At 46.2% G+C, this 55,162-nt stretch overlaps 3 protein-coding genes across 3 annotated transcripts in view; 1 reads left to right on the top strand and 2 right to left on the bottom strand.

The window, feature by feature from the left end:
* The first annotated feature begins 10,754 nt into the window (after nt 1–10,754).
* LOC106553789 (leucine-rich glioma-inactivated protein 1) lies at nt 10,755–36,743 on the top strand. The gene is made up of 9 exons (XM_087727777.1): nt 10,755–11,285; nt 13,159–13,230; nt 21,169–21,240; nt 24,358–24,429; nt 25,297–25,368; nt 25,964–26,133; nt 27,556–27,720; nt 29,924–30,429; nt 33,643–36,743. The coding sequence occupies exons 1-9, from the start codon at nt 11,071–11,073 to the stop codon at nt 33,946–33,948; spliced, it is 1,650 nt and encodes a 549-aa protein (XP_087583903.1). The 5' UTR covers nt 10,755–11,070; the 3' UTR covers nt 33,949–36,743.
* A 611-nt stretch (nt 36,744–37,354) lies between these two features.
* On the bottom strand, nt 37,355–42,463 carry LOC148043043 (FXYD domain-containing ion transport regulator 3-like). Its single transcript, XM_087727794.1, has 7 exons — nt 42,339–42,463; nt 41,173–41,205; nt 40,867–40,890; nt 39,910–39,984; nt 38,206–38,239; nt 37,906–37,943; nt 37,355–37,511 (listed from the first exon to the last, which is right to left on the bottom strand). Exons 1-7 carry the CDS (start codon nt 42,379–42,381, stop codon nt 37,495–37,497), a joined length of 264 nt encoding a protein of 87 aa, XP_087583920.1. The 5' UTR covers nt 42,382–42,463; the 3' UTR covers nt 37,355–37,494.
* Nucleotides 42,464–49,755: 7,292 nt separating this feature from the next.
* Nucleotides 49,756–55,162, bottom strand: part of LOC106553576 (FXYD domain-containing ion transport regulator 3-like) — an 18,315-nt gene continuing 12,908 nt past the window's right edge. Inside the window, exons 3-9 of the mRNA XM_087727793.1 lie at nt 54,874–54,934; nt 54,509–54,541; nt 53,533–53,556; nt 53,100–53,174; nt 51,672–51,708; nt 51,447–51,481; nt 49,756–50,597 (exon numbers count right to left, since the gene is read on the bottom strand). Of these exons, the coding sequence (XP_087583919.1) occupies nt 50,581–50,597; nt 51,447–51,481; nt 51,672–51,708; nt 53,100–53,174; nt 53,533–53,556; nt 54,509–54,541; nt 54,874–54,916 (264 nt within the window). The 5' untranslated portion in view covers nt 54,917–54,934 and the 3' untranslated portion in view covers nt 49,756–50,580. The remainder of the gene's footprint in view (nt 50,598–51,446; nt 51,482–51,671; nt 51,709–53,099; nt 53,175–53,532; nt 53,557–54,508; nt 54,542–54,873; nt 54,935–55,162) is intronic.

Raw genomic sequence — 55,162 nt, 5'->3', positions numbered from 1 at the left:
TGCCCGTTTACCCTAAAAAAAGATAAGACAAAGGGAAGAGGAGATGGATATTGTTCTCGGTAGCTCCCAAGTACCACTTGGGTGGAAGTTTTTAAAGAGAAATGCCCAAGCTTGAAATAAAGACGCTGTCAGGTTTCCAAAAAATGCCCTAATTGATTCATGCGCCTCGGACCAAATTTGGTCACCATGACAACTTTGGGAGTAGACAGACGCATTGCCTGACTGTGGAAGATATTAAGCAGGGGGGAGCAGACCGAATCTGGAGTCATGAGTGCCCCATTTTCCAAGCTTTCCAAGCAAAGATTGGACACTCGTTTATCTGGAATGGTCTAAGGATTTCCATTCTGGACAGTGAGTTGAGCAGAACATTCCCAAAGTCTCTTTTGGTCATTCTATGATTCCTTCACTTCGACACTCACCCAAACACAAAACCTCAATGCTTTAACCCAGTGTTACTCTCCTTGGAGGATTTAAGGTGGGTGGGTTTCAGCACCCAGGATTCTGGAGGATTCTGGGTGCTGAAGTCCACCCTTCTTAAAGCCACGAAGTTTGAGAAACACTGGATTAACCATGGCATAAATACACCTCCCTCACATTCCTACACTTGCATTTCAACTAGATGTTTTTCTATGACCAGCCAGTAGAGGGCAGCCCTTTTCCACCAATCAACCCCCCACAAAGCCAACCTGCTAGAACAGTCAAACAAAGGATACTACAGTATCTTCTTCAGGGTTAATCTGCAAGACTTGCTCTCTCTCTCTGTCTCTCTCTTTAACATTACCGTCTTGTTTTATGGGCTCTTCCACTGTGCCTTTAAAAAAAAGCTGACCGGCATCAGAAAGTTAGTAGGTGATGCTCTTTTCGGGCATGAGTTCACAGAAAAGCTCCACCTGTTGAAGTTCTCTGCATTAGGTTGGGGCTTAATGATTGCAAAAACAACACACTTGTGCACAAAGAGAGTGATAAAATGAGAGGGAGGGGGAGAAAGAGAGGGGGAGGGAAAGAGAGGGAGAGAAAGAGGGGGAGAGGGAGGAAGGGGTAGAGAGAATGGGAAGGAGAGGGAGAAAGAGAGAGGGAGAGAAAGAGGGGGAGAGGGAGAAAGGGGGGAGAGAGAGAAAGGGAGGAAGAGGAAAAAAGAGAGGGGGAGGGAAAGAGGGAAAGAGAGAGGGAAGAGAAAGCGGGAGAGGGAGAAAGGGGGAGAGAGAAAGGGAGGGAGGGGGAGAAAGAGGGGGAGGGAAAGAGAGGGAGAGAAAGAGGGGGAGAGGGAGAAAGGGGAGAGAGAGAAAGGGAGGGAGAGGGAAAAAGAGGGGGAGAGAAAGAGAGAGGGAGAGAAAGGGAGAGGGAGAAAGGAGAGAGAGAAAGGGAGGGGGAGGGGGAGGGAAAGAGAGAGGGATTGAAAGAGGGGGAGAGGGAGAAAGGGGAGAGAGAAAGGGAGGGAGAGGGAAAAAGAGAGGGGGAGAGGAGGAGAAAGAGAGAGGGAGAGAAAGAGGGAGAGGGAGAAAGGAGAGAGAGAGAAAGGGAGGGGGAGAGGGAGAGGGGAGGGAAAGAGAGAGGGAGAGAAAGGGGGAGAGGGAGAAATGGGAGAGAGAAAGGGAGGGGAGGGAAAAAGAGGGGGAGAGAGGGGGAGAGAAAGAGAGAGGGAGAGAAAGAGGGAGAGGGAGAAAGGAGAGAGAGAGAAAGGGAGGGGAGAGGGAGAGGGGGAGGGAAAGAAGGGGGAAGAGGGGAGAGGGGAGAGGGAGGGGAGGGAGAGATCACAGACATTGTTGTGATCCAGGGGAAATTTAAGAATGCTTAAGCCAAAACTAAATAGAAAAAAAAGTTATGATTTGCTTGACAGAGCCATGGTGGCACAGTGGCTAGAATGCAGAAAACTCTGCTCACAGCCAGAAGTTTGATCCTGACCAGCTCAAGGTCGACTCAGCCTTCCATCCTTCTGAGGTCGGTTAAAATGAGGACCCAGATTGTAGGGGGCAATAGGCTGACTCTGCAAACCGCTTAGAGGGGGCTGTAAATCACTGTGAAGCAGTATATAAATCTAAGTGCTAGCGCTACTGAGAGGTGAAGCTAGTTTTAAATGGCCTTGGGTGTCCTGAGTTGACTGGTCTTTCCTTAAGGGAGATGAGTATTATCTTGTCTAATGTCAAGGCTCATCCTGAGGCCTTTTTCCCCTTATCCTTTGATTGTTTCTCCAGTGACCCCATCGATTGATTTCATGCATAAGGCGTACCATATTAAAACGATCATTATTCCAAATTGTAAATAAAACATCTGGAAAAGAAACATAAACATCTGGGGAACGAACCCAAGCCTCTTAAAAAAGAACCATGTAACATCCCAAGAGGGTGCATCTACTTAGGCCACAGGCTAGGGAAGAGCCAATTTTAAGAGCTCCTTGGAACAAGATGACAGGAGGAGGGGGGCCAAATGACTCTCCGGGGGGATGTTGCCCCACAAAGCAGATGCTAAAAAGGCGAAGCCGTGCTTCCTAGTTTCCATCCGAGTACGCTGCTTAATGGATGGGACAGGGACTCTTACAAAAGACAGATGTCCTTTCCATCACCCAGCCCTGTGTCATATCTCGCCATTGGGCTTGGCGGTTGTGATGGATTCGATTCCTCACCAGTCTGGCTCTTGACACAGACAAAAATTTGGATGAGTTGCAGATTTCTTTTTGACCACTAGATGGCAAGAAAGAGAGCCAGGGTGCTAACTTTTTTATTTTTTTAATGATGTTAAACATAAAAAAAATTCAATGTCTATATAAACAGTGTCTTATCTGAGTACAGTTGAGTTTGAGAAATAGTAGTGGTGATAATAACAAAAATATTCATAACATCAATAATAATCTCATAGTAATAATAATATGTAATTATCCATTTTAGTAAATCTTCAATGTAGTTAATCATTCTCTTACGTGGCACGACAAAACCGCGCTCGACTAAAGCGCGCCCGATTAAACCGCGTTCGCTGACGTCATCAGCAGGGCGACAACAGAGAGCGTGGAGAAAGAAGGGCGCTTTAAATAGCGCTTTGAAAGCAAGCTGATTCAAGTTAAGGTAAGGGTTAGGTTTAGGGTTAGGTTTAGGGTTAGGTTTAGGGTTAGGTTTAGGGTTAGGTTTAGGGTTAGGTTTAGGGTTAGGTTAAGGGGGGTTAGGTTTAGGTTTAGGGGTTAATTTTAGGTTTTAGCGTTTACAGCGTGCTTTTTTCTCCGCGCTGTTGTCGCACTGTGATGACGTCAGCTACGCAGTTTCGTTGAGCGCCCTTTAGTCGAACGCGGTTTTGTGGTGGAACCATTCTCTTATACTTTTAAGTTTCTAACTTCTAACTCTTTGTGGCCATCAAAGGATTGTCATCATGATACATAGGGTGCCCTTGGGCTAGATAAATCCAGTCTATGGCAAATTTGGAATCTACCTACTTTAAATTACACATTGTCTTGACAGTTGTCCCCATTATAAGATTTGAACATCCTTTCTTAAGCTATTTGAACCACGAGTGCTGGGAAAGAGTTGGGCAATTCCTTTTCTCTTAATATGAGATTCGTCTTCTTTCTTGTCTGTTTTTCTCTGCTTCTAAGCAATTTGTCTTTCTCTTTCTTCAAAACCAGACAACTTTTTTCAGAAGACGTCTCCTTGTGGGTACCACCACTAATTATTTTGGGAGCCCTGTCCATATCCACAGACAAGAAGGAGTTCTCACCAATGAAAAGAAGTAGCCAACTATCAGAGAGAGAGAGAGAGAAGGATTGAAGGAGTTGAGAGTTGAGATCTGGCCTTATTTCTTCCCCAGCCTCTGGTCAAAGTGGCACCAACGGGTCTCCCAGACAGTGATGGAGCTCATCCAGATTCCTCTCTGCCTCTGTGGATAGCAAATGGGAAGCAGACAGATTTGGGCCAAGCTGGGTAGGTTGCTAACTTGAGGGACTATTATAAAGTTGAGACGGTTTTTCTGGCAAATCTCTCCCAAAACAGAAGTGGCCTCTCCCACCCTTGGTAAAACTTTCTGAGATTTCCCAGAAGACAGACAACTACTACTAGCAATAGCAATCAGACTTATATACCGCTTCACAGTGCTTTACAGCCCTCTCTAAGCGGTTTACAGAGTCAGCCTCTTGCCCCCAACAATCTGGGTCCTCATTTTACCCACCTCAGAAGGATGGAAGGCTGAGTCAAACTTGAGCTGGTCAGAATCGAACTGCTGGCAGTTGGCAGAGTTAGCCTGCAATACTACATTTGAAGTACAGAAGGAAGAATGGAAGGAAGGAAGGAAGGAAGGAAGGAAGGAAGGAAGGAAGGAAGGAAGGAAGGAAGGAAGGAAGGGCAATAGCAATTGCCCTTAGACATATACTGCTTCATAGTGCTTTACAGCCCTCTCTAAGTGGTTTACAGAGTCAGCCTCTTGCCCCCAACAATCTGGGTCCTCATTTTACCCACCTCGGAAGGATGGAAGGCTGAGTCAAACTTGAGCTGGTCAGAATCGAACTGCTGGCAGTTGGCAGAGTTAGCCTGCAATACTACATTTGAAGTACAGAAGGAAGAATGGAAGGAAGGAAGGAAGGAAGGAAGGAAGGAAGGAAGGAAGGAAGGAAGGAAGGGCAATAGCAATTGCCCTTAGACTTATATACTGCTTCATAGGGCTTTACAGCCCTCTCTAAGCGGTTTACAGAGTCAGCCTCTTGCTCCCAACAATCTGGGTCCTCATTTTACCCACCTCGGAAAGGATGGAAGGCTGAGTCAACCTTGAGCCTGGTGAGATTCGAACTGCCGAATTGCAGTCAGCGGGCAGTCAGCAGAAGTAGCTTGCAGTACTGCACTCTAACAACTGCACCACCATGCCTCACTACTACTACTACTACTACTACTACTACTACTACTACTACTACTACTCTTCCTTCTCTCCTCTCCTCCTCTTCCTCCTCTCCTTTTCTCCTCCTCCTCCTCTGTCATTATTATTTCTTTCTTCTCAATCTTTGCATACAACATACGCTATGGGTAAACAACTTTTCTCCCAGTAGTCCTGGTTGCTCGTTCTGTCAACTCACAACTGGCTCAAGGCTCATGAATTAATTAGGGCCTCTGTCAGAACCCTGACAGCACCAACTGTCCTCAGTTCCACAGCCCATTTGTCATCAGATGTCCAGGAACTCCAGCACCTAACGTGGTCCATGCTGACCCAGGTGGCAACCGATCCAGCGCAGGTATCTGTAAAGTACCCTGCTTTCCCCAAAATAAGACCTCCCTGGATAATAAGCCCAATCGGGCTTTTGAGCGCATGCACTAAAATAAGCCCTCCCCGGAAATATTATAGCACAGCAGCAGCCGTGAGGTGACCACACTCGGTGCCTCCTGCACCTCAAAAATAATAAGACCTTCCTGAAAATAAAGCCCAGTGCTTATTTCGGGGGTCAAAAGAAAATAAGACCCTGTCTTATTTTTGGGAAACATGATAGCTCTCACCATGTTGCTTGCGGGGGAGACACCCTTTATCTGTCTCCTCTGGTTGTGACCTGTCCAGTATGAGCTGAGGTGGCGCAGTGGTTAGGGTGCAGTACTGCAGGCCACTTCAGCTGACTGTTATCTGCAGTTCAGCTGTTCTAATCTCACCGGCTCAAGGTTGACTCAGCCTTCCATCCTTCCGAGGTGGGTGAAATGAGGACTCAGACTGTGGGGGCGATATGCTGGCTCTGTAAACCGCTTAGAGAGGGCTGAAAGCCCTATGAAGTGGTATATAAGTCTAACTGCTATTGCTAACTGCTATTGCTATGGTTGAACCTCCAGCATAGCTCTCCTCATCCTCAGAGCACAGAAGAGCCACTGCCTTGTCAAGGTATAGTGCCCTTATCTGCTTTTGCCACAAGCTGCTCTTACTTTCAACAGCTAGTTTTTAAGTTCAAGTCCGCTCTCTCTCCCCCACCCCTCCAAAGGCACTTGCAGAACAAAGCTGTGCTGTGTGTAGAGAAATGCCGAGCCCTGGGCGGGAATCTTAGCTTCTAGGGCGTTTAGCCAAACAGCTGGACTCTTTGTAGTGGTGGGGCCAGCTCCTTGCCCCACACTCGGCTTTCCAGCTTGGCATTTGAGCCGGGACGAGAGGGGTGGACGAGAGGGGTGTTTGGGGGAGTGGAAACTATTAGTGTTGTTGGCAACTCCCTGGAGATGGAGAGATGGCATCAATCTTGCGAGAGCTGCCAGGTTCCCCACTCGGTACGTTCAGAGAAGGCAAGTACAAAATCTTGGCCCAGTCTAAAATGCCAGCGCTAAAGAGCAGATGGTGCAGCTTTTAGGAGGAGAGTTTTTATGAACTTCAGCTACTCAGCGCCTGGATCTGATGCAGAGAGCTAAACCGGGCTTCACTTAACCGGGGTGAACTAAGCAAACTATGATGAGCCGGGTTTACCAAGAGCAGCATCATAATAAACTACGATGAGCAACTACTTGAGGGTTGAGCAATGCTCCAACCAGTGGTGGGATTCAAATAATTTACCAACCAGTTCTCTGACCTAATGACCTGGTGGGTAGGCAGGGCTTAGTGGTCATGTGACGGTGTGGGCGTGGCCAACTCAACATTACTCAGGTCAATGGGCGCTTTGCCTTAGCTGTTACAATTTAATAAAGTCACAGTGACTTTCTCCTTAATTCCCAGATTGCTTCTCTCCTTGATTGGTTTCCATCCATTGTTTCTTGTCCTGCCTTCTGGTGCCTTGAAAATAAGTTGACCCTCTCCTCTTGGTGTCACCCTCTCAAATACTGGCAATGCAACCATCATAAATACAGGCTAATTGCCAAGTATTTATTTATTTATTAAATATATTTATATGCCGCCCAATCCCGAAGGACTCCAGGCGGCTTACAAAAAATATAAGAAAAAACACATAACGATAAAAGAAAACATTTAAAAACAACAAACACCTCATACATTCATTCTGGTCGGGGCTGGACCTCAACAGTGAGGTCAACAGCCCCAGGCCTGCCGGAACAGCCAGGTTTTTACAGCTTTCCTGAAGGCATGAGAGTGGGTATGGTCCGGATTTCTGGGGGGAGCTGGTTCCAGAGAGTCGGAGCAGCCACAGAGAAGGCTCTCCTCCGAGGACCCGCCAGCTGACACTGTTTGGCTGACAGCATCTGAAGGAGGCCCAATCCGTGGGATCTTATTGGCCGCTGGGAGGTATGTGGCAGGAGGCGGTCTCGCAGGTATCCTGGCCCTAAGCCATGTAGGGCTTTAAAGATAATAACCAACACCTTGAATTGAGTCCGGAGACCAATTGGTAGCCAGTGCAGCTCACGGAGGACAGGTGTAACGTGGGTGTACCTCGGCACACCCAATATCGCCCGCGCGGCCGCATTCTGAACTAACTGCAGTCTCCGAACGCTTTTCAAGGGTAGCCCCATGTAGAGCGCGTTACAATAAAGTGCCCCAATTTTGATCACATGACCATGGGGAGTTGCTACAACTGCTGTATATGTGAAAACTGCCATAAGTAACTTTCTCAGTGCCATCGTAGCAATAGCACTTAGACTTATATGCTGCTTTACAGTGCTTTTACAGCCCTCTCTAAGTGTTTTTTACAGAGTCAGCCTCTTGCCCCCAACAATCTGGTCCTTGTTTTACCCACCTCGGACAGATGGAAGGCTGAGTCCACCTTGAGCCTGGTGAGATTTGAACTGCCAAATTGCAGGCAGCCGGCAGTCAGCAGAAGTAGCCTGCAGTACCGCACTCTAACCACTGCGCCACCGCAGCTTATAACTTTGTAAGTTTGAATAGCCACGAAATGAATGGCGCGTATGTCAAGGAGTTACCTGCATTAAGCAAAACTAAAATAGAGCATGATCTATCTCTATATGGGCACTAGGAGTCCAAAATAATTTGATGTCACAAAATGTAGCTTCCTTGTAACGCGGGTCTGTTGCCTGGCACCGGTTTATATGCTTGATTTGAGGCTTAGTCTGTCGCATCCATGTTAGTCCTTTGTGACTTATTTAATAATTCATTTATAATAATGCAATGTATTATTCTAGGAGACAATCCTTGAAAAAGAAAAAGCCCAGGGCCATTAAGAGGCATCCCTCAGAAGTCACAGTGATTTCATTTGCATAATGACATAATGACACAATGTCACTTCTCTTGTTTCCCCTCCCCCCCAGGCACCCAAGGACACGGATGTCAAAAGCGGCAAGGAAAACCTCATTCTAATGTTGCATGCAAGTTATGTACTCCCCCATAAAAAAGAAATAAACATTCAGCTGTACTTAATGTACAGCTTAACTACAGCTCACAGGGTCGGCCTCCTCCGGGTTCCATCTACCAGCCAATGCCATCTGGCTATTACCCGGGGAGGGCCTTCTCTGTGGCAGCTCCGGCCCTCTGGAATGAACTCCCCGCAGGGATTCGGACCCTCGCCTCTCTCCAGGCCTTCCAAAAAGCCGTCAAAACCTGGCTTTGCCGGCAGGCCTGGGGGGTGATGAGTTCCCTCCCCTCTTGACATGTATGGTTGTGCGGCTGTTGCTTATTTTTATTATTTGTATTTCGTTTTTTATGTTCCCCTTTTTCCCCTTTTGAATTGTTCGCCATCCTGAGTCCTCCCGGAGAAGGGCGGCATATAAATAATAAAATTCCATTCCATTCCATCGTTTGCACGCTGACGTTCTGGCACAGAGGTTTCCATTTTTGACAGGGATGCAGATCCCTCACTGTGACTACCAAACCCCTCGTGATGCTCACAGGCTGGTATGGATGTACATTAAATGGAATTAATTCCCACGGGAATCTTCTTCCTCTTTGTGGGTTGTCATTTCAGACGGGGTAAGGTCGGATTCCCGCAATGGATGAATTCTTCAAAGGCAGACCATATTGAATGATAAAAGAATTAGAACTAGAAGTAGAAGTAGAAGTAGAATAGGAGTAGAGTGCGAATAGAATAGAATAGAATAGAATAGAATAGAATAGAATTCCTTATTGGCCAAGTGTGATTGGAGACACAAGGAATTTGTCTCTGGTGCTTATGCTCTCAGTGGACATAAGGAGAATAAAATACATTCATCAAGAACAATAGAATAGAATAGAATAGAATAGAATAGAATGGAATAGAATAGAATAGAATTCTTTATTGGCCAAGTGGGATTGGACACACAAGGAATTTGTCTCTGGTGCTTATGCTCTCAGTGTACATAAGGAGAATAAAATACATTCATCAAGAACAATGGAATAGAATAGAATAGAATAGAATAGAATAGAATAGAATAGAATAGAATAGAATTCTTTATTGGCCAAGTGGGATTGGACACACAAGGGATTTGTCTTCAGGGCACAAGATCACATTGTACATAAAAAGCTGTACGTGATAAATCATGATCATAGTCACCATAAAAATACATTCATCATGATCATGAGATACAACACTCAGTGATAGTCATAGGATACTAAATAAGCAATCAACATAAATCGTACTAGGAAACGAAGACAGGCGCATGCATCAAGAACATCACGGGATTCGCAACCAGTGGTGGGAGATGCCTGTATTTTTAGCGTGGTCAAAACAGACAAGATGGAGGACACCCCCTAATATTTGGGGACAGAAAATTTAAAAAGCCGGGTCTTCTCCACAAAGTGCAGCTGGAAAGATGCTAGTACACGCGATCTCTCTCCCCCTGCTCTTTTACGGTGGGAGCCTGCAAACGTGTGAATTAGCTTTCCTTGGACGCTCACTTCTCTGCTGCAGGATAACAATCCTCCCGATATCAATAGCACTTATATTCCGCTTCATAGAGCTTTACAGCCCTCTCTCAGTGGTTTACAGAGTCAGCCTATTGCCCTCCAATCATCTGAGTCCCCATTTTACCCACTTCGGAAGGACGGAAGGCTGAGTCAACCCGGAGCCTGGGGAGATTTGACCTGCCCAATTGATTCACTCCCTGCGCCGCCCCGGCTTTCACCCCGCGTCTCCAGGGTCGCGGGGTGGCCCTGCCACTCAGAAAACCCGCATTTCCTATTGGCTGACGGCAGCTGACGGTTCCCCCCCCCCATCTATCCACCCCCGTGGTTGCGTGTCTCGGTGCACGTGTATACGCGGCAGGGATGCGTCGGAGCCGAGGCGAGAAGGAGAGGGCTGGATCAGAAGCGCTAGATTTAGCCCGAGGCTCGGCGGGATCCTCTATTTTCACTTAGCTCCTTGATCGATGGGTTTTATTTTAGTTTAGCCGGCGAAGAAGCCGATCGATTCGAGATCGGTGGGGTTTTTTTTAGACTGGTGGAAGCGCTCGGGGGGGGGGGGATAACTCAAGGCGCGCCCCCGCCTGCCAACGCACCCGCGCACATCTCTCTCTCTCCCCCCTCTTTCTCTCTCTCGCTCCCTCCTCTCTTTCCCTCCTTCCTTCTCCCTCTCCCTCCCTCCTTCTCTCTCCCCTTCCTCCTCTCCCTCCCTCCTCTTCCTCCTCCTCTCTCTCTCCCCCTCTCCTTCTCTCTCTCTCCCTGTCTCCCTCTCCTCCCTCCTTCTCTCTCTCCCTGCCTCCCCCTCGCTCCCTCCCTCCTCCTCTCTCTTCCTGCCTTCCTCTCCTGCCTCCCTCCTTCTCTCTCTCTCTCCCCCCCTCCTCTCTCTCTCTCTCCCTCTCTTCCTCCTCTCCCTCCTTCTCTCTCTCTCCCTCCCTCCTCCTCTTTCCCTCCTCTCCCTCCCTCCCTCTCTCTTCGGCGAGCGGAGGAGAGAAGCCCGCAGCCTGCTCGCCGGAGGGGCAGGGGAGGGCAGGGCGCGCAGGAAGCGGCGGCAGCGGCGGGCCTCCCGCCTCCTCCTCCCCGGGAGGCTGGGATGGGGCCAGGCAGCGGCTCGAGCCGGCCGAGAGGTGGCGGCTGTGCCAAAGCTGCCTGGGAGCCCGGCGCGTGGATCGCTCTCGGCTGAGGAGGCAGAGCCCGCGGGAGGAGGAAGAGGAGGAGGAGGAGAAGCGAAAGCGGCAAGCCGGGCGCGCGCGCGCCCCCGCTCCGCTTTGCGGTTGGACCCCCCCGGGCAAAGCGGAGGGGGGGGGGAGGCCGCGAAAGAGCCAGCGAGGAGCCCTGTCGCTGCGGCCCCCGCTCCGCTCGGCCGGCAAGATGGGCTGCTGGAGCCGGAGGCTCGTCGGAACCGGAGCTCCGTCGCTACTGCTGGTCTTGGCGGTCCTGCTGCTCCTGGCCGGGCAACAGCCGAGCGCCGGCCGGAAACCTCCTAAGAGAAGATGCGCGTCGGGCTGCACCTGCACCAAGGACACGGCGCTGTGCGAGGGAGTCAAGGAGATCCCCCGCGATCTGCCCCCCAACCTCATCTCCCTGTAAGCTTTCTCTGGGCGAGGGGAGGGCAGGGGCTTCTTTTACCTCCCCCCTCATCTACTTTCCTTCCTTTTTTAAAAAAAAAAATCCCTCCTTGCTTAGCAAAAGAGCTAGTGGATCTCCCGGATGATACACCTTGAATCTACCCGCTCCAAGATCTTCCAGGATCAAGGCTGAAATCTACTTGGTTCCCTCTTCCAAGATCAAGGCTCACAGCTACATGGACCCCTCTCCCAAGATTAAAGCTTGGAGGCTGGGGGCTTCCCAGGAGTAATAGACACCCCCTTTTCCCAAGGAAGACCTCCCCCCCCCTGGGCTGCCCCTCCTCCCCATCTTCTGAAAACTGCCATGAAAGGGGTCGTGGGAACAGGCCCAAGATCTGCACTTCTGGCAGAGTCCGAACTCTTACTTCAAGGCTAGCCTTGCCTGGAGAGTTGAGGGCAACTTTTGTGGGGTCTCTGGATGGGGGGGGGGAGGGAGAGGGAGCTGGAAGTGGCGGGGAAGAGGCTGGGACATTGAGCTAGGAGGAAGCCCCAGGAAATGAACTGCTTCCCCTTAGTCCGTTGCTGCACGTCTGGTGCAATGATGGAAAGCAGGTTAGCAGGGAGATGTGGCTGGGGAGACATGGATTTTAATCCGGAGGACATGCAAAAAAACACATAAATTCTCCTTGAGGCGGGCTGAAATTCAGTGTGCTTCCTCTCCCTTCTTCCTAGGGACTCACCTCCTAAAAGTAGGGTACCTTAACATCTAGCTGTTTCCTCTGTTTTCTTCCAGTGTGGGTTTTTTGGGGGGGGGTATCTATGGTAACGGGGCAGTTTCCAGCAAATCTTGCATCACTGGATCCCCAAAACAACAACCCTCTGAAAGGAGAGAGGCTGAGGAAAAAGCCACTGGTCCAGGTTCAACCTGAGTCAGGAAAAAATGCCAATTTAGATTTCTCTCATCCCGATCTTAATCGGTAACAGCAGCACGCTGGCATCCCTAAATCATGGAAAGGTGTCCCTCCTTGACAGGATGGGCAGCATTGCTGAAATTGGCAGCTGCCAGCGTTCCCACCCACCCACCCCCACCGTGCCCAAATTATTGCAGATCCCCTGAGGAAATTGGATGCAGCTTGACAAAGCCCCCCCTCCTTTGAAACTTGGAATATTGCCAGACATAACACCTCCATGCACACAAATGCGCCTCAAGGTGATGCAGGAAAATTCCTCCAGGTAAAGCTGGCTCCAGGAAAGTTCTCTTGTCCCCCCCCCCATGGGGGAGGGAGGGTTCAGATGGGAACATTCAGAATTGCGGATTGCTATCCAAGGAGCCTCTTGATGGTAGATTTCTGGCTAAGCGAGGAGGAATTGATGTGGTCCTTCCCTTTGGACCAGGTGATGGTATAATTGTTGCTGAGAATATCTCTCTCTCTCCCTCTCTCCCCTTCTCTCCCTACCACCCTCCTCTTCCTCTCTCTCCCTCCCTCCTTCCCTCCTCTCTGCCCCTCCATCTTCTCTCTTTCCCCCCTCCCCCTCTTCCTCCCTCTCTCCTCCCTCCTTCCCTCTCTCCCCCTCCCTTCTTCTCTATCCTCTTTCTCCCTCTCTCCTTTCCCTCATTCCCTCCTCTCTCTTTCCCCCTCCCACCCATCTCTTCCTCCCCCTCTCCTGTTCCTATCTCTCTCTCTCTCCTTCCCCCTCTCCTCTTCCCTCCTTCTCTATCCTCTTCCTCTCCCTCATTCCCTCCTCTCTCTTACTCTCTCTCTCTCCCTCTTATTCCTATCTCTCTCTCTCTCTCCTTCCCCCTCTCCTCTTCCTATCTCTCTCCCCCTCCCTCTTTCCCTCCTCTCTCTCTCTCTCTCTCTCTCTCTCTGTATCTCTCTCTCTCTTTCAGGTGTCTCATTCGCTCTGGCTTCACCGAGGTCTTGGAAGGCAGTTTTCAACAGGTGCCGTCTCTCCAGCTGCTGTAAGGATCCTCTCGGTTGTGAGTGTTGTGGCATGCATCAAAACGTGTGTACTTTTAAGTGTTCCTTAGCCGGTGTGTATGGTACATGAGCACCTGTCTTTGTTTTGCTAGCCAATCTCCCAGTCCAAGGATCTTGCCAAGAAGCCTTCTGAATGTGACTCCTTGGTCTAATTGTGTAACTGCCTAGTATTTCACCCAATTCCTGATAAGGAGGCTGGCAAGGATTGTGCCCTTCTTTGGTTCTAGAGGTGTGTGCACTTGTTTCCTTTCCTTTTGATCGTTCTTGGTGGATCCATCAGTCCACCTTGGAAGCTCTCCCTGTGGACTTGGGAGTGGAAAGGAGAGCAATACTCACTATGCAAAGTGTTTGGCATGATGTGGACTTGGGAGTGGAAAGGAGAGCAATACTCACTATGCAAAGTGTTTGTGGCATGATGTGATTCTGTTTACCTACACATCTGGATTCTGCAAGACTTAGTTTCAGAATTCCCAATCTAACACTCTTCCCTAGGTAGTCCTTGACTTACAACAATTCATTTGATGTCATTTTCAGGCACTGAAAACAGTGACTCATGGCCGTTTTTCCCACAACCATTGCCACATCCCCATGTCCATGTCATCAAAATTCGGATGCCTGGCCACTGACTCAGATTTATGACCGTTTCAGTGTCCTGGGGTCGCTTGGGATCCTCTCTTATGACTTTCTGACAAGCAAAGTCAATGGGGAAGCCAGGCTCACTTAACAAACGTATTACTAAATTAACAACTGTAGTGATTCATTTAACAACTGTAGCGGAAAGGTCTTTAAACGGGACAAAACTCAGTCAAGGACTATGTGTGTCAGCCTGCAGCTCTTCAGATATTTAATCAGCCTCCCCTCAAGGCTGCAATTTCATCACATCTGGATGTTAGGCAAGGATGAGATTATTCCCTCTGGAGTTACAAGATTAGGATTAGTCGGCGAAGTCATTTTAATTGACGATTAGCAGCAGCCAATTAAACAGTCAGCAAATTTGTGCATACCTCTGTCTCTGCAGATCAGCCTATGCAAAGCAAATCAAAACAAAAATACCCGCAAACTCTCTACGTATAATTATAACAGGCACCAATGGCATGTTAGGACAATCACTCCTCTTCCTGAAGGAGCAAAAACAGAGTGTGCACTTTTTCAAATTGCACACATTGCAGAACGATTACACCATTGGGGAAAAAAAGAAGAGACTCTCAGGACAGGTTTTTCTCAAGCCATGGCTTCCTGGGGAATTCTGGGAATTGAAGTCCACACGTGTTCAAAGTTGCCAAGTTTGGGAAGCCTTGCTCTAGGGCAGCGGTCACCAACTGGTGGTCCATAGACCACTAGTGGTCTGTGAAGTACCCGTGGGTCGCCCATGAGGCCAATGTTGAGAAAAGACACGGACACGAGCTTTCTCGGGATGAGGCGACCCAGATTGGACCCTGGGAGCCCCTTTTATTGAGATAGGACAAAGGCAGGAGGAGCAATCAGCATGTGATTTAAGACAGCCTGTCAAACTACAATTGCTAATCTACTGCTCAGGGAAGTTCTGTCTATATATGGTCAAATCCTGGGCGTCGTTGGGTAAGGCACATCTAGAGTAAACTATCAGGATGTTATGTTCTTTTAGGAGTTTGTTTTTTCCTGTGTGGTTCAGCGTGGGTCTGCATGCCCTGTTATGCACTGGGCCATGGGTGACCGCCACGCCTACACAAGGAGTTATATGACAACAGTGGTCCACGAGAAAGTTTCGGTGGTCCGCAGAAAAAAATATTTGCATTTTTTATATTGCACTAAATCGGGGGTTCTCAAACTGCGCCCCCTGGGAAGGATGGGTGCAATGAACGCTTGTGTTGCTGCAGAGAGTCTCCCCCTTGGGGGTCTTTTTGTGCGGGTCGGAGGGGGAAGAAATTCCGACTTGGGGTCTGCTTCAGCCTCCTGGTGTGGGGCTTTGGGCGAAGGCTGGAGGGAAGTGCTGCTGGTGGTGAAGAGCCGGAGGGCCTCGTTCCAGTGGGACCGCATCAGTGGTGGGTTTCAAAATTTTTAGAACCTCTTCTGTAGGTGTGGCCTGCTTTGTGGGGGGTGGCTTGCTGGCCATGTGACCAAGTGGGAGTGGCTTGGCATTCGTGTGACTGGGTGGGTGTGGCCAACTTGTAAAATGTGGTGAAACTCACTTAACAACACTCTTGCTTAGCAACTAAAATGTTGGCTCAGGAACTCTGGCATTGAAGTGTGCAAGTCTTAAAGCTGTCAAGTTACAAAACCCTTGCACCCCTAATCTTTTAGGGGAAAAAAACCGCAGAGGTGTTCAAACTTGACAGCTTTAAGACTTGTGGACTTCAACTCCCAGAATTCCTCCTCTCGCTCTTCATCTTGAGGATGTGCGGACGGGTGGGGGCAGGGAGCTGGAACTGGTTCTAAATGGCACTGTAGATTTGTGGAACCTCTTCTATAGAAGAGGTTGGAACTGGCAGAAACCCAACCCTGGACTGCATCATGGGCTGGAACTGGCTGACATCTCATCCCACTGAGTCTCCAGGTGCCAGTACCTGGCCTTACATTCCTGCAGGTCTCCCCTCTGCTTGGAAAGCCTATGCTCGTAGTCCTCAGTGAGGTGCTTCTGCTGAGCCTCCTTCTTGGTCAGATCCAATTAGAACTGAGCTGTTTTGCCAACTCTTTCTCGTGGTGGCTGCTTAGCTCCAGCAACTGCTTCCTGTTGGGGCCCTAAGGTGAGGAAGCAAGGAGTGGCGGGGAGGGGAGGGGTGAGTAGAGGCCGGTGAGGCATCCCTCGAAGTGAGTGACATTGAGATGGCCACGCCCACCCAGTCACATGACCACCTAGCCACATCCACCCAGCCAGTCATTAGGCAGATCGTATTAGTGGTCCGGGGGATTTAAAATTATGAATTTAGTGGTCCCTGAGGTCCGAAAAGTTGGTGACCCCTGCTCTAGGGTGAATACTTGGTATACTTAATCCATTAAAGGTTTGATGAAGTTAGCATGTCCTGACTTCAGTAAGATTCCCTGCAAAGTTAATAGATCTAGAATTGTGCTGCTAATTGATGAATGCCTGAGCTTTCATCCATTGGCACCTTTCACAGGGCAACGCATATCTCTAGGCTCTGTCTATCTGTTGAGTTGTGTTTAAACCCCATTTTTCACACTTAATGAGCTATGGTGGCGCAGTGCTTAGAGTGCAGTACTGCAGGCTACTTCTGCTGTCTGCCGGCCGCCTGCGATTTGGCAGTTTGAATCCCACCAGGCTCAAGGTTGACTCGGCCTTCCATCCTTCCCGAGGTTGGTAAAACGAGGACCCAGATTGTTGGGGGCAATAGGCTGACTCTGTAAACCGCTTAGAGAGGGCTGTAAAAGCACTGTGAAGCGGTATATAAGTTTAGGTGCTATTGCTATTGCAATCTGACTCTGCCCACTGCTAAGAGTTTGATCCCGACCAGCTCAAGGTTGACTCAGCCTTCCATCCTTCCGAGGTGGGTCAAGTGAGAACCCAGCTTTTGATGGACAATTGGCTGACTTTGTAACCGCTTAGAGAGGACTGTAAAGTACTGTGAAGCGGTATATAAATCTATGTCGGAAGTGGTATTCAGCTGGTTCTCTCTGGTTCTCTGGTTCGGGTGAACCATTAGTGGTGGCTGCAGGAGGCTCTGCCCACCCGGCCGACGTAATGCACGACCTTCTGTGCATGCGCAGAAGGTGGGGTGTGCAAGCTAAGCGAGCGGGTTCACATTTGTGAACCGATAGGGAAGGTAAGTAAATCCCACCACTGGTCTAATGCTATAAGTCTAAGTGCTATTGCTATTAATGACCACTGCAACATGCCCGTGGTCATGTGATCAAAATTATTGGCCACTGACACATATTTATGACGGTTGCAGCGTCCCGGCGGTGGGGGGGGTCACGTGAATCCCCTTTTAAGAGCTTCTGACAAGCAAAGTCAACGGGGAAGCCAAATTCACTCAACAACCCTGTCACTAACAACTGCAGCGATCCACTTAACAACTGGGGCAAGAAAGGTCGTAAAACGGGGCAAAATTCACTTAAACGTCTCGCCTAGCAACAGCAATTTTTGAGGGGGGTCAACTGTGGTCTTAAATCAAGGACTACCCATGTGCTCATCCTATAAAGGAGGGTATTGGGGTTTCCACATATGAACCTGGGCCTGATTTTGAACTAGTTAGCCATTGTAACTAAACTTATTTTAATGGAAAACATGCATAATGAAAAATATGGCTTTTCCCCCCATTTGCAACCTAGGAAACAGAAGTTTGCAAAGCGTCTGCAAAGAGCCGAGGTGGCGCAGTGGTTAAATGCAGCACTGCAGGCTACTTCAGCTGACTGCAGTTCTGCAGTTCGGCTGTTCAAATCTCATCGGCTCAGGGTTGACTCAGCCTTCCATCCTTCCGAGGTGGGTTAAATTAGGACCCAGATTGTTGTTGGGGGCAATATGCTGACTCTGTAAACCGCTTAGAGAGGGCTGAAAGCCCTATGAAGCGGTATATAAGTCTAACTGCTATTGCTATTGCTAATAGTGGCTAGTTTCTTTTCTTCTTTTATCAATGAGCAGCCTACTAATCTTGGATATTTTGGGTCTTGGAAGCCTCCTGATCCCATGTGCCTATCCAGATGGGCCCTGATTTAAAAATACCCTTCCGAGAAAGGCATTCATTCAAGACATGCTATGTTTCCCCCCCCCCCCCACATCATGTGCTCCCGAAACTCATCTCCGAGGTTGAGAAATGGATTTTAAAAAACTCTACATGACCTCTGACTCATTGCTAGACCAAGGGAAACAATTAGATCGTTTCTACAATCCGGGTTTAATGCTCAGATGAATATCTGCAAATATTTTCAGCCCAAACCAGTTGGTGGTTGATTATAAAGGGGGAACGGAATGGGGACGATGTTTATGATTGGGATGGGAGGAAACCTGGCGAGCAGGACCATCGTCACTAAACCTGTGATGCAGGTCATCTTGTCCCAGGCTTTCTTATGGATGCTGCTTTATTTATGTGTTTACCATATTTTTCAGAGTATAAGACACATCTTTTTCCCTCAAAAAGGAGGCTGAAAATCTGAGTGCGTCTTATACACTGCATACAGCATTTTTTGCCTCCTAAAACCCCACCCCCTTCACCAAAATGGCCATGCATCGCTTTTAGGAGGCTTTCAGAGTGCTCCTGGAGGCTGGGGAGGGCAGAAATGAGCAAAAAATGACCCATTCTTTGCTCAATTTCCCCTCCCACCAGCCCCCAGGAGCACTCTATAAGCCTGCTAAAGGATATCCATGCCCTTTTGGGGGGACAAAAAACGGGCCCATTTTCGTGAAAAACGGGCCGTTTTTGGTATGTTTGCAGAGTGCAAAAAGTTTTTTTTTTTTAATTTGCCTCTTCAAAACCTTGGTGTGTTTTATACTCCGGTGCATCTTATACTCTGAAAAATACGGTATTTTATTTCATCAAACATGAATTAGATAACAGATATAAGTATAGACATGATTATGAACACATGAAATGAATACGAATACAAGGGAATATTAGGAGAGGGACGGTATGCACGCTAGTGCGCTTATGCACGCCCCTTACAGACCTCTTAGGAAAGGGGTGAGTTTCGACAGTAGAGAGTCTAAGGTTAAAGTTTTAGGGGTTCGGGGAAGAAACCACAGAGTCAGGTAGTGCATTCCAGGCGTTGACCACTCTGTTGCTGAAGACGCATTTTCTGCAATCGAGTTTGGAGAGGTCTACCTTAAGTTTGTATCTACTGTATGCTCGTGTATTATTGTGGTTGAAGCTGAAGTAGTAAGGAGCCGAGGTGGCGCAGTGGTTAGAGTGCAGCACTGCAGGCTACTTCAGCTGACTGCAGTTCTGCAGTTCAGCGGTTCAAATCTCACCGGCTCAAAGGTTGACTCAGCCTTCCATCCTTCCGAGGTGGGTAAAATGAGGACCCGGATTGTTGTTGGGGGCGATATGCTGACTCTGTAAACCGCTTAGAGAGGGCTGAAAGCCCTATGAAGCGGTATATAAGTCTAACTGCTATTGCTATTGACAGATAGGACGTTGTAGCAGATAATTTTATGCACTACGCTTTTGTCGGCCCGTGACATCTGCCCCGCAAAGGTGCTTTTTCAAGAGGCAACTGGACTTTGAAGACGTTCAGCTTCTCATCCGAGAAGCTTCTTCAGCTCTGACTGGCTGGTGGGGAATGGAAGGATTGATGAGCCTGTGTTGTCTGCACCCCCAAAAGCCTGTCCCTATGTTCAGTGGTGAAGGGACACAGGGCAGAAAACATCCTGCAGAAAGCACAAGTCCACAACACAGACCTTTCAATAGTTCCCAAGAAGGCTCCACGCCCCTTTGCACTGCTCAGGTGACCCTGACGGCACAGATAGACCTCCAAGTGGCCTCGACGACTCTATAAAAAGGAGGCAAATGACCAGCTGTCTGCAAGGAATGTAAATCCTTCCATTCCCCACAATCCCGTAAGAGCTGAAAAAAGCTTCTTGGATGAGAAATGAAACATTCTTCAAAGAAAAAAAGAACAGTTGCCTTTTGGAAAAAGCACCTTTGGGATAACGGTGACCTGGATGGCTGAGAATCCCCATAGATGTTTAGCTACAGGGAGCTTTATAGGCATCAGATCTTACCTCTTGCCAGCTTTAATCCCAGTTTTGCTGGGCCATCTCCCAACAGATTTTTCAAGACCTGATGTCCTCAAGGCCTCCTCAACCCTGGCTCCTCTCTAGCCTGAAGCCTGAATCCTCTTAGGCTAGGGGTGTCAAACACAAGGCCTGTGTCTGATGTGGTCAATTGTGGCTCACAGATAGGAAGGAGAGGAGAAAGGAGAGGAATAGGAGAAAGGGAAAGGCAGAGGAAGAATGGGAGGGAATGTAAGAGTAGGAAAGAGGGGAGGAATGGGAAGAAGAGGGGAAGGGTAAAGGGGAGGAAGGGAAAGGAGAGGAGGGAGGAAGGAAGGAGAGAAGAAAGAGAAGAAAGGGGTAGGAAGGAGGGAGGGAAGGAGGGAGGGAAGGAAGGAGAGAAGAAAGGAGGGAAGGAAGGAGGGAAGGAAGGAGAGAAGGAGAGAAGAAAGGAAAGGAAGGAGGGAATGTAGGAGAGAAGGAAGGGGGGAAGGAAGGAGGAAAGGAAGGGGGAAAGGAAGGAGAAAAGGAGAAAAGAAAGGAGGGAAGGAAGGAGGGAAGGAAGGGGAGTAGGAGAGAAGAAACGAGGGAAGGAAAGAGGGAGGGAGGGAAGAAGAAGTAGGACCGTTGTAAGATAAGATGGATGTATGGGATGTTAAAAAAGCAATCTTCAAGTATATTGTCAACAGTAGGGAAAAATTGTTATAAATACATATTATTAATAACAGTTATGAGATCATATAATTGTGAATGTATATATGAAATTGATAAAATTAAAATAATTTTTTAAAAAAATTGTGGCTCACAGGACCCATCCTGGAAAATGGAAGGGGCCGGCCCCATGTTGCTTTGTCCCAGTCTACCCAATGTGAAGAGGAAACATCCCAGCAGTTTGGGGAATGGCGTGAAGCTGGCCACGCCCATACAGTTGGCCATGCCTACACAGTCAGCCACGGTCAGTGAGTGGCACCAAGCTGACCACACCCACACAGTTGGCCATACCCACCTGCGGCCCCTCCCGAGGTCAACCACAGCCCTGATGCGGCCCTCAATGAAATTGAGTTTGACACCTCTGCCCTAGGCCGTCGCTTCCGTAACCCTTAGCATAGGGTCTTCTTATCTTCCCATCCTGCAACACTCCTGGTTGTTCAGAGCATTTCTATTCATCGTAGAGGTGGCATTTCCTTTGGGGACCCACTCTAAGTGGCTGTTTCTTCTTCGTATTTCTTTCAACTGACCAGCTTGCCTGCTTTCCCCCCCAACCTTCTCCCCTTAGCTTGATCACCTACAACTCCCTGGAACTGATTGGGGACGACGCTTTCGTGGGACTGACACACCTGGAATATCTGTAAGTATGCAACAGTGGGGCGGGGTGAGTGGGAAAATAGGAGCGAGTACATCAGTGGGGACCGAGATGGGTTGACGTCAAGTATCTCGATCAAGGACAGGATAGCACGGCTCCTTCCCATGTTATGGGACAGTAACCGTCATTCCTTACCTCCACCAAGGGCTTTGGTGAGGGTGGATGGAGCCGCAGTCTATCAACATCTGGACTGCTGTGTACAGGCGAAACTCGAAAAATTTGAATATCGTGCGAAACTTCATCTATTTCAGTAATGCAACTTAAAAGGTGAAACTAATATATGAGATAAGGCTCACTATATGCACAGCAAGATAGTTCAAGCCGTGATTTGTCATAATTGTGATGATTATGGCTTACAGCTCATGAAAACCCCAAATCCACCATCTCAGAAAATTAGAATATTGTGAAAAGGTGCAATATTCTAGGCTCAAAGTGTCCCACTCTAATCAGCTAATTAAGCCATAACACCTGCAAAGGGTTCCTGAGCCTTTAAATGGTCTCTCAGTCTGGTTCAGTAGGAGTCACAATCATGGGAAAGAGTGCTGACCTGACAGTTGTGCAGAAAACCATCGTTGACACCCTCCATAAGGAGGGAAAGCCTCAAAAGGTAATTGCAAAAGAAGTTGGAAGTTGTTCCCAAAGTGCTGTATCAAAGCACATTAATAGAAAGTTATGTGGAAGGGAAAAGTGTGGAAGAAAAAGGTGCACAAGCAGCAGGGATGAGGATTGTCAGGAAAAGGCCATTCAAAAGTGTTGGGGACTTTCACAAGGAGTGGACTGAGGCTGGACTCAGTGCATCAAGAGCCACCACACAGAGACGGATTCTGGACATGAGCTTCAAATGTCGTATTCCTCTTGTCAAGTCGCTCCTGAACAACAAACAACATCAGAAGCGTCTTACCTGAGCTAAAGAAAAACAGACCTGGTCTGTTGCTCATTGGTCCAAAGTCCTCTTTTCTGAGGACAGCAACTTTTGCATCTCATTTGGAAACCAAGGACCCAGAGTATGGAGGAAGAATGGAGAGGCACACACTGCAAGATGCTTGAAGTCCAGTGTGAAGTTTCCACAGTCTGTGTTGATTTGGGGAGCCATGTCATCTGCTGGTGTTGGTCCACTGTGCTTCATTAAGTCCAGGGTCAACGCAGCTGTCTACCAGGAGATTTTGGAGCACTTCATGCTTCCTTCTGCAGATGAGCTTTATGGGGATGCTGACTTCATTTTCCAGCAGGACTTGGGACCTGCCCACACTGCCAAAAGCACCAAAACCTGGTTCAATGACCATGGGATTACTGTGCTTGATTGGCCAGCAAACTCGCCTGGCCTAAACCCCAAAGAGAATCTATGGGGCATTGCCAAGAGAAAGATGAGAGACATGAGACCGAACAATGCAGAAGAGCTGAAGGCTGCTATTGAAGCATCCTGGTCTTCCATAACACCTCAGCAGTGCCACAGGCTGATAGCTTCCATGCCACACCGTATTAAGGCAGTAATTGCTGCAAAAGGGGCCCAAACCAAGTACTGAGTACATATGCATGCTTATACTTTTCAGAGGTCCAATATTGTTCTATGTACAATCCTTGTTTTATTGATTGCATGTAATATTCTAATTTTCTGAGATTGTGGATTTGGGGTTTTCATGAGCTGTAAGCCATAATCATCACAATTATGACAAATCACGGCTTGTACTACCTTGCTTTGCATGTAATGAGTCTTATCTCATATATTAGTTTCGCCTTTTGTTGCATTACTGAAATAAATGAACTTTTGCACGATATTCAAATTTTTCGAGTTTCACCTGTATTGCAGAGAAGAGGCAGGGACTGTAGCTCAGGAAGAGAAGGGCTTGTAAGGTTTAAGAGATTGAGTTGTAGCTATGGGACTGTGTTGGGAGGGGCTGTCACAGAGAAGAGGGGATTGACTTATTCTCCAAAGCACTTGAGAAGTAATGTGTGAAAGCTTGTTAAAGAGAGATCCAACCTAGAAGTATGAAGAAATTTTCTGACAGTGAGAACAATTAATCAGTGGACCACCTTGGTTCCCAGGATTGTGGGTCCAGGTTTTAAAAAATAGACAGGGCAGCCTTTTGATCAGGATGGGGTAAACTCACCTGTCCTGAGCAGGAGTTGGACCAGAAGACCTCTGTGGTCTCTTCCAGTCAATGATTCTATGTTCTATGAAATGTTTTAAGTCCGAAAGGAATCAAAAATGGAACATATCTACAGTAAAATGTGCAGTCAGCTTTATTTTCCTTTATTCATGAAATTTCATTCCAACATCCAGAAGGTTGTATGTGGCTGGTCCAGTGTTGGGTTTCAAAAATTGTTCGAACCTACTCTGTGGATGTGGCCTTCTTTGTGGGAGTGGCTTGCTGCCCATGTGACTGGATGTGAGTGGCTTGCCGCCCATGTGACCAGCTATGAAGATGCCAACGACACTTGTCAGAACCACCTTAAATTACCTCACACACAGCACTGGCATGCATAAGAATATGATGTAAACTTGTTTTTTAAAAGGCATCTTTGGTTTGCTTTAAAACAACTTCAACACACACAATGTTCTGATTGCACCACAAACACAGTAGTCATCCTTACCTTTCACAGAGGCACTGAGCTTTATAAATATGAGCATGATAGTGTAGAATAATCATATCCAAGGACCAGTGGTGGGTTTCAAAAAATTTTGGAACCTCTTCTGTAGGTGTGGCCTGCTTTCCGGGTCCACTGATGGAGCCTCTTCTGACCGGTTCGGTAGATTTGACAAACCGGTTCTACTGAATAGGTGCGAACTGGTAGGAACCCACCTCTGGCCTGGTCCCAGATTTAGAGCCCATTTGCCTTTTGTTTTGCATGTTTATTTGTCAAATTATGGTGCTGCCTTTCTCCCAGAAGCAAAAGGCAGTGTGTAGCAGAGGTTCTCCCCCTCCTGGTTTTCTCCTCGCAGGAACAGCCCTGAGAGGCAGGCTGAGCTGAGAAACCTTGACTGGCCCAAATCCCCCCATGATCTGAGGGTTGACATTAGCCCATCCTTCGTCCAACGTCTTAATCCCTGCCCCGTCCTTTTTTTCCCTCCTTTCTTGAGACTTACGAGGACTTCTCTTCCAGGTTCATTGAACAAAACAGACTAGAAGCCATCTCCAAGAATGCCTTCAGAGGCCTGAAGACTCTTCTTCATCTGTGAGTACTTTGTGGGACATCTTCCTGGTTCCTCTTTGGACTTCTGGAGGTTCTGGCAAACTTTACTTACTGTTTATTAGATTTTATATCCACCCTTTATTTTGGGCAAACTTTAAGTGACATACATGCTTTGAGATTTCACTAGCAACTTAGCCTAAGACGGCAATAATTTTGCTTGGTTTAGATGCCTTAACTATCCCAAAGTCTCCTTTATTTTTGGTTCCTGGTGCTGTTCCAAGTTATTTGCTTTCAGACCTTTCATTTCCCAACAAGGTAACATTATCAGCACCAATGAGGTTACCTGGTTAGGTAATGAAACTTCTGCAAGCTCAGAGAGACTCCGCATTTCAGCCCTGAACCACAAATATTCTCTTCCATTGGGATTGTTTTATTGCCATCATGCACGGCCCATGATGTTCCCAAACTTGCCAACTTGCTTTAAGAAGGATATTTTTTGGAAAGGAGGATTAGAAAATTTTGGCATTAAATATTATGGATGTTTAGCTAGAACAGGATATGAGGATTTAATGTTAATGGAGGATTTTATAAATAAGTAAATGAAATGCCAGTATGTGGTTATGTATTAAATCAGGGTATATTTTATGATGAAGGACGTTTAAGTAATCATAGTCAAATAAAAGTGGAGGTATGATGATGGTAATAGAATAAATATCCGAGTTAAGATATTAGAATTAATATGAATTATATTTGATGATGGTGGAAGAGATGAACAAAAGCCTTTTGTAACCAACTGATACACTTTGTACAGTATATAAAGAAGGAGGATTTGTATGTTTGTTTTGAAAATAAAAATATATTTTTTTAAAAAAAAAGAATGATATTTTTTTCCCTTTCCATTTTTCACAGGAATTTAGCCAACAACAACTTGCAGACCTTACCAAGGCACCTCTTCCGAGGCCTGGATTCACTGACTTCAGTGTAAGTTGTGTGGGTCCAGGAGAAAGAAAGAAGGGTCAGTGAGAGCAATCAATCAGTGGAACAGGTTGCATTCAGATGTTGTGAATGCTCCAACACTGGATGTTTTTAAGAAGAGATTGGATAACCATTTGACTAGAAGACCTCCGAGGTCCCTTCCAACTCCCTTTCCAACTCTATTATTCTTTTTTTTAATTAATTTTTATTTTAAACACATAAGCACATCAACAAACACATGAGTTAAAAACAACATAGGAACAATAAGTTCCATCGTATATCATACAGCAGTTCCGAATCGGTTTCTTTGCAGTTAATGTTTTCCCTTCTATACATTTCTATCTTGCGTTCATAATCTCCTCTATTATTCTATGCTGTATGTTTTTTTCCTGGTTTTGGCTTGGAGGAAGAACAGAAGGGTGTGAATTATAGCAAGAGAGAGCTGGGCTGGCAAAAGAATTAACCATCCTCAGCTCCAAGTGCTTGAAGCATGGGAAGGCATACCCCACCCCAACCCCAGAAGACACAAAGTTGGCCTCGGGTGAAGGTTTTGCTGCCATCTGCCCTCCTATTGACCACCCACCAACTTCTTTCTCAACAGGGACCTGCGGGGAAATGCTTTCCACTGCGACTGTAAGCTGAAATGGCTGGTGGAATGGCTCAGCCACACCAGCGCCTTGGTGGAGCCCATCGAGTGCCACTCGCCGGCTGAGCTGAACCGCACCAGTCTCAGCGAACTGAAGCCTGGAGGGTTCAATTGCATCACCACTGGTAGGTCATCCTTTGTGCTTTGGGTTCCTTCCAGCGAGGAAGGACTGCCAACCCTATCCTGAGTCAAAGACAGAGAGCAGCCTCAATCAGCAAGTATTACTACGGTATCCTGGAAGGGTCAGCCAAATGGGTTAGCTCTTTCCTTTGTCTCTCCATAATGGGGGAGAAGAATGGTCTTTGTTGGCTATTTTTTGCTCATAAGTTGCCCTTCTGACTATTCGGCATTTTCTGTCTTTGAGTACCAAAAAAGACCTTTATTTATTTTGACTTGTAGGGAAAAGGTTCTATCTGCAGCAGTGGTGGGATTCAGCCAGTTCGCACCTATTTGGGAGGACCGGTTCTTAACTTTCTAAGAGGTTCAGAGAACTGGTTGTTGGAAGAAATCTTCTGTTTTTTCCCACTTTACAGGGCTAATCCTGTAAGGAAGGTAGGAAGGAAACATCCTGGTGCCCACACGACCTGAAGGTTCTTGGAAAATATTGTTGGAAATAGCTCTCCCTTCTTGGTGTATCCATAGTCCTCCAAACTATAATTCAAGATGACTCTTGCTTGGAGTTGATATTATGCCTAAAGCCTAGCTGGACAATCTGCCTGCTTTCAAGGGCCACGCTAGTCCCTGCCATGGAGGCCACAGTTCATTGGTGGGATTCAGCCAGTTCGCACCTATTCGGGAGAACCGGTTGGTAACTTTCTAAGGAGTTTGGAGAACCGGTTGTTGGAAGAAATCACCTTTTGTTTTCCCCCACTTTAGAGGGCTAATCCTGTAGGGAAGGCAGGAAGGAGACATTCTGGTATTGTTTCTAGCCTAATCTTTATAGCCCTGCTTACAGAAACTGCCTCTTCGGTTAACCCTTATTACATTGTAACAGCCTTGCTGTTATGACCTGTTAGTGAGCATCTCATAGACATTTGGTTGCCACTGTTGGAAGCAATAATCTGGATACTTGGCTCTTTTGTTAGTCTGAAAGCTGAATTTGACTTTTGGGAAGCATGCTGGGGGATGCAATTCCAAGAATTGGGAAGAGCCAGGAAGAAACCTAAATTTGGCTCCTTGCTGCATTCAAAACATGCCATTCAGTAGCAACGTCAGGCCAGATGTGAAGACACAGTTAAATTTTGCAAGGCGATGATGCAAGGAACTCAGGCTTGCAAATTCTTCTCCCTTGCTCTGGGTTGACCCAGCAGGATTCATCATTGTGGATCAGCCATAAGGGACAGCAAAATGAAACCATGATGAGCAAATCAAAGATGTTGTGCATGGAACCTTTAAACCCAGCATCGGCCCTTGCTTAAATGCATCTATTAATTAATTGCATTCCAGGCTGCCAAGTGAGTTTCCCTTTCTGAATAGTTGAAGGGCCACCAGAGTTGCGAGATTCCATCCCTGATTGAATGCTAATTCCCACCTTCCTCTCCCCACAGAACTTGTCCTCTTTGACACGTTGCCAGAGCAGTCTCTTTCAATAGAAACATTCGTCTACCATGATGAAGAGAACTTGGTGATTGCACAGCCCTTTACTGGACGGTGCAACTTCCTGGAGTGGGACCACGTGAGTGGGAAATTTCGCAGCTATGCCACTATCAATGGTAAGGAACCCAGAAACACACAGCATAATCACTTTTCTCCTGCCAGCATTACTAGGTGGAAACATTTCCTTCATGCCAGGGTTCCAAATAGCATCCAAAAGTAACTCAGAATCCAAGGCAAAGTATTGTTCAAAGTTCCGATTTCTTAAAAGAGCCATGATGGCACATCTGGGAAAACCTGAATCTGAAAGCTTTCGGGTTTTCCCCACCTAGTTGAAAGTTCAAGATCATGCCCCACACACGATTCCGTCACATGGTCCAATCTCCCACTGCCATGCTGGTAGTTCCACCCATCCAGTTCCGGTCAGGTGCAGAGACAAAGGATGACCTTGATTTTCTAGAAAGAATTTTGTTTGGGCTACAAAGTAGGTAACTCCACACAAGTCCCCCTCCCATTTTCCCACAATAGAAAATGCATAGCAGTATAATAGAAAGTGTGGCAGACCAAAGATCCAAAAGAAAGCTGCAGGCCTGACACTTCGTTGTTCAGAAATGTACAATGGGTATCACTCAGCAGCACCAACCTACACCCCAGAGGTGGGTTCCTACCAGTTTGCACCTATTCGGTAGAACCGGTTCATCAAATCTACCGAACCGGTTAGAAGAGGTTCCACCAGTGGACCCGGAAAGCAGGCCACACCTACAGAAGAGGTTCCAAAAATTTTTGAAACCCACCACTCACACAGATACACACACACACACAGACAGACAGCAGACTGACACACAGAGAGAAAGAAAGAGAAAGAAAGGAAGAAATAAATAAATAAGAAAGAAAAAGAGTGAGAGATGAAAGAAAAAAAGAGACAGAGAGACAAAAGGAAGGAGAGAGAGAGAGAGAGAGAGAGAGAGAGAGAGAGAGAGAGAGAGAACACATGGCCGCCAAGCCACTCCCACCAGGTCACATGGCTGGCAAGCCATTCCCACAAAAGAGGCCACACCCACAGAGTAGGTTCCAAATTTTTTTGAAACTCACCACTGCTACACCCCATAATGAATAAGTCAGAGCTGGAGGGTGGAGTTAAGCATGTCATCAGATTAGAATCCTTGCATTCCCACAGGCACTCCAAACCCAGCCCATCCTGAATTCTGTTGACCTTTATCTGACGCCAGTTTAGTATTAAACTTTAGTTAACCGGGTTGTTGTGTATAGGCTTGAATAAATCTTCTATGCCAAGGGTCTCCAACCCCTGGTCCGTGGACTGGAAGTGGTATGCGGCATGCCAGCAACTGGTCCCTGCAAACAGATGAAGCCCCATCTGTGGGATGTAAACAGCATGCAAAACCACACAGAAAAAACGTTCTCCATGGAACTGGTCCCCAATGCCCAAGAGGCTGAGGGCCACTGTTCTATGCTACACGCTGATTCCTTGCAGCTGTCAAGTACTGCCATTTCATAGCAAAATGGGAGGGGCCCACGTTGCCAAAGAGATTTGGGCAGGGAAAAAATAACACTACACTATTAGAAGGGCTTATCACACTTCGAAAACAAATAGATCGCTTCCTGAATTGTCTTGAATATGAGTAGGGTATCAAGAACAATTTACCATATTTTTCGGACGCACCTTTTTCCCCCCCAAAAAAGAGGGTGAAAATCTGGGTGCATCTTATACACTGAATATAACATTTTTGGCCTACCGAACCTCCGCCTGCACACCCTTTGCAAAAATGGACATGCAGAGGGTTTAGGAGGCTTGCAAAGTGCGCCTGGGAGCTGAGGAGGACCAAAAAGAACAAAATATGGGCCGTTTTTGCTCATTTTTGCTGCCCCCAGCTCCCCAGGAGCACTCTACAAGCCTCCTAAAGCCTCTCCATGCCCCCCCTTTTTTTTGCAAAACAAATGAGGCGTGCAGAGGGTTTGGGAGGCCTGCAGAGTGCAAAAACTTTCTTTTAAAATGTACCTCTTCAAAATCTTGGTGCGTCTTATGTGCATCTTATAATCCGGAAAATACAGTACTTGGAGGACATGACATTCTTATCTGACCTTCTACATTCTTTGCTGGCTCCAAAGCATTGAGAGAAACAGTACAAATCTAGTCAATCAATCAATCAATCAGAACAGAGCTAGAAGGGACCTTGGAGGTCTTCTTGTCATCCGAATGGCAATGTCATAATTAAGACAATGTGACGGCAATTAAATAGATAACTGCAATGTAAGAAGACTTCCAGCACCACATTTGAGTGACTCCACCTTTCTCCTTCTCAGGTTCTTCCACCGTGGTCTGCAAGCCCTTGGTGATTGAGGGAGAACTCTTTGTAGTTGTCGCTCAGCTCTTTAGAGGGTCCCACATCTACAAGCGACACGAAGCTACAGGGCAATTCCTGCACACCCAGGTCATCGAGAGCTCACGCATCCGCAAGCCCAATGACATCGAGGTCTTCCGAATGGAGGGAGACTGGTATTTCATCATGGCTGACAGTTCCAAGGCCGGCTCGACCACCTTGTACCGCTGGAATGGCCACGGCTTCTATTCCCACCAGTCCTTGCATTCTTGGTATCGTGACACGGATGCTGAATTCCTGGAGATTGCAGGCAAGCCGCACCTCATCTTGGCCAGCAGCTCTCAGCGCCCTGTCGTCTACCAGTGGAACAAGCAGCAGTTCGTGCGCCGCACGGACATTCCTGATATGGATGACGTCTACGCTGTCAAGCATTTCAAGGTCAAGGACGACGTGTACATTTGTTTGACGCGCTTCCTTGGAGATTCTAAGGTGAGATTGGAGGTTGGGATGGTTAGTCGTCTCTGTACACTACCTGCTTCACTGGGGTCATGCATTTCACCCAGCCCCGATGTGGTTTGTCTACAACCTCCAGGAATGTGGCTATTTGGCCTACCGCCGTGATGACGAACCTATGGCATGGGTGCCAGAGGTGGCACACAGAGCCCTCTCTGGGGGGAAACGCGCCGTTGCCAGCTACTCTTCTGGTTTAGTCATTTAGTCATTTAGTCACATTATTTGTATGCCGCCCTTTTCCCTGGGGGGACTCAGGGCGGCTCACAGTTCAAAAAGGGGAGGGGAAAGACAAACAATTTACAACATAGAGACACTACATCATTTAAAAACTCAACAGTCATACAATTCGAGTGTGGGTTAGAGTCTTAACCCCAGGCCAGCCGGGACAGCCAGATTTTAAGTGTGGCACGGAAGGTCTGGAGGGTGGTGAGGGTCCGAATCTCCACGGGGAGTTCGTTCCAGAGGGTCGGAGCAGCCACCGAGAAGGCTCTCCTCCGGGTAGTTGCCAGTCTACACTGGCTGGCTAATGGAATTCGGAGGAGGCCTAATCTATGCGATCTTATCGGTCTAGTGGAGGTAATTGGCAGTAGGCGGTCTCTCTCGGGCGCACATGGTTTCCAGCTGGACTCTGTGGGCACCAGAGCACAGAAAATGGCATGAAAACAGCTCCCAAAATGGCCAGAGAACCAGGCTGTTTTTAGGACCATTTTCAGACTGTTTTCAGACTATTTTTGGCCCAAAAATGGCCCGAAAACCAGCCTGAAAAATGCCCCCCAAAATGGCCATAAAACAGGACACAGGGACCAGCCAGCTGGTCTCCAGTTTTCTGGCACTCTGGCGCACGCACATGCACAAGTGTTTTGGTTTGGGCACGCGGTGCTGAAAAGGTTCGCCATCACTGGCCTAGCAGGTTGGGGGAATCCAACCATTGTGGCTTGTAGATCAGAGGTTATAAGTGACATGTGTGGGCCTTAGAATCTGGAGGTATTTTCAAGGTAAACTTGATGGAGCTTTGAACATAGTCTGTAGGCAGTGGTGGGATTTAAATAATTTAACAACCGGTTCTCTGCCCTAATGACCAGCAGGGTAGGTGGGGCTTGGTGGTCATGTGACTGGGTAGTCATGGCCAACTCAACATCACTCATGTTGATGGGCGCTTCGCCTTAGCTGTTACAATGTAATGAGGGTTAACCGGAGAGGCAGTTTCTGTAAGCAGAGCAATAAAGATTAGGCTACAAACAACACCAGAATGTTTCCTTCCTGCCTTCCTTGCAGGATTAGCCCTGTAAAGTGGGGGGAAACAAAATGAGATTTCTTCCAACAACCGGTTCTCCGAACTGCTTAGAAAGTTACCAACCGGTTCTCCCGAATAGGTGCGAACTGGCTGAATCCCACCACTGCCTGTAGGGGAATATATTTGTGCTTGGTGAAAACTTTTTTTATCTGCTGCCACTTAAAAACATGTCTCAGTGAGAAGCACAAGTTATTCAAGTTGATGTCCTGAAAGCTGGGGAGATCTAGAAGTGACCTCCAGTTACATTGAATGACAGCTTTCTTAATTCTTACCCATCGTTAGGAAAGCCTCTGGAGTGGTGTGGTGGCCTAGAGGTGGAGGCCGTGAGTTCTATCCTAGGTAGAGGCAGATATTTCTCTCTCTGGCCACACTGAGAATATATACAGTATATGCTGAACAAAACTCCACATTGGCAACAGGGAGTGCATCCAGCCAGTAAAACACTCAGCTAGCTCCATTGCCCAGACTCCACCCCACAAGGGATTATGGGGTTGTAAAATGGAGATAATGATGATGATTAGGAAAGCCTACAATAGTTGAAAAGACTTAACATATGGTACCAAATGCTCAGAACACCAATCCTGCCATCCCATCTTCTTGATGGAAGATTGTGAGTAAAAGACTGGGCGGCCATCAATTGACCCATAAATCTGGATTCCTGCACTTACACAGCCTTACTCAAATGTATATTTCTGTAGTGTTTGGAAAGGCAAAGCAGAACCTTATCTGATGAGCTTCTGATGAGAGTCCTTTTGGTGGCCATTATGTCACGCTACCATTTGTAGTGGAAGCACATAAGCAGACAAAGCAACGATAAATTGAACAAATGATAAATAGCACATACATACGTACATGATGGTCCAAAGAATAAGCTATCTGAAGTTAGTGTGACTGCTATTGTATACTTGTTTAGTTTTATCCTGGCAAGATGATGGATACAGGTGATTATTCTTTGTCCTTTCTCTTCAAGTTCAAAACAACTCTGTCCATTCAGAGACAAAGCTGAGTCAGGCACCTCCTTCCCATTGTCAGATCGGAGAGTTGGGTTATCTAACCCAATTTCACCTGTGCTATATTTGCCAACTTTAGCCTATAAGGCCGCCAGTTAGAAATACTGGGATTTTAATGAGTTCCTACATTAAGTACATTAAGGACGTGGTGGTTCAGTGGCTAAGATGCTGAGCTTGTCGATCAGAAAGGTCAGAACTTTGGCGGTTCGAATCCCTAGCACTGCATAACAGAGTGAGCTCCCGTTACTTGTCCCAGTTTCTGCCAACCTAGCAGTTTGAAAGCATGTAAAAATGCAAGTAGAAAAATAGGGATCACCTTTGGTGGGAAGGGAACAGCGTTCCATGCGCCTTCAGCATTCAGTCATGCCAGCCAAATGACCACGGAGACATCTTCGGACAGTGCTGGCTCTTTGGCTTTGAAACAGAGATGAGCACCGCCCCCTAGAGTCGGGAACGACTAGCACATAATATGCAAGGGGAACCTTTACCTTAAGTACATTAAATCTATGGCAATGGTTCTTGCTAGGTCTGATCCCTGGAGAAGAGAAAATGCCAAGGCACATGATTCCATCTTGGCTCAATCAAATCTAATTTATTGGGGCAAGATAAATCGGTTTTTCTTTTCCAATGTGTCATCGGTTATGAATCAGGTAGATTGCTCACTGAGAAATAAACGAAATCCCTCCCCTCGGATGATTCCCATTTTTTCCCATTGTCCTTGCATCTGGATTTAACGTTAGGTTCCTTTCCCCCCATAACAACACTCCCACCTTTCTAAGACTTGCTGCGGTTTTAGTGGCAGCTCTGAGCTTGCACACCTGTACACCCTTTGACTGAAACCATCTCCCAGAAATTGCATTTGAGTCCTGTTCTCCTCTCCCACAGGTGATGCACTGGGACGGCTCCATGTTTCGAGATGTCCAGCAGATGCCTTCCCGCGGCTCCATGGTCTTCCAACCGCTGAGCATCTCCGGATATCGCTACGCCTTCCTTGGCAACGACTACTCCTTCAGCAAAGTCTACCGCTACGACCCCATCACTGGCCTCTTCCAGCACTTCCAGGAGCTCAACACCCAGGCCCCGCGCTCCTTTGCCCACCTCAACGTTGACAAGCAAGATTTCCTGATTGCCTCCAGCTTCAAGGGCAAGACACACATTTACCGCCACCTCATCATTGACCTGAGTGCCTGAGCCCAGCGACAGTGGGGCTGGTGGGGGAGGGCATTGATCGCAGGTAGGAGGCAGCTACCGCAGGGAGAAGCAGCCTAGGAGAAGACCGCTGGCTCCCGGGAAGTGCAGTACCAGAGGCATCCACTAGGGGGACACCAGATGCTGTTGAGGATGCACTTCTCCAATGGCCGGAGATAACAGCTGGCCAGCAGGTGGGAGCTGGGCGACTTAAGAGCCATAATCAATCACTAGCAAATGCAACCGGAGTGGGAGCAGAAGCCAGCAGGATTTTTGTTTCCTTCCGACCTGCCAAATGATGATAAACTGAGGCTGCCGTTGCCGGAAAGGGCAGTTTTACAGTGGGGTTAAGCCAGGAAACCCCTCACCAACAAGACACACTTGGCTTTATAGGGAGGTGAATCCTCTCCAGAATTCTTTCTGAATTTCCATTCTTCCCTTTCCCTCTCCCCACCCTAACAAGGATGAGGTTGATTCGGTTGGATTTTCTTCTTCCCTTTTTAATGGATTCCTGGAAACATTTTCCCCCCCACTTTTGCTTATTTTGCCTGCTTGCTTGTACGGCTCTGTTTTCTTTTGAAAACATTTCTTTTTTTAAAAAAAAAAATTGTGCAATCCTGCATCAGATAACTGTAACCTATGCGTGCCTGCTCAAAACACCCACGTACGGCTGAATTCACACAATGCGGACAGAGCCATGTAGAAGGGAGTTGATCGGCTGGGATTCAGGTTTTTTTTTGATGGGGGAGATCTTAATCTAGTGTGGAAACCAGGCCACGGTGTTAAGTTATCATATGAGGGGGGGTTTTGGGGGGGAGGAGGGTTGGCTATCCCAAATCATGGGCCCAAAACGTTGTGTGAACTCAGCCAAAGAATCTTGGAACCCCTTTAAATGTCTTACAATATAAGCTTCATATGTTATACTTGAGCTGCGGCGGTGCAGTGGTTAGAGTGCAGCACTGCAGGCAACTTCTGCCGGCTGCCGGCTGCCTGCAATTTTGGCAGTTCGAATCTCACCAGGCTCCAGGTTGACTCAGCCTTCCATCCTTCCGAGGTGGGTAAAATGAGGACTCAGATTGTTGGGGGCAATAGGCTGACTCTGTAAACCGGTTAAAGGGGGGTGTAAAGCACTCTAAAGCGGTGTATGTCTAAGTGCTGTTGCTACTTCCCTAGGAATAAGTCCCGTTGATCTCAACTGGGATTAGCAGCCCAGGCTGTTAACTGGTCTGCCTCCCACTCCGTCCGACTAGAAGCCTGTCTCAACCTTTCACTGAGATAGGCTGCATTTTCTGGTGAACATTTTAATGCGTTCAGCAGATGTTTTTTCCAAAGCAGATCTACATCAAGTAATGTTACAGTCGTCTGCTGGTTGCACCCAGTACATTTTAATGGCTGTTTTCTATTCCCCAGTTTAAGGATATATAAACATAGACAATGTTCGCCATCAAACTATGTCAGGGAGAGACATGACCGAAGCACAAGCTTAGCATTAAGCACACAAGGAGTCCCATGAAATCTTGATCAACCGGAGAAGGACTTTGGAGGCGGGGAGAGGGGGGAAGAGAACAAAGTAACATAAGAGGCGCATGGATTCATGGACAGAAGGGGCAGTTGGGAGCCATTCTGGACAGAACTGTTAGCTGAAACAGAGGTGGACTTGCAAGGAATACAGTCCAGCATTTATTTTTCAAACCGTAAACAGCCGTCTTGTTATTCAGAGTCATCAAATCTCCTCCTAGGAGTGGAGTTACTCTATTGTACACTTTCCCCTCGCTGGACTGGGAGAGAACGCAGCTCAGGCAGGAAATACACCACGGGAGGTTTCTTCAGAAGGATACGTTGATTTCCTCTATGGGCTTCCCTTCGCGATGCGGCATCCCACACACAATGCATTGTAAATAAAAGTCAATATATTGTTTGTGGGCTCGTGAGTGTTTGGACTTGTCCCCACGTATCCAGATGCTCAAGGAAGCTACTCAGAGCCAAAGGGTAGTGGGGAGGAGGATTCCCCTGTCCTTAAAACACGAGCAAAACCTACAATCCTTTTCATACAAGCTCTTTGCAACAGTCAAAGCACCGAAACACCAAATCGAAAAAGGTACTAAGCTATTGGACATATTATGTTAAACCACCGTTTCTTTGTCTAGGATTTATTGAATAAGCCGCCATTGACAGGGTTCACCCAGAAGGGTGATCCAGAAAGTGAGCAAGGCATGTTCTCAGTCGTACAGAATGAAGCACAGATCGTTGTTGTGGCCCACCAGCGGCCAACAGAGCTGGCAGCAGAGTCGGACAGTGAGGAGGTTGGGGAAGAACAGGGGCTAGTCCTGGGGGCTGAGGAAAGCTCAGATGAAGGCTCTGCATCAGAGGCAGAGAGGGAACTAGACAGCAGTGAGGCAGAGGAACAGCTGGAGCCTGTTCCCAGTGTGCGCCTGTGCAGAGCTGCCAGAAGACAAGAACAACTAAGAAAGTAAGGTCGACTTAGGAGTAAAGTCACACCTTGGAGGTGATTGGCCCCTCCCATAGGAAACAAAAGAGGAGTGAATGGGGAGGGGGCTTTTTGCAGGAAACAATTTGTTCCTTCGGTCATTTCAAAAGTGGAAAGTTCTGTTTGTGACTACAAGAGACTCGGAGCCAAGTTTTGCCTTGCCCTGCATTTGGAAACTAGTTATTTGGCAGCTCTCCAAATGAGATAAGGTTCGTGTTGATAAACATTCCTCTGAAAGACTCTTTGCTAAGCCTTGCTGACTGAATGAAAGAAATTCACAGTCGTGTAAATAAAAGAGGTTTTACCGGGACCAAGACTCTGCTTCTTGCTTTTTAAGGAAGCCTGGGTCAGAACAGTAGTCCTCAACTTATAAACTATTCATTTAGTGACCGTTTGAAGCTTACAATGAAAAAAAGTGACCTAGGGCAGTTTTCACAAGACCACTGCAGCATCCCCATGGTCATGTGATTAACAATTGGGCACTTGTCAACTGGAATGTATTTATGATAGATGCAGTATCCGGGGATCATGTGATCCTCCGTTTGTAAACTTCCCAACCAGGTTCCGACATGCAAAATCAATGGGAGAAGCTAACGTCACTTAGTGACTATATGATTCACTTAACAACCGCAGTGATTTGCTTAAAAGCTGTGAAAAAAATAAAATGGCACAAAGCTCACTTAACAACTGCCGTGCTTAAGTATGGGCTCAGTTGTGGCCACAAGTCAAGGACTAGTGGAACAAGTCAACCGAGGTAGCGTTGTTTCTGATTTTCTGCATAGTGCAACCCAGCTCTTGTTCAGTTAATAAATCAGAGTTAAGCCAACCACTGCCCACAAAGTAGATCTCTATCATTCTGGTGGCCGAGCAATCCTATTTCAGCATAAAATTGTTCATATATTAGGGACATTATTCCTTTTTAACCTGGCAGTGAGATTTTATTTCACAAAAGCAATGCAAGAACAAAAGGCAACAAAAGAAGTCGGTGGCTTATTGGTCAGGCAGAGGGCCGTTTCACCAAGAACAGTCAGGGCCGGTGGTATCGTGGGAAGAAGCTCCATTCAGCACTCGCTGGCTACTAGAAGACACGGGTGAGAAAACCAAATAACAAGGCACATTTTAGGTAAGATAAATGGCATGGTTTGCCCCTCCCCCAGAGGTGGTATACAGTGGCTTGTGACCAGTTCTGGAGAACCAGTAACAGAAATTTTGAGAACTGGTAAATACCACCTCTGGCTGGCCTCGCCCCATCTATCCTCTGCCTCCTGAGTCCCAACTGATTGGAAGGGAATGGGGATGTTGCAGTATTTTCCCCTGCCACGCCCACCAAGCCATGTCATGCCCACAAAGCCATGCCCACAGAACCAGTAGTAAAAAAATTTGAATCCCACCACTGCCCTCACCCTACATAAAAATTTGACTCAGGAGAAAGGGAGGCAGGTTCTCAAGGAATCCTCTGCAGGTTCTCTTACCTCCAAGGGATTGTTTAGGTGCCCCACTGATATTCGTGCTAGATGGGAGGGGAAAAAATGGAGGTTAAGAAAGAAGCTGGAGCCAAACGAGGGTGCTTACCCAAGTGAGCTTAAAACCTTGTGGTTTTCAACCTCGCAACTTTTTAAGATGGGTGGACTTCAACTCCCAGAATTCCATGCTGGCTGGGGAATTCTGGGAGTTGAAGTCCGCCCATCTTAAAAGTTGAAAGGTTGGGAAACACTGCCTTAACGGGAGTCCACCCCTTCCGCCCCACTGCTGTTTTAGAAAAGATCTCTTACCTGCTCTTTTTGAGCCTGCATTTGCACTTTCCACCTGGTTAGTTGGAGGGGGGGAGGTGGAACAAAAAGGACAACAATTAAAACAAGAAAATGATGGGGCAAAATCACCGAGGACTGCTGATATATCAAAACCAGTTTAGCAGGCAAAACAATCAGCTTCACTTCCTGGGTCTTCCTAGAGCAGCTAGAATACATCTAGTTCAGGGGTGTCCAAACTTGGGAACTTTAAGACTTGTGGACTTAACTCCCAGAATTCCCCAGCTGGCTGGGGAATTCTGGGAGTTGAAGTCCACAAGTCTTAAAAGTTCCCAAGTTTGGACACCCCTGATCTAGTTGGAAGCAGGAATGCCACTGTGTTGCAATACACTCTGGACTAGATCAGTCTTTCCCAACCTTGGCAACTTTAAGGGAAGTGGACTTCAACTCCCAGAATTCCCCGGCCAGAATTCTGGGAGTTGAAGTCCACGTATCATAAAATGCCTAAGGTTGGTAGACACTGGGCAAGGTAGACCTGGGCTCTCTTCCGGAAGACAATGATGGTAGAAGATAGGAGTGGGCCATTGTACCAACTGCAGGTAATCAGACCACGGCTGAGCCCAACATTTCTGTTGTTAAGCAAGACAGTTGCTAAGTGAATGTCGCCCCATTTGACAAACCTTCCTGCCACACTTATTCGGTGAATCACTTCCGTTCTTAAGTTAGTAACACGGTTGTGAAGGAAATCTGGCTTCCCCCATTGACTTGGCTAGTTGCAAGGTCGGAAAGGTGATGGCGGGACATGGCACCGTCATAAATATGAGTCAGCTGCCAAGTGCCTGAATTTGTATCACGTGGGAAAGCTGCAATGGTCGTACGTGCGAGCAACGGTCATAAGTCACTTTCCTCAGCACCGTTGTAACTCCCTGTAGTAGTTCTTAGCTCCCAGCGATTCCTCTTTTGAAGGAGGCGGCTACGTATTTCACAATCCCCCTGGTGGAATTTCCTACTCCACATTGGTGAGAGGGGACATTGTGTTTAAACAAAAATTTAGTCCTTGACCTCAGGAAACTCAACGTCTTGGGGTGGCTGTGGTTAATTCTCAGTGTTTGGGGGTGGGTGTAAATCTATTTAAAGTATTTGCATCCTAGCCGCCAGCCTGAAAGGCTTCCAGATCAAATTACTTTTAAAAATAGCCGTCCTCTCTTTGGTTTGACAACTGTAAATAGAGAGAGAGGGAGGGAGAGAAAGGGAGGGAGGGAGAGAACGGAGAGATAGGGAAGGGGTGGGGGAGGGAATAGGGAGAGGGGCAGAGGAGGGAGAGAGGAGTAGAGGGAGAAAGGGAGGGAGGGAAAGAGAGGGAGAGGGGGAGAGAGAAAGGAAGAGAGAGAGAATGAGAGGGGGAGGGATGGAAGGGAGACAGAGAGAGAGAGAGCAAAGGAAAAACAGAGAAATCAAACACCTACAATAATCATTTCATTAGGAAGGAAAGAAAGGGAGGAAGGACATGAATGCTTCCTCTCCCATAAAATACTTTGACGCTTTAACTGAGAAAGGACGTTTATTTAGCCCAGGGAAGAATCTGATCCTAAACATACGTTATAAAACAATGCGACCCCTGAAAAGCCTTTCTTATGAACAGCCAGACCGAAAGGACTCTACATAGGCGGCATTTTCCCTGTCTCCCAAAAATTGTTCTCTTTCTCCTCATTGTCGTTTTCCACTTACTCAGGAGGACAGCAATTCCCAGAAGAAACAAAACGCCTGAAAAGGCCAAACCACGAGCGCGGAGCAACCGCCAATCTAGAAGAGAAAAGAAACCGTTGAGACTTGTTCAGATTAGCTGCAAAGTCTGTCTTCCTCACTTCAATACTGCCCACTTCACAAGAAAAAAAATGGGGTGAGGACAGCTTTCCCCTTGGGCTGAAGAATTCCACTTGGCTGAGAAAAAGGCCATGTTTAGGGACCATTTTTGTGGAAAGAAAAATTAATAATAAGTGTATGGTTGGGGGGAAACAGGCTATTATGGGGTACAATCTTCCCCCATATTTTTTCCTCCCTACTGTTGCAGCCCGCCAGTGGCCAGCAGAGTTAGCAGCAGATTCAGACAGTGGGGATCCTGGTTGGGGAGGAACATGGGCGAGTCCTGGAGTCTGGGGAAGGCTCTGATGAGGGCTCTGAGTTGGAAGCAGAGAGGGAGCCAGAGCCATATGCCAGTTATCAGCTGCCTTCAAAGTCAGACATCAGTGAAGCAGATGAACAGCTGGAGCCTGTTCCCAGTGTGCACATGCACAGAATGGCCAGACGAAGGGAACAACTAAACGACCTGGGAGTAAGGTCACAGATGGACAATAAATGCCCCCTCTCAGAGGAAATAAAAGAGGAGCGAAAGGGGAGTGGAGTTTGCAGGAGACAATTAGTTTGCTTAATTGGTTTGTGACTCTCCGAGACTCCTTGCCAAGTTTTGCAGATATCGGCCTGTCAGCTCCCCAAGCCAGATAAGGCCTGTGGCTGTAAATCCTCCCTTTGAAAGACTTCGCTGGATGTGAATGAGCAGAATTCACAGTAAATTAATAAAAGGGTTTTTTGTCGGGACAAGGAGTTTGCTTCATGCTCTTGGGAAGCCTCGGTCAAAACATCCACCAACATGCTATTAAAACATTGCAGAGAATGAGATATTCTTACCATAATAAAAGGGGCTATTTTTATCTGGATAAAGGAAAAGAAAGATAGTTAACATTCTGTTGGCCTGCAATCTGCAATTCTACTTAGGCAAGTAGCAAAAGATTCCTGGCTACGTACAATAGACTAGAATCCACAATTGGCCAAGTGTGATTGGACACAGAAGGATACAACCACAAGTGGTAATCATAGCGTTTGGGACCCCTGGTCTAGTTTTTCATGATTAGCCTGTTCTTCAGTAGAACTTTGAGGAGGTCTTCTGCCCTGTTTATAGGACGCCATGGGACCTCAGCCTATGAAGTTACTCACCTGTAGGGTCATTTGCCTTCAGAACAGGGAACCCTGCAAATATGAGATGAAAAAAAATGATTATTGAAGGATGAGAAAAATGCAGCCCTCAATTTCTACTTCCCAATTCTAAAGATGCTATTGAGAAGATAAGGTACCATGCAGGGATTCATAGAGAAGAGACAATCCTTTCCTCCACATCTCTTCTCCACTATGTCATTCACTGGGAAGGCGATGGCACTCATTGGCTGATAAAACATTCAGTCAAAATGAGTGGTTTAATGAGACACAGCCCTAATTCAAACACACTGCCCAATTTTCTCAGGACTCCAGCTTCCTCAGATTGTGTCCCCAAAGCAGGGGTCACCAACCTTCTGGACCTCAGAGACCATTAAATTCAGAATTTTAAATCCCGCGGACAGCTAATATGATTTTTTTAAAAAGATAAATAGTATTTAGTGCGATATAAAAAATGCAAATATTTCTTCTTGCGGACCCCCTGTTGGTGACCACTGTCGCAAAGGATCAGTCTCATGAATGACTATGTCTCTCTTCTCATGATTGGCTTGGCCACACGAGATAAACATTCTAAATTTCTGGAAACGGATAGTCAATATTGGTTTTCAAATCCACTTTCTACAAATCTACCATGGTAGTTGGATCTTGTCTGGGGAAAGGATCTGCCTCGGAGAAGGATCTGAAACGGTGATGTTACCTCTTTCCAATGGCAAGTACACCGGTTATAAATTAGGAAAACTGTATGCTTAAGTTGTTCCTTGCTTTGTACAACTGGAGCTGAGAGACCACCACCCATTGGGACAAATAGAATTAGACATAAAAGTTGGACATTAGCCTACCGCAACCTCTGGGAGCGATCTCTGTGACCACAGATTTATAAGAAAGATCAGAAGGTCCGGCAGAACCTGTAGGCAGAGTTAAAAGGGGATCTGCCTAGCATCCTTACATAGCCACAAGCAAACTAAATCCAACCAGCCATAAATTCCTCTCAACCTTATCTAATTCCAAGCAAGTGCTAATTGTTAGCTGGGAAGCTGGGATTTATTGCATAGGTAAGAAATCAATTTAATTGGGTGGACCCGACCTTTTGCGCCTGACAGATTCCCAAGAATACTCTAAATCTACCCTAGAGGAGACCAAAGGTGAAGAAGAGTGGCAAGAACATTTACCAATCAACAGACAAAGGAGGATATTCATGGCGGTGGATGTCATCTTGGTAGAGAATGAGATCTAGGGAGGAAAAAAGAAAAAACAATGGCCAATTTAGATTTTCTATTAGCCAACTCCATGTTCTTAGCTAATTTAATTGAATAAGATTATATAGTTTTCTATCCATCCATCCATCCATGTCTGTCTGTCTGTCCATATCTATCTATCTATCTATCTATCTATCTATCTATCTATCTATCTATCTATCTATCCATCCATACATACATACATACATACATACATACATCCACCCACCCACCCATACATCCATCAATCTATCCATATCTATCTATCTATCCATCCACCCACGCACCTATCCATCCATATCTACCTATCCATATCTGTCTATCTATCTATCACTCTATCTATTTATCTCTATCATCTATCTATCCATCCATATCTATCTATCTATCTATCTATCTATCTATCTATACATACATACATACATACATACATACATACATACATCCATACATCCACCCACCCACCCATACATCCATCAATCTATCCATATCTATCTATCTATCTATCCATCCACCCACGCACCTATCCATCCATATCTATCTATCCATATCTGTCTATCTATCTATCATTCTATCTATTTATCTCTATCATCTATCTATCCATCCATATCTATCTATCTATCTATCTATCTATCTATCTATCTATCTATCTATCGCTCTATCTATGTATCTATGTATCTATCTATCCATCCATCCATATTTATCTATCGCTATATCTATCTATCTATCGCTATATCTATCTATCGCTATATCTATCTATCGCTATATCTATCTATCGCTATATCTATCTATCTATCCTACAGTATTGTCTAAATATTTGCCAATGTTATATCTCCTGGGATCCTCTGATTAAAGAAAGAAGTTCCCTTTTGATCCATCTTAGACCCAAGTCTGGGCAATGAATGACACTGAAGATTGGCCACCTTATTTCCACTACATTTCAAAGTAGCAAATTCCAAAGTGGAATTATTTCTTTTTGTCTCTCTTGATTCTTCAAAGATTTCGTAGGGGGATCTTCTGATGCTCGTGTTTTGGGAGGTGGGAAACATCTTCTCCTTGTCCATTTTATTCTCCTGCATAATTCAAGACTTTAGGGCTGTGTGTTTGTGCAGAATTGTGACAGAGGACAACTGGGCAGGTTTCATGCTTGCACTCCTGGCACCCAACACCCAAAGCAAGAAGACTCTCACACAGAATCAGTGATGGGGGATTTCTAATCTTGCATCTAGAACTGGACTATAACTGCCCACATCCCTCATTCTAAGAGAATGCTGATGGTTGGGTTATCATCAGCTGCAATCGGAAGGTCCCTTTGTCATGATTCTTGCACAGACCATCTTATCTAACCTGATGTCTCCAGAAGATTACATCTTCCTTGTTGCCAAGCTGGTCTGGCAACTTGCCACGTAAGCAAGAAGAATAAGAATTGTAGTCCAGCACTTTTGGAGAATATCAGATCACCTCAGTCAGACATCGCAAAATAGTTGTGGTGTCACAAAAGATTTCCCAAAGACTCAGCTGCTAGTTTAAAATTCTGTTTTAAAGTTGAGAAAGTGGAAATTGAAGAAGCTGACAATAATTAGCTCCCCAATGCAAAGCTATAATTAAAACAAAATATTTTTTTTAAAAAAATAAGTACAGCAGCATAAAATTCCACCAAATGCCAACTAAGAAGCATTTCATTAAATTTCTGATAGGAATTCTTTTAACAGCCCTTGTGGGGGGGAAGTAATGTGTTATTTTTATTTATTAAATTTATATGTTTCCCATCTCACCGATAAAGTGACTCTGTTGCTTAGCCGAAAGCCTTTTTAAATGCACAATACACAACTTAACACAGAACAACAGTTTCTGACAGTGCATTCAGTCATATCATGATTTAATATTAAACCATTAGGCCAGTGGTGGGATTCAAATAATTTAACAACCGGTTCTCTGCCCTAATGACTATCTGGGTAGTTGGGGCTCGATGGTCATGTGACTGGGTGGGCTTGGCCAACTCAAGGTCACTCAGGTCGATGGGTGCTCACCTTAGCTGTTACAATGTAATAAGGATTAACCGAGAAGCAGTTTCTGTAAGCAGAGCAATAAAGATTAGGCTAGAAACAACACCAGAATGTTTCCTTCCTGCCTTCCTTACAGGATTAGCCCTGTAAAGTGGAAAAAACCAAAAGGAGATTTCTTCCAACAATCGATTCTCTGAACTACTTAGAAAGTTACCAACCGCTTCTCCCGAATAGGTACAAACTGGCTTAATCTCACCACTGCATTGGGCCATTTTTAATACCTTTAGCTATAAACCACAGTTTATAATGGCTGGATTCATACAACACCATATACTGGCTTAGGTTCATGCTGGGGATCTCACCTGAAGTGCTTTCAGATTGTCCCTTCCTAATAATATCGAAATGATGCTACTGATTCCCTTGTCAAATAAATGTATTGTGATGAGGTCACAGGTAAGAATCATCAGAGGGCTGCAGAGGGAATTCAATATCTTTTGAACCCCCTCTAAAAATCACATGGCAAACAGGATATTTTTCATGCACGCAAAGGTCTTATGGAGGAACAGCCTTGAAAATGCATTTTGGTGAAGTAGATGCCGCTGTTGTGACAGTCTCAGAAGGACTCAAATGCAGAAGGGATGATAAAGACTGTTTTGGAAGATAAATATGGGATAAACCATCCAGGGAGGACTCAAAGAGAATCAGCCACAATACATGGCTATGTATGCCCGCAACCAAGTAGAATCCATAACTGCCTAACCAAGGTGGCACAAAGGCAGGATATTCCAGACAGAATGAATGCTTTATCAGTGTTCTAATCCTTCAGGATGCCCTTAAGGACCAAATGTTAACAGTCCAATGAATAGAAGGTATTTTCCAATGATGAATTGCTTTGGAACGGCTCAACCGCATCTTGACTACTCCAGATGTGTGGTCTTCTATTCCCAGCTGTTTCTCCTTTGTATTTCTTTCAACTGACCATCTCGCCTGCTTTTCCCCCCAACAATCAAGATCAAGGAAGGTACTAATACCACTCTATAAAGGCCTTAGTAAGGCCACACCTAGTGTACTGCATCCAGTTTTGGTCACCACACTATAAAAAAGAGGTTGAGACTCTAGAAAGAGTGCAGAGAAGAGCAACCAAGATGATTAGAGGACTGGAGGCTAAAACATACAACAAACCATTGCAGGAACTGCGCATGGCTAGTCTAGTGAAGAGAAGGACCAGAGACATGATAGTAGTGTTCCAATATTTAAGGGTCTGCCACAGAGAGGAGGGGGTCAAGCTATTTTCCAAAGCACCTGCAGGGCAGACAAGGAATAATGGATGGAAACTGGTCAAGGAGAGGTTCAACGTAGAAATAAGAAGAAATTTTCTGACAGTGAGAATGATCAACCAGTGGGACAGCTTGCCCTTTGTGGGAGCTTCATCGACTGGAAGCTTTCAAGAAGAGACTGGATTGCCATCTGTCAAAAATGGTGTAGGGTCTCCAGCTTCGGTGTGGGGATTGAACTAGATGACCTACAAGGTTGCTTCCAATCTGTATCTACCTTCTCTCCCTTAGCTTGTCCCTGGCTGGAACTGATTGGGGATGACACTTTTGTGGGACTGATACACCTGGGATATCTGTAAATATGCAACAGCAATGGGTGTGGGAAAATAGTGAGTACATCAGTGAGGACCAAGATGGGTTGACACCATGAACTTGCCAAGGCTCAGGATCTCGATCAAGGACATGTGATGGGACAGCATTTGTTACTTCCACCAAGGACTTTGGTGAGGGTAGATGGAGTCACATTCTATCAACATCTGGACTTCTATATATTTCAGAGAAGAGGCTCATAAAAGAGGGGCTTGTAGGGTTTAAGAGATTGACTTGTAGCTGTTGTGGCACAGCAGGAGCCGTTGGAGCTGCCACCAGACTCCGACAGTGAGGGGCCCTCTGAGTCGCCTCTGGAGGATGTGGAGGACCCTGGACAGTGTTTCGACTCCGAGCAGGGTGCAGAGAGGCTGGTTGGCCACCAGGAGGCACCTGAGCCTTGGACCAGTGGGGAGGAGACAAGGGAGAGTGAGTCGGAGGCCAGTAGTGAGTTGTTCCTGGCTGCACACCATCGAAGAGCTACTAGGTGTCAGGAACAATTACACAATTACAGGAGGTAATTGCGCTCAGCTGATGGTCATTAGGCTCCTCTCCAGACTATAAAAAGGCTACTTGTGCACACGCCCTCTTTGCAGAAGTCAACACAGAATCGAATGTCGGAGAACTTTGTATGAGGTTGGCAGGCTGGATTGCTGCCAAGCCTTATCTGTGCTTATTGCTGCCCTTGTCTGTACTGGGTTGCTTCCAAGGACCTGTTTGTCTGTTAATTAAATGCTGTAATTTATCTCTGGCTCGGAGTGTGTTTTGGTGTGGAACGGGTGTGTGTGTGTGTGTCAGAACAGAACCCTATGGAGAAACTGTTGGGAGGGGTTGTCACAGAGAAGGGATTGACTTCTTCTCCAAAGCACTTGAGGGCAGGACAAGAAGTAATGTGTGGAAGCTTGCTAAAGAGAGATCCAACTTACAGTAGAAGTAAGGAGAATTTGTTTGTCAGTGAGGACGATTGATCAACGGATCAGCTTGCCTCTTGGAGTTGTGAGAGCTCCAGCACAATCTTTTGATCAGGATGGTATAAGCTCCACTGCTTTGAGCAGGGGGTTGGACTAATAGTCCCTTCCAGCCCTATGATTCTATGCTCTATGAACTGTTTTAAGCCTGAAAGAACTGAAAAAGGCGGGGGGAAAGAATAGAATTCTTTATTGGCCAAGTGGGAATTTGTGTTCTGGTGCATAAGCTCTCAATAGCAATAGCAATAGCAGTTAGACTTATAAACCGCTTCATAGGGCTTTCAGCCCTCTCTAAGCGGTTTACAGAGTCAGCATATTGCCCCCCCAGTCTGGGTCCTCATTTCACACACCTTGGAAGGATGGAAGGCTGAGTCAACCTTGAGCTGGTGAGATTTGAACAGCCGAACTGCAGAACTGCAGTCAGCTGAAGCAGCCTGCAGTGCTGCATTTAACCACTGCGCCACCTCGGCTCCCTCTCAATATACATACAACAATAGTGAAAAGCAATAAAGTTATAGTCATAAAATAAGGAGATGGGTAATAGGGAAGATGAGAATAATGATGCCTTTTTAGAAAGTTTGACAATGTTGTGGGAATATCTACAGTACAATTGCAGTCAGCTTTATTTTCCTTTTCTCATGAAAATTTCAAAGGTTGTATTCCAGATTTAGAGCTCATTTGCCTTTTTGTTTTGCATGTTTCTTTGTCAAATTATGGTGCTGCCTTTCTCCCAGAAGCAAAAGGCAGTGTAGTGTGTACCAGTGGTTTTCCCCTTTCACATTTTCTCCTCCCCCCTGAGAGGCGGGCTGAGCTGAGAAAGCGTGACTGGCCCAAATCCCCCCATGATCTGAGGGTTGACATTAGCCCATCCTTGGTCCAACATCTTAATCGCTGCCCCATCCCTTTTTTCCTCCTTTCTTGAGACTTACGAGGACTTCTCTTCCAGGTTCATTGAACAAAATAGACTAGAAGCCATCTCCAAGAATGCCTTTAGAGACATAAAGACTCTTCTCCATCTGTGACAGAGGTGGGTTCCTACCAGTTCGCACCTATTCGGTAGAACCGGTTCGTCAAATCTACCGAACCGGTTAGAAGAGGTTCCACCAGTGGACCCGGAAAGCAGGCCACACCTACAGAAGAGGTTCCAAAATTTTTTGAAACCCACCATTGGCAAGGATCTTGTAACTTGACAGCTTTAAGACTTGCATGCTTCAATGCCAGAGTTTCTGAATAGCTACTTGGACTGACCTAAGTACTAATTCATAATTTCATATCCGGTCACATGGGCGGCAAGCCACTCCCACAAAGGAGGCCACACCCACAGAGTAGGTTCCAACAATTTTTGAAACCCACCACCGATCTGTGAGTACTTTGTGGAACATCTTTCTGGTTCCTCTTTGGACTTCTGGAGGTTCTGCCGAAGTTCACCACACAACTTTACTTGCTGTTTATTAGATTTCATATTCACCCTTTATTTTGGGCAAACTCAAAGCAACATACATGCTTTGAGGATCTCACTGGCAACTTAGCCTAAGACGGCAATAATTTTGCTTGGCTTGGATGTCTTAATTATCCCAAAGACTCCTTTACTTTTGGTTCCTGGTGCTGTTTGTTGTTTTGCTTGCAGACATTTCATTTCCCAACGAGGTAACATTATCAGCACCAATGAGGTTACCTGGTTAGGTAATGAAACTTTTGCAAGCAAGAAACCAAGTTCAGAGAGATCAGGAACTCCGCAGTTGAACCCTGAGGATCCAGATTGTTGGGCGGGGGGGGGGGGAAATATGCTGACGCATGGACAGAAGGGGCAGTTGGGAGCCATTCCGAACAGAACTGTTAGCTGAAACAGAGGTGGGCTTGCAAGGAATACAGTCCGGCATTTATTTTTCAACCTGTAAATAGCCGTCGTGTTATTCAGAGTCATCAAATCTCCTTCTAGGAGTGGAGTTACCATATTTTTCGGAGTATAAGACGCACTGGAGTATAAGACGCACCAAGATTTTGAAGAGGCAAATTTTTAAAAGAAGGTTTTGCTTTTTTACAGACCTCCCCAAAACAGCCCGTTTTTCATGAAAATGGGCTTGTTTTTTTTTTTTCAAAAAAAGGGCATGAATAGCTTTTAGGAGGCTTGTAGATTGCTCCTGGGATGGCGGGAGGGGGCAAAATTGAGCAAAAACAGCCTGTTTTTCGCTCATTTCTGCCCTCCCCAGCCCCCAGGAGCATTCTACAAGCCTCCTAAAGGCTATCCATGGCCATTTTGGTGAAGGGAGCAGGAGGCCAAAAATGCTGTATTCAGTGTATAAGAGGTACCAAGATTTTCAGCCTCTTTTTTGAGGGAAAAAGGTGTGTCTTATACTCTATTGTATACTTTCCCCTCGCTGGACACAGCTGAAGCAGAAAATACACCACGGGAGGTTTCTTCAGAAGGACTTGTTGATTTCTCCTATGGGCTTCCCTTCGCGATGCGGCATCCCACACACAATACATTGTAAATAAAAATCCATATATTGTTTGTGGGCTCATGAGTGTTCGGACTTGTCTCTACGTATCCAGATGCTCAAGGAAGCTACTCAGAGCCAAAGTGTGCGGGGGGGGGGAGATGGATTCCCCTGTCCATAAGACAACAACTGGAGCAAAACCCACAATCCTTTTCATACAAGCTCTTTGCAACAGTCAAAGCACTGGAACACCGAGTCAAAAAAGGTAACATAGCTATTGGACATATTATGTTAAACCACCGTTTCTTCAACTAGGATTTATTGAATAAACCACCATGGACAGGGTTCGCCCAGAAGGGTAATCCAGAAAGTGAGCAAGGCATGTTCTCAGTGGTGCAGAATGAAGCAGAGGTAGTCCTCGACATGTAACCATTTGTGTAGTGACCGTTTGAAAGTTACAATGAAAAAAAAAAATGACTTAGGGCCAGTTTTCACAAGACCATTCATTGCAGCATCCCCATGGTCATGTGATCAACATTTGGGCACTGGGCAACTGGAATGTATTTATGATGGATGCAACATCCTGGGATCATGTGATCCTTCAATTGTAACCTTCCCAGCTGGATTCCGGCCAGCAAAATCAATGGGGGAAGCCAAAGTCAATTAGTGAGCATATGATTCACTTAACAACCGCAGTGATTTGCTTAAAAGCTGTGGCAAAAAATAAAATGGCACAAAGCTCACTTAACAACTGCCGTGCTTAATTATGGGCTCAGTTGTGGCCACAAGTCAAGGACTAGTGGAACAAGTCAACCGAGGTTGCTTTGCTTCTGATTTTCTGCATAGTGCAACCCAACTCTTGTTCCGTTAATAAATCAGAGTTAAGCCAACCACTGCCCACGAAGCAGATCTCTACTCATTCTGGTAGCCGAACAATCCTATTTCAGCGTGAAGTTGTTCATATATTGGGGGCATTATTCCTCTCTAACCTGGCAGTGAGATTTTATTTCACAAAAGTAATGTAAGAAGAAAAGGCAATAAAAGAAGTTGGTGGCTTATTGGTCAGGGTGGAGGGCCGTTTCACCGAGAACAGTCAGGGCCGGTGGTATCGTGGGAAGGACCTCCGTTCAGCACTCGCTGGCTCCTAGAAGACACGGGTGAGAAAACCAAAGAACAAGGCACATTTTAGGTAAGAGAAATGGCATGGTTTGTTTTGTTTGTTTTGTTTATTTCATTTGTATGCCGCCCTTTTCCCCTGAAGGGGACTCAGGGCGGCTCACAACTCAAACCAGGGAAGGGGGATACAGACAAATTAACAACAACACAAAACAATATATAATTTACTACCCTCTGAAATGTTAGAGAACAGATTGTATTTCTGGATGTACAATATATTTTAACTTGCCTGAATTGTACACTTTAATCAATATTCAAAAATATTCATTACGTTTTGAATAATCAAAACGTAAGTGTTGCTATTTGTAATATAAATTTTATATTAATATTTATAAATATATTCAAAAAATAGTTTCCATGTGAACTAAATAAAATTGTTTACATGATTTATTTATTTATTTTAAATTATGGCTATAGTCTTCTCTTTGCTATTTAAAAATATCCTGCACTTTTTCATTATTTTTATTAATATTCCAAGAAAGAAGCAGGGATAGAATAATTTAATTAGCCAAGGTGGCGCAGTGGTTAAATGCAGCACTGCAGGCTACTGCTAGATCAGCAGTTCAGCGGTTCAAATCTCACCGGCTCAGGGTTGACTCAGCCTTCCATCCTTCCGAGGTGGGTAAAATGAGGACCCAGATTGTTGGGGGCAATATGCTGACTCTCTGTAAACCGCTTAGAGAGGCCTGAAAGGCCTATGAAGCGGTATATAAGTCTACTGCTATTAATTTTGCCCCTCGCTCCACATAACAATTGGACTCAGGAGAGAGGGAGGGCAATTCTCTATCCACACATAATCCCCTGCAGGTTCTCTTACCTGTAAGGGGTTGCTTCGGTACCCCACTGTGAGCGCTAGATGGGAGGAGAAAAAATGGAGGTTAAGGAAGAAGCTGGAGTGAGATTTGCATCCTCAATCCCCCTTTTTGGAAAGGACAATCAGCGTCACTCTTACCCCAAGGAGCGTGAAGCCCAAATGGGCTTACCCAAGTGAGCTTAATGTGCCCCACTACTGTTTTAGAAAAGTTTAGAAAAGATTTCTTACCTGCGGTTCCTTTTGGGCTTGCATTTGCACTTTCCACCTGGTTTGGGGGGGGGGGGAGGAGGATGAGAAGGACAACAATTAAACCAAGAAAAGGAATGAGGCAAAATCACCCAGGACAGTTGACATACAGTTGACAAGAGCCAAGGTGGCGCAGTGGTTAAATGCAGCACTGCAGGCTACTGCTAGATCAGCAGTTCAGCGGTTCAAATCTCACCGGCTCAGGGTTGACTCAGCCTTCCATCCTTCCGAGGTGGGTAAAATGAGGACCCAGATTGTTGGGGGCAATATGCTGACTCTCTGTAAACCGCTTAGAGAGGCCTGAAAGGCCTATGAAGCGGTATATAAGTCTACTGCTATTGCTATTGCTATTGCTATAAGCCAGTTTAGCAAGCAAAACAATCAGCTTCATTTCCTGAGTCTTCCTAGAGCGGTTACAAAACATCTAGTACGAATGGCTAGTCACAATCCCCATCGTGGAATTTCCTACTCCACATTGGTGAGAGGGGACATTGTGTTTAAACCTCAGGAAACTCAAAATCTTGGGATGGCTGTGGTTGATTCTCGGTGTTTGGGGTGGATGTAAATCTATTTAAAGTATTTGCATCCTAGCCGCCAGCCTGAAAGGCTTCCAGATCAAATAGAGCCGAGGTGGCGCAGTGGTTAAATGCAGCACTGCAGGCTACTTCAGCTGACTGCTGTTCTGCAGTTCGGCTGTTCAAATCTCAGCGGCTCAGGGTTGACTCAGCCTTCCATCCTTCCGAGGTGGTAAAATGAGGACCCGGATTGTTGTTGGGGGCAATATGCTGACTCTGTAAACCGCTTAGAGAGGGCTGAAAGCCCTATGAAGCGGTATATAAGTCTAACTGCTATTGCTATTGCTATTGCTAAAAATTACTTATAAAAATAGCAGGCCTCTCTTTGGTTTCACAACTGTAAATAGAGAGAGAGGGAGGGAGAGAAAGGGAGGGAGGGAGGGAGAGGGGGAGAGGGGAGACGAGAGGGAGGGAAGGAGAGGGGGAGAGAGAAAGGGAGGGACGGAGGGAGGGAGAGAAAGAAAGGAGGAGAGATAGGGAAGGAGAGGGAGAAAGAGGGAAGGGAGGGAAGGAGGGAGGAGAGATGGGAGAGGAGAGAGGGAAAGAGAGGGAGAGGAGAGCGATGGAGGGAATTAGAGAGGGAGAGAATGGGAGGCAGGGAGAGAGGTAGACAGGAGGAGAGAAAGAAGGAGAGGGAGGGAGGGAAGGAGGGGGGAGAGGAGAGAGAGAAGGAGAGGGAGGGAGGGAGAAGGAGGGAGGGAGAGAGCAGGAGAGGGGGAGGAATGGGAGAGGAGGGAGAGAGAGAAAAAAAAGACCAAACGGAAAAACAAACACACAGCATTTTCCCCATCATCCAAAATTGTTCTCTTTCCCCTCATTGTCGTTTTCCACTTACTCAGGAGGACAGCAATTCCCAGAAAACACAGAACGCCTGCACAGACCATACCACTAATACGGAGCGACTTCCAATCTAGAAGAGAAAAGAAACCATGGAGACTTGTTCAGATTAGCCGCAAAGTCTGTCTTGCTCACTTCAATACTGCCCACTTTACAAGAAAAAAATGGGGTGAGGACAGCTTTCCCCTTGGGCTGAAGAATTCCACTTGGCTAAGAAAACGGCCGTGTTTAGGGACCATTTTTGTGGAAAGGAAGAAAAAATAACATCCTTGAAGGAGATGCATACAGAAATAGGCCACAGGGGTGGATGGATTAGGGAAAACAGGCTATTATGGGGTACAATCTTTCCCCATATTTTTTTTCCTCCTTTTTATAAGCCCTACATCCACCCACATGCTATTAAAACATTGCAGAGAATGAGATATACTTACCATAATTAAAGGGGTCGGGTTTATCTGCTAAAGGAAAAGAAAGATAGTTAACATTCTGTTTGCTTGGGATTTGAAACTCTAGCTAGGCAAGTGGCAAAGGATTCCCAGCTGCATACAAGAGAATAGAATCCATGATTGGCCGAGTGTGATTGGACACAGAAGGAATTTGTCTCACAGTTACAATCATTAATCATAAGAAACAACCACAAGCGATAATCATACATAACTATAGGGGAGAGATGAGAAGATGAGAAGGATAATAGCAACCCAGCCTGCTACATAGGTAAATATCTTTAGGCTTAAGACAGAAATCAAAAGTTCCAAATATGGTCATCATTCTTTGTTTAAATGCAGACGAAAACATTGCAAGGGTATGAACCCTGCTTTATTCTTGAGTGGACAATTAAGAGCTTCCCTAATATTGCTCAGCTACAACACTTAACTATACAAGCCAGCATACACAACAGCAGTGAAGGTGATGTTTGGAAAGTGGTCAGTATTGACCCCTCCCCAACTGTCAATGGGATATCCAAGGGGTTGTAAATCATTATTCATAGTGCTATGAATTAAAGTAGTGCAGTATTTATTAAATTATTTCCATATAATAAATGATTAGAGGTTGACAAATCAAGAAGGCATCCATGAGATGGTCCCTGATCTAATTTTTCACGATGACGGTGGCGCAGTGGTTAGAGTGCAGTACTGCAGGCTACTTCTGCTGACTGCCGGCTGACTGCAATTTGGCAGTTCGAATCTCACCAGGCTCAAGGTTAACTCAGCCTTCCATCCTTCCGAGGTGGGTAAAATGACGACCCAAAATTGTTGGGGGCAAGAGACTGACTCTGTAAACAGCTTAGAGAGGGCTGTAAAGCACTGTAAAGTGGTATATAAGTCTGTGCTATTGCTATTTCGAAGAGGTCCCACTTCTGCCCTGTTTGTAGGAAGCCACGAGACCTCAGCCTATGAAGTTACTCACCTGTAGTGTCACTTCCCTTCAGAACAGGGAAACCTGCAAACATGAGATGAAAAAAAAATATTATCAAGTGATGAGAAAAATGCAGGTCGCAATTTCTGCCCTGGAGGTGGAGTTAAAAGGGGATCTGCCTAGCATCCTTACATAGCCACAAGCAAACTAAACTATTTCCAACCAGACATAAATTCCTCTCAACCGTATCTAATTCCAAGTGCTAATTGTTAGCTGGGAAGCTGGGATTTATTGCATAGGCAATAAATCAATTTAATTGGGTGGACCTGACGTTTTCTGCCTGACAGATTCCCAAGAATACTCTAAATCTACCCTAGAGGAGACCAAAGGTGAAGAAGAGTGGCAAGAACATTTACCAATCAACAGACAAAGGAGGATATTCATGGCGGTGGATGTCATCTTGGTAGAGAATGAGATCTAGGGAGGAAAAAAGAAAAAAAACAATGGCCAATTTAGACTTTCTATTAGCCAACTCCATGTTCTTAGCTAATTTAATTGAATAAGATTATATAGTTCTCTATCCATCCATCCATCCATCCATCCATCCATATCTGTCTGTCTGTCCATCCATATCTATCTATCCATCCATCCATCCATCAATCTACCCATATCTATCTATCTACCTATCATTATATCTACCTACCT

The sequence above is a fragment of the Thamnophis sirtalis genome, unplaced genomic scaffold (assembly GCF_051295495.1).
Source record: "Thamnophis sirtalis isolate CommonGarterSnake01/CBP01778 unplaced genomic scaffold, rThaSir2_p1.2 scaffold_13, whole genome shotgun sequence".
Taxonomy (NCBI): domain Eukaryota; kingdom Metazoa; phylum Chordata; class Lepidosauria; order Squamata; family Natricidae; genus Thamnophis; species Thamnophis sirtalis.
This window is presented reverse-complemented; position numbering and strand designations above follow the sequence as displayed.

What these genes read in the sequence shown, in the direction of transcription:
- LOC106553789 (XM_087727777.1), top strand. Translation starts at nt 11,071, where the DNA reads ATGGGCTGCTGGAGCCGGAGGCTCGTCGGAACCGGAGCTCCGTCGCTA. An exon ending in CTGGATTCACTGACTTCAGT is followed by an intron (nt 25,369 to 25,963) that starts GTAAGTTGTGTG and finishes CTTTCTCAACAG; the next exon opens with GGACCTGCGGGGAAATGCTT. An exon ending in GTTCAATTGCATCACCACTG is followed by an intron (nt 26,134 to 27,555) that starts GTAGGTCATCCT and finishes CTCTCCCCACAG; the next exon opens with AACTTGTCCTCTTTGACACG.
- LOC148043043 (XM_087727794.1), bottom strand. Translation starts at nt 42,381, where the DNA reads ATGACATCCACCGCCATGAATATCCTCCTTTGTCTGTTGATTG. An exon ending in GAAGGCAAATGACCCTACAG is followed by an intron (nt 40,891 to 41,172) that starts GTGAGTAACTTC and finishes TCCTTTATCCAG; the next exon opens with ATAAAAATAGCCCCTTTTAT. An exon ending in AAATAGCCCCTTTTATTATG is followed by an intron (nt 39,985 to 40,866) that starts GTAAGAATATCT and finishes TTTCTCTTCTAG; the next exon opens with ATTGGCGGTTGCTCCGCGCT.